A 72,089-nucleotide genomic window follows, 5' to 3' on the forward strand; every position below is an offset into this window, starting at 1 on the left:
TACATATGGTGTGTTTTTTTAATGGGAAGACTATATAATAGTTATTAATACACTTAAAGTGTTGGAGATGTTAACAAATCAGCATGCCTCATTTAGCATATGTATGTGCAAGGAAGCTGTTTGTTGCCACTCCCACTCCCACTTTACTCTCTACCTCCTTCTTCCACTGACTGAGGAGGGAGCATGCTTATGCTGCTGTCTCTCCCTCCATTATGGCCACATGCTTGGGCCTTGAAGAAGGATTTTTTCAATTTCCTGCACGCAGCTCATAGCAGCTATGAGGGCTAAGAGTTCATTAAATTTAGGGAACAGACGGAACAAAGAACCTTCATTTTTCCACCAAAGATGGATGTAACTGAACCAAGAATAAAATCAGTAAGACTCTTTTTACTTTTAAACCTACTTTGTCTAAGCATGTGATTCTTTATGCTTGGGAGGGCTGAGTGTGTAAGAACAATAACCTATGTTTCTCTAACATGCTCATTAAAGCTATTTTAGATAATATTCTTTTTCTGTGCGCAGCTTCTCTGCTGTATTAAGCTCTGCTCCATTCAGTGGTCCTAGGTGTCCACTAATGGCTTCATAAAGAGTCAGTGAGACATAATGATGAAGGTGCTAGACATGGAGTGGGAAGGCCCAGGTTCTCATCCTTCCTTAGGCATGGAAGCCGGTGGGTGACCTTGGGCCACTCCCTCCCTCTCAGCTCTAATCAACATCAGGCTCTGTGACAGCTGGCCTAAAAACAAAACTCTTGGTCACATCATGCATTGTTACCTTTGCTATGTGAATTATAGCAAGCACAGTGAAAACAATGGACCCACAACCTAGCAGCACAAACACCAAGAATAATCACAACTCTGGTTTTTTAGCAGCTTTCCTTCTCTTAGAACATCTTTTGCTGATTTATTGGACTACAGTGCCCAAAGCTGGCTGGTGGGCCAAAACCATCTGGAGGGAGGTACTAAATAGAGCAATGTTTCTCAACCTTGGCAGCTTTCATATGCTGGCTGGGGAATTCTGGGAGCTGAAGTCCACTTATCTGGAAGCTGCCAAGGTTGAGAACCACTGAAATAGAGGAAAGATGTTTAGACCTCAGTGTCAAAGGCTGACACAAAAGTTATACTGTATAAGGGGAGTTTTCCTCAGCACTTTCCTCCAAGCCACTCCAGGTCTGATTAACTTGTAAGTAAACTATCTTTAGAGTAGCACCAAGCTTCTGTGCCTAACTGCCTGCCACAAATATTTCCTTGTGCTTAGCAAATGTAAAATGTATTCTTCTGATTCGGTGGAAGGCAATCTTCCCCAATTTGATGCCCTGCAGATGTGTTGGGATTACAAATTCCAGGCTAGCCAAGGTCATCCCAGAAATCAGTCACTGCTAAGTGATCCGTGCTTGATAAGCTGAGCACCTACTGGGTGCTTCCTTTTTTCTTCCAGAACTGACAGCGATTGAACTAAATTTGGCAGCAGCCCAAATCTCAATCATCTTCAAATAAAGGAAAAACGCTAGAAGGACTAGGCTATGCTGGTGGGGAGACTTCAGTGACACAGGGAGATGTGATAAAGCTGTAATGGAAGACCTGCTCTTGACATGACTGCATGTAGTGTATTCAAAAAGTATTCATTACATTTTCCTTCATTTTGCTTTGGTTTTGTGTATCCATAATATCAATAGTGGCTGATGCCACCTGCTCCCTCACATTATCCTTTTACGAGGGGGCAGGCTCACCACTAGGGCAAGCAGGTGAGAAGGCCCCGTTTCCCCAGAAACAAAGCAGCAGCATCTTTGGCATAATCGTGTGGGGAGGTCTTTCTTTCATGTTGCAAATTTATGAAATGCACGCAGGCAATTTGACTTCCAGCAAGTCAAGTAAAAATCCCCGCTTGGCCGGGAAGCTCATTGGGCAATCTTGCTGATGATTCCACCATCCCTTCTATGAACCATTTGGACCACAAGACCAAATGCGGAGAGAGAGATGAGGGGAAGGGCTGTCCCACCTGTCCCCGTGTCTGTCTCTCACTTGGCCTATTGTTAGTCCAATGAATCTGCCTTTATGTTAAAGGGAGTAGGGGTCTTTCTGTCTCTTTCTCTCTTTTTTTTTTTTATGGCCAATGATTTTTAGTTTTTTGTTTATTGTGTGTGTGTGTGTGTGTATAAGTACAACAGCCAGAAGGTATCTTTCCAGGTTGCCCTTTTGTGCTGCCATTTGTTGTATGCATCCTACCAACAGGTGAAGTTTAGGACAAATTTTGGTGATTGCCACTGCTGTCTGTATCACAGTTACTATAATAATGTATTTTATGTAATTTTATTGCATTTTATGTCTTTTTTAAAGGTTTTATTAATAATTACAGGTTTATGTATTTTATTGTTGTGCTCTTTGACCCAAAGGCCATAATAAAGGTTTGATTTGAACTATAAGGTATGAAGTACAACCAAAAATATGGCAGTGCTAGTAAAATCAGAATAGAATATACAGAATAGTGATTAAATGAGTGACATCTGTAGAAACTAAAACATATATCCATAAAGTATTAATATAGAACTAGTTCAATCCTTTAACATAGTATTAAATCTAGTCATATAGACCATCTATTGCTCCACCTTCTCAGTTTTGGTACAATACTGTATATAAAAGCCCTGTACCCGCCCAGAGTCACTCTCTGAGTGAGATGGGCAGTGACAGAATTTGATATATAAATATATAAAAATAAATATTATTTCAATACAGTGATATGATAGATTTTTAATATTCTTTCTGTCTCTTTATCTTGTATTTCTCTTCTGTAGGTAGTTTAGGTAGAAGTGAGACATTCCCATCCTGTGTATTTCATAATCAATCTACCTTTTACTTCCAATACAATGAATGTCTGTAAGCAGTCACTGACAGCTGGGCTGAGCCTCTCTGCTGCACCCAAGACAACAGTGTCATGAACATTTTTCTTTCTGAATGGGACTGCTGCTGCTTAATTCCTCAGTATTAGCATTCTGCATATGCACAGAAGAACATCCTCTAACTCAGGCTCCTGCTGAATTCAGATCGCCAACTAATCTCCTCACAGGGTTGTCGTTGTGGGAATGAAATGAAGAAAGACCCCTTGACTACCAAAGAAACAGCAGCTTATAGAAACAGCAGTCCAATAGAGGCTACTTCCAAATATGTGAACATGGGATTGAGCTCCTCCGTTGTACTCACATCCCCAAAAGTTTAACTTTTAGCCATAATTCTGCACAAGCATAGTGGTTTAGCTTTGCATAGCTTCTGTTGTATCTAGAGGCTGCTAATACATTAGAAAATTGGGATTATAAACTGAAGGAAAGATGGTTCGACATAATTGATTGTCATAGAGCAGGAAACCATTAGGTGGAAGATAAGCTCCAAATGGAGTATGAGGCAAGAGCTGTTGTCCTCTGGAACAAACCCTAACAATTATACAAGGCGTTATAAGCGTTGGCAGACCCAATACAGAGTCAGGGAGGGAGGGAGGACCGTATCTGCTCCGACTGAAATCATCTGGTGTGCTAGCATTTTGCATATTAATTAGCATTGTGGTAGAACGATCTTCAAAAGTTTTGCAAAGAATCAAAAGTGGTGCGTTTGCTCACCACAAAATTGCTGCCAGAATTGCTGAGTGCACAAAACAGGGGATAGCAGCAGATTCCACTTTTCAGGCTGACAATTTCCATCATTGTTGGATGTTGGTGGGATTGTTATGCATTTAAATGTTATTTAATTGGGTTGACGAGTAGCTGCAGGCCAGCGCACCAGCCGGAACGCTGGAAGCCGCATACGGGTAATCAAAATTCGCAAAGAGCTGGCGGCAGCAGGCTGCTTCTCATTGCTTCTAGCAAGTGGATTTATTGAGACAGACAAGCCTTGTGAGTTAATTTCCCCCTTCCCTCCTCTGATGATGCTTTCTCCCCAGCTTGATGGAAACACTCAGAGACCTACAATGTTTGTGCAAATAATGTACATGCAACACTCGGCCATCTATCACCAAGAAATATTAATAATATTTAGCATTTATATAATGCTTGAGAGTGACCTTGCAAGTGCAAAGAAGCTACCAGCCCACAGCCGGTTAGCCCACCTGCCCCTTCTCATTCCATTTGTATACAAATTCACACCTAACCCACCTGGAGGCAATTATTACTCACCACAGGTGAGTGGCTATGTATTCACCTGCTACAGAACTTCTGAAGTGCTTTTCAGCTGTTTCCTTAATTATCCCAATAACAGTCCCACCTTAGTTTAATTATACCCATATTGCAGATTATGGCTTGAAGCTGAAGCCCAAAGTGAGTGGGGCTTCCTGAGACCATCTATAGACTTCCTTGTAGAGGTGAGATACTAACTGGATTTTTCCTAGTTCAAATGGCAATTTTACACATTACCCAATGTCGCCTCTGATATTACATAAGAAGATGCATTTATTTCACCCGGCTTCCCCTTGTATCCTCACAATCTAATGAGGTAGGTTAAACTGAGAGACACTGATTGACCCCAGGTCACTAAGTTTAATGACTGAATGGAGACTTCATCCTTAGTCTGTCCAATCTAAAATCCCATATAATAACCACTACATCCAAAATAACTGCAACGTCTATAACGGGCTGTAAAAGGATTTGCTGAATGATAAGCAGCAAGTGATAGTGGTTATGTCATCTATCATCTATCTATCATCTATCTGTCTATCATCGTATCTATGATCTCTCTCTCTCTCTCTCTGTCCAGATCCTGCAAGAGAAAAGCCTGAGTGGGGAGTAGCCACAAACAATCATAGAAAAAGGGGTCAGCATGTTAGATGAACCCGTTTTGGAAGGGTTATATAAATGATTGTGGTTGGCCTCAGATATACTGTGTTATATTTCTGTTTCTGTTCTGAGGTTTGGGTTTGGGATTTTGTTTTTGTTTTTTGTTTTGGTCTCCCTGTTTTAAGCCTGATGTTAGCTGCCAGAGTTGCAGTATGCAAGTTGGGCGGCCACATAAATCAGTTAAATAAATAAATAAAAGGAGATCAGCTTGCATATTCTAATTTAGAGAGCTACCAAGAGTTATAGAGAAAATTAATACAGTCCACCCCTCCCCTCCCTCACTTTTTCTCTCCTGAAAACTAGGGAGGGTCCCTTCTAAGCCGCTTTCTCCACCCCTCCTCCTTCGGACTCCAATTACGTCAGGCCATGGCCCCTCCCCTGTCCCCCAAGCTCACTCCCACATACCACTACAGCCCCACTGCAACCATGCCATTCCAAAAACAGACAAGTTGTTTTGTAGCGTTCTGAGGCAGCAAATGAAAATTGTACTATAAATTCTAAACTGGGCTGAACACAGGAAGAAAGGATGAATAGAATGCCTAGCTACTGCCTCCACAGGAAAGGAAAAAGAAAGGAACACATCCCCATCTTTTATGGTGCAACCTCTCTCCGATTTGCATCATTGCATCACATGTGTTTGGCCTGACCCAAAATCTTTGAGCGGGGCCCTTGGCCCCAAAAGATTGCCCACTCTTCCATGACCATCTTGACTGTATGGATGCCATGGAAGGTCTGAACTGGGGAAATATGTAAAGTGTGAAAGGCAGATGGAGCACTCCTAACGTACAATGGACAGGTACAAAGAGGTCTACCAGGAAGAGGCATATCCTTAGCATTTGAGAGGCATGAGCCCACTGTTGACTCCATGACGTCGTTACCTGCCCCTTGGAATTGCAGTACTATACTATATATCTCTTGCCACTGGAATTGTTCCTGTGGTCAAGGAAATCCCTCTACAGCCTCGTAAATGTTACTCCAGAAACAGCAACGTCTCACTGCCTTACAGCTGAAGAAGTTTGCACAGAGAAGGTAGGAGTAGAAGTGGAAGATCAGTCAGATCTAGGGCAGGGCAAGGCAGGGCAGGGTAGAAGGCAGCTCTGGTTTTCTGTGCTCAGCAGTTGGCCAGCATCATGGGGAAAAGGGCAAGGAATAGTTGGGTGACAATTATTGTAAACTCGCAAATATTAGACCGGACCATGTGCCAGACACCCAGATCTCTGAATAGATCTGCAGATAGTCAAAATAATCCAGCTCAGTTTGGATCCATTCTAAGCCAGGTTGAGAAGGCTTGGGAAACGGAAAGGCTGGTCATCTGGTAGGCCACTAAATCGTGCTAGCTGAAATCCCAGCTGAACAGAGAGAGCCTAAATATCCACAAAGTTAAAGTTTCCAACAGCGCAAATGATCTGATTGACACATTATATTCTGGAAACAGTGCTGCATGTGCTTAACTCCCCCATTTCCATAAACAGAACCTCAAATCTGCTTAGCTTGGATGGCTTATCAGTGTTTTCTTCCATCACCCTCCAAGAATAAGCGTGTTCCTCCATTCCGGGAAGGTGACCTTAGTAATTCCGTTTTGTGAGAGTGTCCACAACTGAAGTTGTTGGGACAAGATCTCCAGGCAGGCATTTTGGGACTTTTGAATAATACATACAGAATATGGAAAGTGCTGTTAACCAATTTCCCTCATGTGGGCCTCCTCTGCTCCAGGAAGAAATTCTGTCAAAGCATCAAGCTTCTGTCCCCTCCACCCTGATCCATTTGTTCTGCAAGTGATAAAAGGTCATTTCAAGAACCCAAAGAAAGCCTCTCATATTGGCACCATCAGCGTAGAATGGCTGGGAAAAACAGTTCTCATCACTGCAGTAAGAATATGCCAGCAGCTCTCACGAGCACTGATAGGATCTCCCTGTGTTCCAACGGTGCACCCAACTCCATCCATGGAGCACATCGTGGATTCTCCCTGAGCATCCCAGCTGTGTGAGAATTAATCACTGTCAGGCTCCTATAGCTCAGAGCAAAATTGCTCCTGCATGAAAGCAATTTCCCTGGACAGAACATAGCTTGTGGTTAGTGGGCCTCGCCATTCTATTTCACAGGAAGCTCTAATTATCTTCCAAAGATGGGAGGCAATGCTTAAGAACAATCATTTATCTAGTTTGTACATTTCACAGGTGAGGTTGTCAGTCTACTTAAGCATCCACCCCTCAGGGAGGAGGAGGAGGAGGAATAAGGTTCCTCTCTCTCCCCCTCAATGCCTGGGAAGTTCAGGAAAGGTATGGTGGGGAGGGGCAAGAAAAGGGTGAGGGGAGATGTCATCAGAGTCAAGCCAGGCAGGAAGTCATGTTCCTGAACCCAGCAGGAGACAATAGCTAAGGGCTGCACAACCTTTAGGGGGGATGATGGTTGCATTTAGTTTTTGAGATGCATGCTGGCTGGGTAGGACCAGGACAAAGGCCCAATTCGATCTACTTAAATTTAAATTGAATTTAAATTAATTCAATCAAATATCCTTAGCCTGATTACTTCCCATATTTTTAAGAAATTCCCCCTTTGGTCACATTAAACATTATAATATGGGAAGTAACTTTTAGAGCAAGTTAGGGGCTGCACCAAAGGCTTCCTTTGGTTGGGCAGGTTAGACATCCTTACCAGAGCTAATCTCCATTGAGCAGAAAAGAGGAAGGCCAAACCGGCAATGTATCTGACAGTCCTGGCCAAGAAAAATGATTCATGCTGTTTGCAATCACGGAAGCCAACATTCTGTGGCCCTGCTTCCTTTTACGATTGAAAATAACAACAGTAACCCATAGGCCAAAAATATGAATGAGGTTGGATTTGGTGTTATAAGTCACAGATATTTAGAGCCTCAAGTCAGGATATTTTGGGATTGAGCTCCCAGTCCCTCATACATGTTCTGACACGGGGTGATAGCCTTGACTGGAACGTCAAAAGAGAAATTAAGCAAACCCACTGAGTGAGTCATTTCCATGTATATTCATGCCAGGCTGTTTCTTTAGCAACTCACCAAGAGCTGAGATTTGAGGCAAAATGGATTCCAGATTGCTAAACCAGGACACCTCAAATCTGGCCAAGTCTCTTGCTTTGAGCAGGCAAAGACTTGTGATTTTAGGAGCCGTGGATGTCATTTCCACCAATTCCCTTCAAATAGATGCTTTCGTGCTTGTTCTTTCTGACCACTGCAACCCCTGCTCCCCACTCCCCCCAAAAGAACCTCTCATGTATGTCAAGGGACCTGGAGGAAGGACCTCAGGCGTAGGAGGTTGCAGCAGGAGAAGGGGATTGAGGAAAACTGTAGAGGCATTTTGCATGCATTACTCAGAATTCTTGGCAATGAAGAGCAGAGCATAGAAGAACGAAGCATTTAGCAAAGGCCGAGCTTCTCCAGCACGATTTCTCTGAAAGCTCCAATACAAAGGGTAGTTCACAGCACCCAGCCCTCGCATGGCTTGCTTCTGCAATACGAAAAGTCACTTCTCTATTCATAAAACAAGAAAGCCCATATTCTCCATAGCTGCTGAACACACTTATCATACATTTTGGAATCTATTCAATTAATTGTGTGACAACGTACCTTGATTAATCTAGCAATGCCAGCTCATCTACCATAATTAACCTGGCAGAGCCTAAATTACGAAAACCAACAGATTACTTTTTAAAAGACTTCGCATATTTTGCAAACAATCAGCTGCTAGATAACTGAGATCTAAGGCCTTGCAGCCACCAAACACAGCATTAAAAAGGAGAAAAATACAGTATGAATCAACAGTATTTATATTTTTAAGAAACAATTGAGATATTATATTGAACACCAGTGAATAAGACATTGATCATCTATCTATTCTCCAAAATCTATCACTGATTTCTTCTATCAAAAGTGATTGTAAATCACTTTACAATACCACAGTTTTCCACTGTAATAAGGAGATCAATGACAATTACAACAGGGTCAAACAAATTCTTTTGATGGTCAATGTTACATGCTAAAAAAATTGGAATTTATAGACACAAGCCCCCACCCCTCCCAATGTCTCAGTAAATTTATTTTTGCAACATTTCTGTACCAATGTTGCAGGACCTGTTTTATCATCAAGAACCTATGGAATTCATAGCCAGTCGATCTCCTGACTAAAGGTTCATTTAGTGAATAAATATGTATAATTTCCATATAATTGTCTAGTTGAGTAGAAAGTTTCATTTATCATCAACATCTCCCTCTGCAATTATAGAATAAATAGCCCACAAGCCACCTAGTACTGATGCTGTAAAAATTGGAAAGATTCCCCATCTCAGAGGATAACCAGCAGTGAAATGCCAGGGAAGAGGCAAAGGAGAAGAGTTACCTCAGTCTCTCTTTGTGAATTCAGCGCTCAGGGGTTAAGTCCGGTGACAAAGCTGACTCACTTCTGCGGTTTGAAGAGTTCAAGTGATTCATCAACAACTGACATTATGATTCAAATAGATTCCAAAGCACTTTGGGGAAATCCTCAGTGTGCCTTGCAGTATGCTATCTCCTAGTATTTGTTCCTCTGGATCACCAACCTACCAGTCATAAAGTTGCTTCAAACATTGTGAAGATAACTGGTCAGTCTTAAACCAATCTTATTTCTTCTTCAGTGCAACCTATTTCACAGAGTTTCTATGAGGATAAAGTGGAGAATCACATTAGACCTCACTGGAGAAAGAAAGACATAAAGGTGTAAAGAATAACCTTACATGGGGTAGGACAGGAGCATCTGAAATGTCTCTGACTCTTCCTTCCCAATCTTTCAGGATTGTTTATCCTTCCTGACACTTCTGGACTTTTTTGGGGGGGGGGTCTCTCTGTCATTGCATATTCTTTCCATATATGTAGGTAAAGGTAAAGGTTTCCCTTGACGTAAAGTCCAGTCGTGTCCGACTCTAGGGGGCGGTGCTCATCTCCGTTTCAAAGCCTTGGAGCCGGCGTTGTCCGTAGACACTTCCGGGTCATGTGGCCAGCATGACTCACGGAACGCCGTTACCTCCCGCCGAAGCGGTACCAATTAATCTACTCACATTTGCATGTTTTCGAACTGCTAGGTGAGCAGGAGCTGGGACGAGCAACGGGAGCTCACCCCGCCGCGCGGTTTCGAACCGCCGACCTTCCGATCGACAGCTCAGCGGTTTAACCCGCAGCACCACCGCGTCCCTGTAGTCCCAGCCAAAAATCCAGAATCTGATAGCACCTTTTCTAATCAGACCCAAGTAGGATTTAAATTGGGGTCAGATGGGGGGAAGGGAGGGGAAGAGAGGTTGGTTATGCAGATCTAGGTTGGACATGAGACAGATTACAAGGACCAATAGACTAACGCAGCTCTCCTCGTACATAATCCCAGCAAGATAAATTCCAAAGTTGATGTGATGATTTTACAGTGTGTCAGAAGCAAAAGGATTAGGCTTTATCACACTGCTGCATAAGCCTTTGAAAGTGGAATAATGCCTTTTGCCATCACTCAGATTGGATGAAAACCTTGGGCCATTTATTTCCATACTGGTAAATAAGTCGTTGAAATAGAAATGAATGGGATTACACAAAGCGCTCCCATTTCCGTTCAATTGATTACATTAGGATCTCGGTTAACCGGAACTCAAGCAACCAGCACTCTCAAGCAACCGGCAAAAACGAAGAAATAATACGTTAAATAAAAATGTAAATAAAAGCAATTTTTAGCAGAAAGGTAAGTTTAAACTTGGCGTGCCGCGCTGCGCCGCACCGATCCCCTCCAGCAGAAAGGCGAGTCCAAACCCACCTTTAGCCCAAACCCACCCCTCTGCCAGAAAGAGCCCAGATTGGACCGGTGTGGTGCGGTGCGCCAAGCCCAAACCCACCCCTCTGCCAGAAAGGGATCGGCCAATCCCTCTCTAGCAGAAAGGCAAGTCCAAACTCGGCGCGCCTATTTTTAATAGTAACTCTCAAGCAACCGGAAACTACATTTATCCGGCATCTACCAATCCCCATGGGTGCCGGTTAATTGAGATTCTACTGTATTAAAGAAGAATTGCCATGTAGAGCTGCTGACAAAACCATTCTCGTGGCACCATGAAGACTCACCACGATCAAACAGTGTGTCGATCTTAAGTGTCCTGCAGAATTTGTTGTGATTTTATGAATTCCTTGAAATCAGAGTAGCTGAATCAACAGTGAAAATACAAAGTTACGTAAAACCATACCAGTAATTTTGAATAACATCCAAAGCCAGTAAAGTCAACCAAACCATCTATAACAATTACCATTTACAGCTGCACATCTCTGAAAACCTGCATATAAGCAGTGATTTGCAACATTTCCTGAATCTGGGGTCAAGTTTAAATGGACTCCTTTCAGCGTGGAGTTTCGTAGTGTTACTCAGGGACAGCCAGCAACATGTTCAAAACATGAATCTTCTACCAATGGTTCTCTAGAACCAGTTTTTTATTTTTGTACTAAACTGGAAGAAGGATGGATGGATGGATTAGATTTTTTTATCCCTTTATTTTTATAAATAACTCAAGACAGGAAACATACCTAATACTCCTCTTCCTCCACATGTAGTGGTAAATTCAAACAGTTTTCCAGAAATGGGTGAGGCTAACAGTGGTTTATGTGCCTGAAAACGATGAGACCCACTGTTCCAAAAGTCACATGGGAAATCACTCTTTTGCCATACTTTGTGTGTGTCTTTTGCAACGTTTTTGCCCTCCAAGTAGAGGACTTGCCCACGGCATCAGTCTCAAATTTCTGTATTTTAGCTAGGCCAGAAAATTGAATTCTTTCATCACCTCAAGATTTAGAAGTCGGTTTTTCTTGATCCAAAGAAGTGATTCTTACCAGATGCTGAAGAAGGCAGAAAATTTGATACAAGTGATCCTTGATGCAAGTGAGAGATAGTGAATTGCTCTGATTGCCTCCCGCCCTCCATCCACAAGCCTGTGGCTTCCCCTCCAGCCCTCGGTCCCATCTGTTCATTCCAAAGCAGAATCTCAGATTTCAGGTTAATGCACCAGGAGATCAAAAGCTGGATGGGGCAGGTGGGTTGGGATGGAGAAGAGGGATGAGGTAATGACCTCAAACTCGAAGGAACGAGTCCCTCGGGTCTCAAAGGAACAACAGGATATAGCCAGGCTGTACTGCCACTTTCTAGAAGCAGGCAATTCTATGGGGCAGCCTTACCGAAAATGAATGCCCAGGGAGGAAAGAAAGTAATAGGCACTTGCATTATTCCAATATCCTTTATTTACAAATATACAAAGTGAAGCAGCATCCATTCTTCAAAGAAAACAGTGCATTCTTAAAACCCTTTTATTAAGACAACCTCTCATCAATCAGCTACAAAATCTGGACTCTTGCCACCATGGATAGTTGCACTGCAACTGTTTTTCTCCTTTTGGGTAAGTGTGCAGACATAACCAGGACCTCCCATCTATCAAGCAACTTTAACATGTCTGCTAATCAATGCTAGAGAAATGCTATTATTCATAATACCAAAAATCTGTGCTTCAACTTTTCTCAGAAATCAGTTCCATGGGGGCTAATAGATGAAACCTGTTTCAGCTCTAAGGACCCTAGCACATAAGCCAGCTATCAAGGCTAGGGCAAGGGCTACAGCCTTCTCATTTCCTCCAGGCGCCTGTTGTATGAAGGGACAAGAATCAGGCAGAAGCCACATTTAGAAACAACTCTGACCTACAAGGATACCCCTAACTAAACCTGGTTGCATCTTGGCTTATGCAAAGCTTCTCTTGAAGCCATTTTGGCAGGGGCATGTTACTAGCTCTATGACAGAGGGAGTAAGATATCATTTCTAAACCAACTCCTTTTACGACTGAAACATTTTTACAAATGCTTTTATAGAGTGTAAATTCAGTAAATAAATTTCTCTTGAAAAGATTGGCCTTACACTGACATGGATTCAGAGTTAATTTCTTATTTAATTATTAGAATATGGGTAATTTAATGGGTTGATACCCTTCCTTTTGTAAAATCTCTGTGTGGTATTTTATGTGGATGAGGATGTGTACAGAGAGGCCCGTGAAAGAGATACTATATGTTCATATATACATTAAGTGGAAGAATGGGAGAAGTTACCTTGAATAGATGCTGATTCCCTCTTAGCCATGAATAAAATCAAGTGGCTTTCCCTTTGGAAAGGTAACTTGGAGATACAGTTAGCCTTCTACATGCGGAAGTACCATTGTAGATTGAAACTGAGCTTCATGCCATTTCTACAGCATCCCACTTGTGCCAGAAGGAAATCAGTGGCAATGTGGGATCGCAGGAGGGCTGCACCAATCTACAAGCAGGGCTAAAGCCATTTGAAAGTGTATTAAAAAAAAAAAAATTCCCGGTGAATTCAGCGACAAGAAAGAGGGATGCAGCTCTGACATTGGACAATCCATTCTCACTGTCAAAAACTAAGCTATATAAATTATCTAAGTTTTTACATCTACATCTCCCACTAAATAACATTTATTTTCTCATACAACTACTAGGAAATTGTTGTATGCATGAAATTGGGTGGGGGATTCTTAACAACAAATTCTCTATATTCATGGAGGGTTCTCCACAATTTTCAGGGTGGGGCGTTCTTCCCAAAACAATGAGGACTTTAAACTTGCTCTTGTTATTGTATAAAAGCTTAGATTCAGAGGAATCCATCACTAAAGTTCTGAGTGATAAATCAAAACCTGCATTCTTGGTGCCAGTCTGACAAACTGCAAGATGAATTTTGTTCACGGGTGCCCATTCCTAAATATGATGCCAAAATGACAAAACATGCATTGTGACATCACACTAGTTCTTTCCTACCGGTGTTGCAACATTGCACACAAATACCGAACAGGTGGAGTTTGTATCCCAACATGTTTCAGCACTTGCTCCCTATTGCAGATGCCTACAGTTCTGCTGCGGAGGATCTTTTTCCGTGAAACTCATCCTTCCCTACAAGCACAAAGGCAACGTGGTCTCCCCAGGCCTCCTGAAGTGTAGCAAGCCGGTAAGAGATGATAATAGCAGCTGCTGTTGGAGCTGTGGACTGAGTTACAAGGAAGCCCAGGCTTCTTTCGTTCACTCTGCTCTGGTGATCCATCACCAACTCTGACGGCACTTAGACCAGGAAGAGTATAAGCTCCCGGCACTGGGCTAGCAACCCGGTTACATCTAGAGGTAAAGGATTAAACTCATGAGATGTTTATATCTCTAAATTAGAAGATGGCATATGAGATCTGGTGCATGTCTGGTGGCAGCAACTTCAAAGCCAGAGAGAGGCAGGAGAGCTCTCTGACGCCTCTTTCTGTCAGCAAGGTATATAAGCACTGAGACAACAGCAAGTTCTAAACCACAATCTTTTAATGCTTTTTACTTTAACATGGGGAGGAAAATCATGAAGAGCTCTTCAGCTTTCTTTAAAAAGAAAACTGAACCTTACAGAATAGAAAGGAATTTACAGCTCAGAGCCAACCCACCTGCAATAGCTGACCTGGATTCAAGTAAACTATCTGTAAATAATATTAATTCTTCCTGCTTCAGTAGTGGTTATTTGTTTATCTAAAGTCCAGCTCCTGTGGTTGAGTACCTCTAAGCATGTGCAGAATTCTTTCGGCCCTATACAGTAAGAAAATAAGGCAAACCTACCACTTTTCTTTTTCACAAAGGGAATCTTTTCTTGCCCACCTGGAAACTGATGGTCCAGAAAATGGTCTCCTACACTACGCCCACATTTTCAGCCTGCCCAACTGCCTTGTCTGGCTATATTTACACAGGTGAAGTGCTGCCCTAAGAGGTAGCCTGTAACCATGTGGCAGACCAGCTTAAACACAAAACATTTCTGCTATAAATACAAAGCTTATGCCACATCAAGAAATCACACTAGAAGGTGTCATGACCTTGTTGAAAGGCACAAAGAGCCTCACAATGTAGATCATGATCATAAAGGAATAGAGGAAGGAGATAATTTAATCAGAGATTAAACCAAGCACCCAAAGCACCCACACCCATGGACTCATATACAGCTGAAAAGAAGGGCTTCCGATAAGCAGAGATAAGCCGCACCTGGTGGCCTGGACGACACACTGGAATCAAGAGGACAAGGGAAGACACCGGGAAAACGCCCACGCAACCATCAAGGCACCCATCAAGAGGGATTAGGGACAATGAAGGGTGGAGAAGCACGGGACCCCGAAAGAGGGTATAAACAGGGCGCCTCACCACCACACCCCCGTTCCCGTTTTTCGTTCTGTCAGCTACCATTCCAATAAACCGGAAATCCTTAATACCCATTAAGTGAGTCCGTGTCTTATTGCGAAGCGAGCCTGACCCTGACAGAAGGCAACAATGGCCCAGCTGGATTGGTGAAAACTGTTCTAACTCTGCATTTCTCAATCTGATAGGTGGCTAAAAGAATAAAACATGGGTCAGGGATGTCAGCTATGGGTTGCACAAACTTGCTTCCTGCTGATCACAGCTGAAAATCTGTAACAGATGCAAGGGAACTTCATCATGACTATTTATAGGAAACATAGCAAGGGGATGTCATGAGACCATCACTGTTGCCAAGCCATAGCAGGGCAGAATCTTGACCTAGGCATGGCACCCTTGAGTTGCTGGCTAAATTGACCCATTGCTCTAGGCCTCTTAGGGTTTTTTGGAATGCCAAACTCCTTCTGGGACTCTGAAAATATATAAGCTGCCGACTCTTAGAACGCACTGTTCTGACATCCTCTTCAGATGCTCAGAATATCCAGAAACACTTAGCCCCGGATGTGGCCCCTCCAAGGAGGAAACAATTAAATCTCCCTTCTGTGTAGCAGAAAGACTTCTTGGAAAATGTGGGTGCTGGCGTTCAAACTACTATGTAACATCCATCTTCACCTGGCTCCGTCAAAGCAGGCAGAAACAAGGCTGTGTTCTAGGGATATGATCATAAGCAACAATGGGTGCTCCCACCCAACCACTGTTTTCAGGCCCCCGTTTCTCAGAATCATTTCCAACAGATACATGGTTATCCTCACTAGGACTGTCCCTTCAGATGATGAACGGGAAGCACAAAATCAGCACCTATGCAACACTCAGCCTTCCCATCCCACCCCCAACATTAATTGGTGCTGATTTTTTACCGTCTGCAGGGGGAAAAAATCAGCCATTAAAAATGTGAGCCGCAAAAAAGCAACCCTCTTGATTTATAAAAGAAAATGGCACAAGGATCAGATGGTACAATAGCAGCTAAGCAGCTCTGGGCAGTGGGGAAAGATGTGGGGGGGCGCTCAGTGAGGTGTTTCTCTCTATACTACAACATCAAGGATCACCCATCTTATTGACAGAGCAGTTAACACTTTCCAAACTTCCTTGTTAGGTGTTTGTTTCCTAACAAAAAGGTACAGTCTTTGGGTATTAGGTGTGAGGGCTACATCAGCCAAGGTCAGGAGCAAAGAGCTTGAGGCAGAGAAGTCCATGCCAATAACAACACCCAGATGTCAACCACTCACCCCGCCCAAAAGTGAGACTTTTAGCTTGTTACATCAATGACAAAATAAAATGGGTGCATTATTAATTAACCACAACACATTTCTGTAAACAGGAAAGAACGAGTGTAATTTTTCTTTTTGAGTGAGTGATCATTTGCAACATAGTTAGGACAAACAAATATCATTTAGTGTTCCAAAGAAGCATCTTATGTGACATTTTCCCATCATAGTAAGTGAACAGAATGCAGATTATTCCTCATCACAGTAACCCGTCAATATTCTCTGTCACAGGAATCTGCCAGAAGGAATCTGGATTGAAAAAAAGTGAACAAATCCCAGCAGTCCTACAGAAGATCCAGATGCTGCTTTCAAAAGAAACTCTTAAAATTATGAACTGGTTATGATTCTTGTTCCTAGAAGAGGAGCCATACTGATTAGCTATAGATACCTTTTTTTTTTTATCTGTTCAATCTTGTCCGATTCTCAGAGACTGCCTGGACTAGTCCCTGCAGTTTTCTTGGCAAGGTTTTTGGAAGTGGTTTGCCCTTGCCTGCTTCCCAAAGACAAACCACTTCTGCATTATTGCAAAGAAAACCAGGAGTCAAGCTCGACTCAAGGGAATGTTTAACTTACAAGGAATAGCACAAGAAATGTAGGCTGGGTGGCGGGGTTGGATTGCTTCTGAACCATGTTCAAGTCTGTAAAGAGCAAATTCCACTCACATTCTCCATACAGACATTTTGTTGGTCTTTAGTGATGGGGCTGCACCCAGAAGCACAGCAGCTACCTCCAGACAGTGTTTAATCCAAGCCTACTTAGTACAGCAACAGTCAAGGGTGTTCCTACACATTTGTTTTCCAGGATATAGCCAAGGTAGTTGAGATGACTGCAGGGTAATCTGGAATATGCCTGCATTGTTCCTTCAAATTCCTGAACAGGTATTTTGAGAAATGTTGCCGCTTCCTACTCAGCAGTTGACTGAGAGTAGCTAGCTGCAATTTTAAATTAAAAAACAAATGAACACCAAACCAAACCAAGAACTGAAGAGAGGGAGGGGAGCTTTTTTCCCAACCATTTCCTCTTCTTTGTTCATTTGTTCCGTTCCCAAAGATCCACCAATCAAGAAGGGAATGAGATGTGAACCATTCATGTCAAAGAATACAGTAGTGCAGAAACAGAGAGAACCACAGATCTCATCCCTCCTACTTCTAGTTAGGGCTTTTCCAGTGTTCTTGGACCCAGCTTAGGTTTTCTTCTGATATGCATATGTGAATTTAAGCAGCATTAAAAGTAGCTATGAGGAGGCAGTTCCCACACTGTTGCCATGATGCGCACCACCCTCCTGATTCAGAACTGTAACTCCAGGACAGAGCATCTGCTTTGCATATAGAAAATTGAGCATATCTAGGCTTTAAAGAGCTTCAGATGGAGTAGACAATACTGGGCTAACTCAGTTGGTAGTCCATCAACATAAGCAGCATTAAGGATCCATATCACCCCAAAAGGGCAAAGGTTTAGGCAAAATCTCAACTGGAATATTGTTGCACGAAACTGCAACATGAATATCTACCACGAAGTGTACCATGAAGAAGGCACTGATACCCAACTGAATACAGCTGCCTAAATAAGTGTTAGCACCGAACAAAATATATTCTAGCCTTGTGCTTCATAAAAATCTGGAGAGCTCAATTGTCAATTCACCCCAGAAGGGCTAATAAGAGTAGTGAAAAACTGAGGTCGGGTTAATTAAAGCTAGAAGATTCTTAATCCAAGTCAATGAGTACTGTAGAAGAATTAATGCTTCTGAAGTAAGAGTTCTTTGTTTTCTCTGGAGTTTTCAGTTAGTCTGTGATGAGAGCCATCAAGCCTAGTTCTTCCAGTTTTGCTCGGATGATGGCATCCCAGCCTTTGTTGGCCTTGGGATTGCGAGGTGACGGGTGCATTACCCACTCTACTCGTACTGGAATGCCAGCAGCTGACAAAGCCTTGTGGGCACGCTGTTCAGCAAAGCGTCCAACCCCAATGACTGTTGCAACTCCCAATAACTTCACAACTTCACACAGGGCATCATCACAAATCTGCAGAAGCTGTTCACGCCGAGTGGCTGGCAGGTCAGCCGGTGTCAGATTGCGCCCACTTTGACTGACAAAGAGCAGCGGACAATGGTTGTGTACAAAGCAGTGCTGGAAGAATTTTTCAGGCCTGGTGCACACAGAACGGAAGAAGCCCCAGAAGCGGGCTCCACTCACCTCTGTCTGGGGGCACTCCAAGCCACGGATGGGCCTCTTAGGGTGTTCGTGTGCTGGTCGAGACACCTGTCCACTTACCTGCAGCCAGTCTCGAACAAGCTGCACTGCTCCAAAGGGCACCTAGAGGAGAAATATGGGCTGTTACAAGAAAAGTTTCTTGGTACGGGGATGAAGTGGAGGTCTGTGTTTGCTTTGAGAGATCTGCAGTGGACATTTAACCCCCAAGTTGGAATGAATCATCCTCCTGAAAGTGGAGGGAAAAAAACACATTAAAAACACATCTTCCTCTCAACATGCTCCACCCTTCAGTAGGGAGAGACTCCATATCCTCCACCAGGATGCCATTTTTTTTCCTTGTTTAGCTCCTTAGTATCACTTCAGGAAATAGTTCAGGGAACTCATACACCAAGAAGGAATGTGATGCAGCAACCATGTTGAAATTAAACAGGTCTAAGTACTGGCCAATGCGGATGAGAGATTGCCTGGGAACTCCCTGTGGGTTGCTTTGAGCTTCACAACGGAAAGAAAATAGGAAAATAGGATATAAGCAAGCAAACAAAACAAAGAAAAAAGTGGGGAGAGAGGAGTAGGAATCTGGAGCTTCAAGCCAGAGGACTGCTGAGAAGTGCACTTTATCTATCCCAGGCTTCAAAAACAGTTCTGAGCTCACTGAATGCAGTTTAGCTTAATAAATATTTTAGCTCAGCTTTAACCAAGCTGGTGCGTGCCAAACGGGTTGGACTACCATCTCCCAACATCCCAACCAGAATTCTATTTTTGTTTATTCAAAACATTTGAGAACAGCTTCCCATTAAAACATTTCAAAGTCATTTGTTTATGCTGTCTGGGTATTTCAAGAGTTGCTGTCCTAACACATTTGGAGTTCACCAGCTTGGGTACGGCTACTTTAGTCAGCATCTCCCTATCTGTGTCAAAAGACCTGTACATCCTGTGAACTTTGGCATATTGTACTTGCATTTACATTTCCCAGTTTGGGTCTACAAGGATGGCCCAGGACAGATTGAAAAGTGAACAATCTCTAGTGGACTCTTCTGTATCACTCTTGAGCAATTTGAAAAACACCGTCTATATAGGTTTGTTGGAACTGATGAAATAGCTGAGGTCTGGCAAACAGCTCTGCTTTGGCTGAGCAGTTCAGATTCCACAGAGCTAATTAAGGCTCCAGAGTGGAGCTTGCTAAACCAAACTGAAGCCTTTTTTGGAAACTCTATCCATCCAAGCTTGCAGAGGACATGTATTGTGTTGCAAAGGACCGATACACCTACCAAGAATCTCAGTTCCACAGCAAAGTCTTTCACTCTGCATTTTGATGCAACAAGCTTTGGACAATATTATTTTTAAAAAAGCTTCAGAACAGCAGTTATAATAAAATAATAAATAAATAATAATAAAAAGACAGGAATCCCAGGCAAAGTTGAGAGATGACCTTTCCATTTCACTCTGAAGCATTAGCAAATGGTTCCAAATGCACCTCTTTGAGTCCCAAACTATTATGATGTCTCAGGAGAAGCCCCAGGTCTCAATTAGCATGGAGACAATAGGCTTAATGTGTTATTGATGTGGTTGTATATTAATGTTGCTGCTCCCTCCAACTTTGATTCAGGGATAATGGTTTCACTGAAGCTCTTCTCTCGGGGCCCCCATCACCCACAGGGAGGCTGGTGGGGACTGGAATAAGAGCCATTTTTCAGTGTGGTGCCCCACCTTTCAAAGTCCTCTTCCAGGAAGCCCCATTTAATGTCTACCATTAACCTTTCAGCATTAACCAAAGTTCTCCTAGGCCTTTACAATCTTGTCCCCTTTGGCTTAAATTTCCTCTGTTATTGTGAGGTTTGACTGACTGTTTCGTAACACTATTTCTGTCCTTATATTTTAGGTTTGCAGACTGCATTGTTGTTGTTGAAAGTGGGCCGTATACTTTTCTAAATGACCATTAAAACCAAAATAGGGGCATATGGAGAGGAGACGTAGGATGTTTCTATGCCTACAATACACCGAGCCTCCAGAGGTTCCTGTAATATGAAACTCTTCATGTCTGTAACCTTTCCCACATATAATTAAAGATGACATGTACTAGGATGCTGGCCAAGGAATATCTATGCTCCAGCATTTATATTGGATTCATACCAACTTAGCCGTCATGACGTCCCCTAAACAATGTGGGAATTCTGAGGAAGGCTTTAAGGTGTTATCATTGGCAGCTACGAGAAAGGCTGGGAATCTTCCCTGACTGAACCCCCGGAAGCAGCGCCCAGTCAGTATGCAGTATTGAACCAGATCAGGGTCCCAATCTTTGGGGGCTGGTTGAACTCATTTCACATTTTAAGACAATAAAAGAAATGGCTGCTGTGAGGACATTTTCATTCATAAAATGGCTGCTATGGCATCTGATTTGCCAAAAGGCAAATGGGTAGAGTTGCTCACTGCTCCTCTCTCTCTAATCTACCCTCTCCCTAGACTTTCTCTATCAACCTCTAGCTTACCCCTAGTCTTTTGGGGGAGGTTAGGTGATTTGCTCTGAAAACAGTCCGGCCAGCACTGAGCTGTAGTCTATGTGAAATCCAAGAGCGTTCTTAGAAATAGAAATCATTCTGGATGCTTGTGCTTTCTCTGACAGCATGCTAGGTTCTTTTAAATTTTTATTTAAAATGAAAGTAGCCTTTAAACATTTGAGGGGCAAGAATTCTCTTGACACACTGGTGTGAAGGAGTGACAAGCTGGGAATCCCAGAACTAAATGGATCTAGATATGGGAAACAAATTTGGTTCATATCTTACTGTGAACTTGCCTAACTTATACTTTCTTAACTAAGCAAACTCTGTACAATTATCTAACAATATCTGCACTTCTCTGAATTGTACTTCCCTATCAATAAAAAAGTAGACACTGCAGAAAGCTGACATAAAAATGCAGATATTATTGAAAAGGACGAACCAATATTATTCTGAGGAGAAAACATTGCACAATTCACCTGCAAAATATATGCAGCAGAAAATAATCCTTTTTATAGTAATTTTATTAAAAATTACAAATAAAAAGATAAAAACTAATACAAACAAAAAAACCCCAAAAGAATAAAAAGAAAAATTAGAAAGTGCAGAAAAGAAAAAATAGAAAGAAAAATAGAAAAGAAAAAACAAGAATATAGTAAAGAAAAAGAAATATATAAAGAAATTACTTCCCCCTTCATCACAACTATAAACAATTTTAGTAACTTATCACCTTCTCTTAAAATAAAATAAATGATCTTCCCAGATCCCATCTCTTAACTATAAACAAACCCTTAAAGCCTCATCATTCAGTCCTGGTCAGCAAAAGTCCATTAAGAATTGCCAGAGATAACATATCTATTTTAACCTTGATCAAACAAACCAACTATACATTCCTTCCTTTTACTTTAACAATCTTGATCTTTAATCCCTTCTAATAATGTCCTAGAACTTGATTTCTTTTCATGTTTTCTTTGCCCCTTCTCGCCAAATCCTTCAAAACTTTAACAAGTCTCTTTTGTAAGAGTATAGGAAAGTTATCCAAATCACTCTTCTGGTTTGTTATTTGTAGGTCCCTTTTAATTATTAAGACATCAGCCGGTTTCATTTGTATGTCCACTGTAGCATCTTTTTCCATATCATTCTTATAACCTGACATTTTAAAATCTACTTTCAGATCATTCTCAGTCTTGTCTGGTAAAACTTGTTCCTCTTCCATAACATCTTTTAAACAGTCTGTCTATAGAGGCAGACATTCTTAAAATTAACTTCTGGTCCATTGTTCAAAAGTATCATCAATGTTAAAGTATTTTCCTCCATTCTGTATTAGTAAGTCAAATTTAAGTGTTCTTCTCCTTTAATTGTAATCTGTAGTTCCTTCTGGTTCCCTCCAGTGTCCAACCTTCAAAGTCTCATCCTATCATGATTTTTTAAAGAGAATTCAAAGCAAAAGCATTTTCCCATGGGAAACATTCTTATAAGTAATTTCAAAATCTTATTTCAAATCCAACTGGATGCTTAGTCCATTTATAACTTTCCAAAATCAACATTTTAATCATCCCTTTTCTGTTTATTAAAAAAAATTTTTTTTTTAAGTCCTTAAACTTGTATTTAAAACCACTTTTGCTAAGGATTGAAGGAGACTCACCCGGTGCTGTAAAACTTGTCAATCCAAAGGTTCCTAATAGCTGAAAAACAGTTAACAAGCAATTTCCAAAAGTTATTAGAAAAAGAAGTATGAGAACCCAGGGTCCTTTTGAAGGCGCCGACTGTGGGTTGAGCAAGATAGCTATTCCTTTGTCTACCAAAGCAATAAACCCACAAGGAGTAACTGTATGGAGCCCTTATGGGCAACCTGAAGTCCTCTCCTTGTCCAGAGAGTAATTACGAAGAACCGGTCTTCTTGCTGGCTTTTCATTCCTCTGCCGTCATCAGTTCCACTTTTAGTGGAGCCATCTTCAATTCACCATTTCTTCCCCAGAAGTCCAACCATGTAAGGAATTTGGAGAGGACTTTTTAATGACAAGATTACAAACTGATGTACAATTAGAATGAGACAAATAAATGTTTGGAAAATAAATCTGTAACTGAGAGAAATCTAAATTGATGAATTGGTCAGTCCCTAGTGATACAAAATATCTACATGCATTATATAAATGTGTGTGTGTGCGCGCGCGCACGTGCGTGTGTGTGTGTAAATTGAATGCACATATGCAGGATCTTGGGGTGTTGAATCATGGGCACTTAAGGAATATACCATAAGCAAACCACCACAGAGTTCTAATAAAAGAAGACTAACGCAAGTTCAAAGCATCTCAGGGGAATTAGAATCACACATTCAAATTCAGACGTTAAATTCTATATGCAGAAAGGCTTTGCCTTTGTAACGATGGTAATACTGAAACACAAACTCATACTGTAATTTTTATCAAGACATACACAAAGAGCTCCCAATGCTTCTTCTAATTCCATTTCTGGAACGGACTGAAGAATTTCATATGCAATTCTTGCTAGCAGATAAGGACCCCAAGGTAACTCTTGCCGTTGCACAGTTCGTTTTTGCAGCTTGTAAAACTCATATACTGCTGACAGCAAAATAGTGCAAGTATGATTGTAGATCTTTTACCCTGTATACTTTATTTCACTCTGTCTGTTCTACCTTGTAGCTCTAATTTGTAGGTTTTATTTAATAAGTTTTATTTAGTCTGGGTCGTTGACCTGTAATAAAGAATTTGATTTGATTTGAAATTCAGATGTTACTTAATCAGGGGAATTTGTATTTGAGAAAAAGTTTGGCTAGAAAACGATGACTTTACCATTACCAGTGAAGGTATGTAGCTGACTCCTTTTGGAAATGAGGAGGTTATGGAAAAGAAAATAGCAAAGCCAAGGCCTGTCCGGTTTTTGCAAAAGATGAAAAAAAGACGACTATTTGGAATTAGGTTATTTAGGAATAACCTAAAACAGAATTGGAAACAACTCCTATACTCCTACACAACACTGGATGCAAGCTTCATGAAGTCTGAAAAGGTGGGTTTGTGCTGAAAACAAATGGTATTCAATAAGAGCTGTTGCTTTATTGCAAGCTTCAACTGAAGTCCTGTATTCTCATGGTTTAAATAAAAGAAAACTCCCACCGGTTTTTAGCTGCATTGTGTCTACAATTATATATATATACACACACACACACACACACACACACACATACATACATATTTTTTAAAGGAAGATAAAAACTAATACAAACTAAAAAAAGTAAGAAAAAGAAAAGAAAAAGAAAGAAATCAAAGAGAAAGCTAAAAGTGCAAGAAAAGAAAAAAAGAAAAAGAAAAATAGAAAAGAAAAAAGATACAAAGCAGTTAATAGTAAGAGAAATGTTAACTGTAAGAGAAATGGAAATAAAAATGAACTATGTAAAGCAAAAAAAAATTTGAGTTTGCAGACAAATCAGGAAAGTGGTTAGCATATAAATTACGAAAAGAAAAGGAAAGAAAATGATATTGAAATTACAAGAGGGATATACTGTATTAATGGATAATGCAGCTATACAAAAAGCATTTAATCAATATTATTCCAACTTGTATAAAGGAAGTGACACCTTGCTGGAGAAAATAGATGAATATCTAAAGAAACAAAATGTACTGAGGATTACAGAGGAACAGAGACAAATCATGAATGGACCTATAACAATAAGGGAAGTTTCTGAAGCTATAAAAAAGATTAAACCAGGAAAGGTGCCTGGACCAGATGGATTATCAGGTTCTTATTATAAATGTTTTGAGGATTAACTTTTACAACCTTATAAAATACAACAAACTCTATCTTATAGGGAGAAAAGATGCCAGAGAGTTAGAAAGAGGCGAATATAGCACTAATACCTAAAGAGAGACAAGATTTGACTTTAACAAGAAACTATAGGCTGATATCATTATTGAATAATGACTAGAAGTTGTTTATAACAATTCTGGTGGATAGATTGAAAATAATTTTGCAAGAATTTATTCATGAGGATCATTGTGGGTTTTTACCTAGAAGACAATTAAAGGACAATGTTAGAAATGTGTTGAACATTTTGGAATATTTGGAGCAACATACAATGAAAAACAAGCCGCACTGATATTCTTAGATGCATAGAAGGCCTTTGACAATTTGAACTGGGCTTTCTTGTTCAAGATTTTGGAAGATAAGAATTTTGGAGAGAATTTTATAAAATGGGTAAGATCAATTTACACTTCACAGAAAGCACAAATAATAGTTAATGGAGATCTAACAAAACCCTGTGAGATACAAAAAGGAACATGACAGGAATGCCTACTATCTCCTCTCATTTATTTTGGTTCTTGAAATACTGAACAGAGATATAAGACAAGATGAGAGGACTGTGGGAGTAAAGATTTTAAAAAGAAACTTACAAGTTAAGAGCTTTTGCAGATGACCTGTGCTGGTTTTAGAAGATCCTTTAAAAGGAATTGAAACACTAATGGGCAAACTAAAAGAATTTGGTGCACTAGCAGAGTTTAAGATTAATAAACAGAAGACAAAGATGTTAACAAAAATATGAAAATAGAAGAGATCAAACAGAATTGATGAATAAAACAGGTTTTAAGATTGAGAAGAAGGTAAAATATCTGGGTATTACTATGACAAATATGAACTGTATGTTATTTCAAAATAACTATGTTAAGACATGAAAGGAAGTTAAAAAATACATGTTAAGATGGGAGAAATTACAATTGTCATTGGTGGGGAGAATTTCTGTAATAAAAATGAATGTCCTGCCTAGAATGATGTTTTTGTTTCAGACAATACCTGTTTTGACAACTGATGCCCCATTTAAACAGTGGCAGAAGGTTATATCTAAATTTGTGTGGCAGGGGAATAATCCAGGAGTTAATATAAGGTGTTACAAAATGCAAAGAAAAGGGGAGGTCTACATGATTTGAAATTGTATTTTGCAGCTTGCTGTTTGGTTTGGATGAAAAAGTGGGTGTTGCTGAGAAACAGAAGGCTTTTCAAGTTAGAAGGACATGACCTGAGATTTGGGGGGCATAGATATTTGTGGTATGAAAAAGCTAAGGTTAATGTGGATTTTAAAAATCATTATGTTAGAAGTGCCATATTGAGAATATGGAATAGATACAAACACAGGTTGGGCCTGAAAACACCTTTGCAGCTCTCAGCACAAGAAGCATTTTATGGACAAGAAATAATAGGCAAACACAAATGGCTAACTTATCACAAGGTATTAGAATTTTGTCAAGGGGAATGTAAAATAAAATCAAGAGAAGAACTGGTGGCAGAGGGATTTGGTTGTCAATGGTTCTCTTATTTACAATTATTAGAAAGATCTAAAGTAGACAAAAAAATTATGGTTTTGAACATTGTAAGACTGATTTTGAAACAGAATTGTGTACAAATGATGAACATGTAATTGCTAAAATGTATAAACTTTTATTGAAATTTGAAACAGAAGAACAAGTGAAACAATGTATGATAAAGTGGGCTAAAATTTTGGTTATAATATACAGATGGAACAATGGGAAAATATGTGGTTGAAAGGATTGAAATTTATACTACATTATAATCTTAAAGAGAATTTTTATGAGATGATGCACTATTGGTATATGTCACCAGAGAAATTGTCTAGAATGTATAAAGGCATTTCAAATTCATGTTGGAAATGTGAACAAGAAGAAGGGACATTTTATCATGTTTGGTGGATGTGTGAAAAAGCTAGAAAATTTGGATTCAGATGCACACAGTGATTCAGAGGATTTTAAAGAATAATATACAATTGAGACTAGAGGTTTTTCTTTTGGGATTGATGGACAAACAGTTAGAAAAAAGTCATGAATTTTGTTTTTGTATATGATAAGTGCAGCAAGATTATTGTATGCACAAAGATGGAAAGATTTGGCAATACCTACAACAGAGGAATGGTTGGTGAAGATGATGGAACTCGCTGAGATGGCCAAACTGACTTCTTTGATCAGAGAAAAGACAGTATCTACTTCTACTGCTGACTGGAAACCCCTTACGGACTTTTTGTAAAACAGAAAAAAAGAAACTTATGATTTACAGTTTTGATGATTAGACAGGATAGATTATAGAAAGAAGAGAGTCATGTTGTAACCATAGAGAAAGAGGTAATTTATAATTGTACTTAGAACTGTTGTAAAGAAGATTGGAAGCCACTTCTTTGAGGCTAAGTGCTTCTGACATTCAGAGAAAAATCAGTCAATTTACACATATACACCCACACATGTTAAATCACAGTATCTCAGCAAGCACTCTGCCATGCTATCAATTCCCTACCCATTTCCTTTCCTGGCATAGCTTCAAAGCAGAAACTGAATTATCTGTCTGGGTGTTGACTTGGCTACAGTGGGAGGAGACAATGAATACAGTTGCCGCACACAAGATAAATGTCGCATGTAGGAAATTGGGGAGATGAGAAAAACTCACTAACCTGGAAATACAGACAGGTACAGACCTTCTGCAGAAAAAACAATATAGCAAAAGGTTTTACATATGAGGTGTTCTACTACTATTCACAATAATCTCACTACAATAAGGTTACTTTTCGAGGCTCAGCAATCTGACCAGAACTGGAGGCCACTGCAGAAACAAGTGAGAGAGTGACTATACTTTTTATGTTACTATATGTACCTACTTTTAGAATGAACAAAGCAGGGCTGAAACTACTGTGAGTGGAGAAGAAGTAAGAGCCACACCTGACACTCTCACACCCATTCACATTCATCCACTTGCTCCTGTTAGTACAGCTGTGCAAAAAGGACTACAAAAGCTGCTAGCCTATTGCACTTCTGGGCTAGACATAGAGGGGGACACAGTGCCAACTTACATGCATGGAATTCTTTCTCACCTGAGGCTACCTGACTAGTGTTCAAACAGCACTGGTAGATCCCAAGCACTGGACTACAACTGATTATCAGCCCCAACTTCTAGGGAGACAAGATTAAAGTAGGGTCCCAGCAGGTTTTTCACCTCTACTTCCTCCTTGTTGGCCCTTCCTTCTGCTCATTCAGATAAACCACCTATGCTTTTACATTACAAATTGAGAAAACAAAGATGGGTGAAAGATCTTAAGGAAAAGTTGAAAGAGTTGGCTGCCTTTAGTATCTTAGAGAAGGAAATTTAAAAGGCTTCCACTGCCATCTTCAAGGATTTAAACTGAGATCCTGCAGACAGTGGAGCAAATTTATTTCCTGTAGCCCCAGAAGATAAAAGTCAAATCAATCCATTCAAACTGCAAGGGGGAAAAATAGGCTAAATACGATCATGTGAGCAATCTGACAATGGAAGAGACACCTTGGAAGCCAGTGGACATTTCTTCCTAAGAAGGGTTTTAAGGAGAGGTTTGGTGGCTGCGCACTGAGGTAGACTAGATGAATTTGAGTTCTGTATGAGCCGAAGGCATATTCCCAGGCATTCAGAATACACGCACAGTCCTAGCCTGCACTTTGCTGCAGATTCAGTTCTATTCCGGTGACCCTTACCCTGCAGCCCCGACCTTGGTTGTCTGCTTACCCCAGTCTGGGCCATGCCAAAAGGCCCTGGGTTCATCCCAAGAAAGAGCACCTCCTTCCGGGAGCGACAATATTTACGCACATAGTCTTGGTGGGGCTCCCAGGCGTAATCCAAAGGATTATAAACATACTGGATGGGCTCAAGGAAGCTGAGTGAATTCAGGTGGACTATCTGCTCTCGCTCAATGTGAAGGAACCGTTCAGCCAGTCCACCCTCTTCCAGAAAGTTCACAGGAGCCTCCCTGGAGGTCATTGGTGCTGCTCCACCTGCAGATGAGAAAAGCACATCAGTTCCCACGATGTATGTGCATACATAAACACCTATCCATGCATGCACATGGTCATATACAAAGATGGATTCCAGATAAGGTAAACCTGATACGAAGGAGGAAAAGGACCTGTTCATGAGTAAAACTACTTTCTCACTAAACCTAAGCCACACCTCATTCAAAGTTCTGTTCTTTATTTCTGATTTCTCCAACATCCATACCTTCAATATGAGCTAGTTCAAACAAGTGTATTGTCAACACTAGCTGAATCCCAGCTTAATTCATTTTCTGGTTGTGTTTTCCTTTTTCCCAAAGTAACCATGTAAACATTCTTTCCACTAAAAGAGTGTGGATAAACCAAGACTGCACACCACCTTCAGAAAACATCAACTCCTTTTTCTTGACACAATTTGGATGCATATATTGCGTTTGGACCCTGAGCCTGATCAAACCTCCTCTGAAGGAACGGGACCTTAGGATAGCTCTGTTCACAAAACCCTACATATGAACCATGGGGACCATTTTAACTACATGCTTTAGACCCAGTTCCAGCTGTTTGGGTGAGTGCAGACTGGTGCAAACCTTGGCCTGAAAAATATTTGTGTGCTCTTAAGGAAAACGGAAAAGGCATGACAGGCTTGCGATACAACTTTTATAGTGAACTTTTGTTTTTTTCTTACCAGGCTGATCTCTTGCTGAAACGTCAGAGAGCATTTCTAATACCCCTTCTAGCATTGCCTTTCTACAGCCTCTTGCTGAAAATAAAGAAGGAAATACCATAATGTAATTTCTGGAAACTATTTTGGTTCAGGCTTTTCACTCTATGACAGAACATTCCAGATTCCCTTTGCCCTAACTCGAAAATCTAAATTCCCCCCTGCTTCACAGAAGCAATGCAGGTTGCTCAGGAATTGCTAAACACCACCTGCACTAATGATTTTGCTGTGATGAAAATGATTTTTTCTCCAAGCCAGACAGATTATCAGTTACAAAATTGAATATTTTTTTTCCTGGAAGAATTCCAGAAGTTTGACATCCATACAACATCCAAAAATTGAACAGGGGGTGGTTCCTTCAAATACCAACTCCCCATAACAGGAAAGCCTTCACCTGTTGAATTTCTGTCTGCCATGCAGGCAGCAGTTACCTGGGGGAAAAAGGTGACTGCCTTCATTGGGCTAACATCCTCCCTATGACCTCTCAGAGATTGAGCAAGACCTAGGCCACTTTCCAAGCTTTAGCCTTAGCTATTCTAAAAATAAAATAAATGGCAATGTTTGCAAAGCTGTATAAGACACAATGTCACTACTTTTAAAGTGAAAAATGAAAATGAAAATGAAAAAAAGACAGTGATTAAATTTGAGTCGTTTTCTGCATGAGGACCAGGCCAAACACCCTCCTAAGCCCCCACCCTCTTGGCCATGGTCCTAACCCAGTGCCCCTTAAGCACCAGCACTTGGGGGGGGTGTCAATTTCTGCCGCATTCCCTTCCTTCCAATCCATCATAGCACCACCTTCCTCACATCACACCTTGATCCATGGCAGCTCCCTCATAACTGCCTGATTTCTTCCACCGTTGAGCGGCTGAGCAATTTCTATCACAGCTCCGCTTACAAGTGAACCAGGGAAGGCCTCCAAATATATTCCCCCACCGGGAATGTGCCTTTTATTGCCTTTTTTATTACCATAATTAGTAAAGCATTCACTCAAGATACAAAACATTACTGTAAATAACCTATAAAGGCTTGGTGCTGTGATTAAAGACAGACAGCCACCTCCCAACATGTGCTCACTTACTGTCCTGAAAAAAGATAAAATAAAATTCAAGAGCCGCACTTCAGCGGAGAGAATATTTATTCAGCAAGAGCACATCGGTGGCTGATTACACAGAGGGTGCTCTAAATTGGGCATGGAGACCTCACGCCACAGTCTTACCCTCCAAAATAATCCCAAACGTGGATTCACAAAGATCTCATTTGGCAGGTTAAAAGTTTGGGACTCAGATCTCTGAAAAGCAACTCGGGAATCCTGGCAATCACACGTACGTAACTCATCTGATATAAAGTTGTATTGAGCCGTGAATCCATGAATGTGTTTGGGCCCTCCTCGGAAGAAGTAGAGACTTCAGCAAAAAACCCTTGGCTCAGCACAGCCTGACATAACAAGAATCGAAGCTGTTGAGAAAATCTGACTGTGCAAAGTATTTCACAAGGCACAGAAAGGGGTTCACAGCTCACCTAAAGCTAGGCAGAAGGGCCGTCTTTACAGAAGGACCCCTGTCCTTAAGGAAGAAATTCCAGTCAGGGGGTACCACCAAAAAAAGAACCATCCCTCTTGGTCTTGAGATACAACAGGATCCAAGAGAAGATTATAAATTACAGAGGCCGTGCAGTGAAGTGGCACGCAAGCCCCCATCCCTACGTTCATCTCACCACTGTCAGCTCAGGCATTCAGAGCCTATATATTTATTTTCTCTATGCAAGGTTGGTTATTACATGTTGGATGCAGCACAGCCCCTTATATTAAGCGCAGATCCATCCCATCCTGCAGTCTGCCTTCTCTTCTGTCGCATTCTATGACAGACTCCTTTTAAGAGTCTGTGGTTTTAGCAGCACTCAGTTTTTTTCAATTTCATACTCCAGTGTGACTATTGGTGATTTTTAAAATTCTTATTCCTCTTAATGCTTGGTTTTAATTCTATCCTGAGATAATGATCTGACTCTAACAAGAAGAAGGCTGATTACCTCCCCAGTCACAGGCTGCCAAGCTAGAGAATTTATTTAACTGTATTAGGGATTATTTGTTTAAATTTGTTTAAATGAGGGATTATTTGTTTATTTAATTTTTCACATTTTTCCTTTCTACTTGCTTTCAGCAGCTAGGCTTTGGGATCCCTACCAAACTGCCACACCATGGTAGGAAGGTGGGCCAGAGTGTGAAAATTCAAAGGGCTTCTGGAAGCAGACATCTGTAACCTTCCATCTTCCAGGCTTGCCAGTACAGGCAGGTTTATATCAGAAGAATCAATATTTTGGATATCCTGACCCTACACCATTTTTTATTTCTAGGTTACAACCAGCATGCTGAATTGGCTCCAGAAATAAAAGTGCAAATCCATTGTGCCATGAATTGAAACTTGGTGCATGTGTTATTTGAGTTTCAGAACAATCAAGAGGACAAGAAGCTTGCAGCTACTTTAGAAAGTTCTGCTGCAGTCTGTGCATTCCCAATGTGCACAATCACAAAATATTTCTGTAGTTCAAAGTGGGGAGGGAGAGAGAACAGTGAGAAGCCAGAATCACTCAGTCCACTTTTTCCTGCCTAACAAAAATGGGGCCTCCGTCTCTTGGCCTATTTCAACCCTCAGAAGGAACTTCGTCTCATAAAATGCCATGGCTGCTGGGAGATTTCATTGCCTTGCCAATTGCATAGAGTGTAAATCTACGAAGAGCTGGACATTAACAGCCTGAGAACTCCATGCTCCCAAAGCACAAATTAACAACTTCCCATTTGGCCATCAGTGGCATCCCAGTGTGTGTGAGTGCTTAACAAGTGATTTGGGAGAAAGAAGTGAGGAAGCCAAAGGAATCCTACAAAGGGTAATTTACAGAGCTGCAGTTCCTCGGCAGGCAGGCAGAACTGTCATAGCCGTGAATTTCTAGGGTAGAACTTTATTTGTCCTTCCAAAGAAAAAGTACTCTGAGGAAAACGTACACCCTCCGTCTCTAGAATGGGAATGGAAGGCAGGGTTGGGAAGAAAACCTTTTGGCCATTTTGTAATGGAGAACTGAAACAAATGCCATCCAAACACTATTAAATATTACCGGAAGGGAACCTAAACCTGACAGAGCATCTTCTCTTTTTCATACTCACTGGAGAATTAAGTTCTACAAGGGATGCCCTCTTGAGACAGCCCCATTGTAAGGATTGCCTATCCTAAAACACCATCAGACTCATGAACAGGTTCATAAAGATACCTGATTTATTAAAGAATAGTATGCAGGATCACAAAGAAAGCTGAGAATGGAAAAAGCGCGCCAAATGCAAACTAAAAAACCCTTGGTACGAACGAGATCCCTCCCCCCGTTAGAATCTTCCCAGGCTCACAATCCCAGGTGCTCCTAACGGCTTCTGATGGTCCGCGGGAAAAGTCCTTGAGCAGAGCACATAACCCAAACACATTCCATTGAAATGAACATAGATACAGAGCTTGGCACAAGGTTTCACAGCAGCTCCCTCCCAACAGAAACGCGTGTCAGCACCATGGCATGTGAAACGTTACGATGTACATCGCACATTGAAACAGTGAACATGACATACTGCCCCCCCAAAAGAAAGCAAGCATTAAGCGGAAGGTTTTAACGGGTAAGCCAAATGGAAACGGTTAACTAAATCAGGAGCATTAACGTGGCGAGCAGGCACCCATTCAGGATGAGGAAAGTGTTTCCAGCAGATCAGGTACTCGAGGGTGCCACGAAGCTTGCGAGAATCAACGACCTCCTTGACCTCAAAGTGCTGTTGCCTGTCAATCATGATCAGAGCAGGAAGACGAGATTGGGGATGCCAGCGGGAAGAGTGGTGGACAGGCTTGAGCAGGTTGCAATGGAAAACAGGGTGCAAGCATTTCAAATTGTGAGGCAGGTCCAACTTAACAGTAACTGGATTGATAAGACCAACAATAGGGAAAGGACCAATGAATTTGGGAGCAAGCTTTTTCGAGGGCTGTGGGGACTTGATGAATTTGGTAGAAAGATAAACCTGATCCCCAATTTTGAAATCGTGTTGCAAAGAACATTTATCGGCTTGAAACTTGTAAGCAGCCTGGGCATCAGCCAAAGCCTGTTGAATCAACGGCCAGGAATCAGACAGCTTAACAGCCCAGTCAGATGCAGAACATGTTTGGGAGGGGGGCTGTGGCAGCTCAGGGATGGGAACAAAGTTGTGACCAGAAACCACACGAAAAGGGGTTTGCCCGGTGCTCTGATGGACAGCATTGTTGTAAGCCACCTCAGCAAAGGGCAACAAGTCCACCCAATTGTCCTGATGGTAATTTATGTACGCTCTAAGGAATTGTTCAAGGGCAGAGTTCAAAACCTCCGTAGATCTGTCAGTCTCAGGATGCGATGATGTGGACAGCGCCTGTTTGGTGCCAATTTTAAAAATGATTTCCAAAACTGGGAAGTGAACTGTGTCCCGCGGTCACTAACCAAACGGGAGGGGCTACCGTGGAGAGGGTAGATGTGGATGAGAAATAGGCGGGCCAATTGCGAGGCCAACAGGATGGACGCACATGGAATGAAATGGGCTTGTTTGGAGAAAAAGTCTTTTACAACCCAAATGACAGTTTTCTTCTGACTGGGGGGTAAGTCCACAATAAAATCCATAGAAATCTCATCCCAGGGACGGGACGGGCTGGCCACTGGCTGCAGAAGCCCCTGTGGTTTACCCCCTTTATGCTTTGACATGGCACAAACATGACAGGAAGCAACATAGTCTTTTACATCACGCCTTAAGGTTGGCCACCAAAATTGACGGCAAACCAAATGCAAGGTTTTAATAAAACCAAAGTGTCCAGCAAGCTTGTCATCATGGGAACGCTGCAAAACATCAGCCCTCAAAGTTTCAGGCACATAAAGGCGGTGTTCCACCCATGCTAGACCGTCTTCAAAAGAAACATTGTCTCTATTAGCTAGCAACCAAGTGTCAGATTTCAGTGCCTGGAGAAAGTCCTTCTGTAACCGACAAGGAACTTGCATTTTTCGCCTCGCAGACGGGGCTGGGGGCGGGGTTGCCTGTGCATGGGTCTGGCTCCAGGTGACGGCAACCAAGCCCAGTTGTGGTTCAGTAAGAACAGTCCCCACTATATCTGCCACGTGGTCAGAGTCCTGAGGTAAACGTGACAAAGCATCAGCCAGAAAGTTTTTCTTTCCCGGAATAAAGTTTAACTGGAAGTTAAAGCGACTGAAAAATTGAGCCCAGCGAATTTGTTTAGGACTGAGCCACTGGGGGGTGCAAGGCTTCCAAATTTCTGTGATCAGTCCAAACCTCGAAAGGGCAGTTAGCACCTTCCAGGAGGTGACACCAGGCTTCCAAAGCGGCTTTTACAGCAAAAGCCTCTTTTTCCCAAACATGCCACCGGCGTTCAGTTTCAGAAAATTTTCTAGACAAATAAGCGCAGGGTTTTAACTGATTGTCAGAATCCCTCTGTAACAATATAGCCCCAACTGAGGAGTCAGAAGCATCAACTTGGACCACAAAGGGGCGTTCAGGATTGGGGTGCTGTAAAATAGGCTCAGCAGTGAAGAGGGCTTTTAACTTCTCGAATGCCGCCTGGCATTCAGGTGTCCAATTCAGCACTGCCCCAGGGTTTTTCACCTTGCGTGTCTCTCCCAAACCCTTGGTACACAGCAAGTCAGTAAGGGGCAAAGCAATCTCAGCAAATCCCTGGATAAACTGCCGATAATAATTACTGAACCCTAGAAAACTTTGTAGTTGCCTCCGGGTGCGGGGACGTTCCCAACTTAAAATCGCCTGAATTTTTTCAGGGTCCATCTCAATGCCTTTGTCAGATACCCTATAACCTAGATAGTCAAGTTGGGTTTTGTGAAATTCACATTTGGAAAGCTTGGCATAAAGCTTGGCATTTCTAAGCTTACTTAACACCTGTTTGAGAAGGTGTTCGTGTTCCTCCTCGGATTCAGTGTAAATGAGCACATCGTCCAAATAAACCAGGACCCCTTTAAACAAATGATCATGTAATACTTCATTAATCAATTGCATGAAGACCCCGGGCACCCCTGCTAACCCAAAAGGGAGGACTTTGTACTGAAAGGAACCCAATGGGCAATTAAAAGCAGTTTTCCACTCATCTCCAGCTCGTATGCGGATGCGAAAATAGGCTTCACGAAGGTCAAGCTTGGAGAAAATCTTGCCCTTTGACAAATGGGCTAACATGTCTTTCATTAGTGGTAGAGGATATTTGTTACAGATCGAGACGGAATTTAACCCCCGATAGTGCGTACAGAGTCGAAGCGAGCCATCTTTCTTTTCCCAGAATAGCACAGGGACCCCAACTGGGGAATTTGCAGGTTCAATAAACCCCCTTGACAGATTTTTGTTAATAAAGTCCCGTAATGCCCCAAGCTCCTTCTGAGTCATTGGATAAATTTTTGGCTTGGGCAATTGAGCATTAGGAACCAACTCTATGGCACAGTCAGTTTTCCGATGAGGGGGTAGCTGATCTGCTTCCATTTCTCCAAAAACGTCTGCAAAATCTTGGTATCAATCGGGCAAGCCCTCCAAACATGCCAAACTAGGGCGCAGCGTGGCAATTGCAGCCCTTCCAACCCCCGCTCTTGAAGCCCTCTCTGCGGCAGGGGCTTAGTAAAACCCATCCTTAAAAGTCAGAGTTCTGTGTTCCCAATTTATATGGGGGCTTCGGTAAGTCAACCAGGGAATTCCCAGAATCACTAAGGGGTTGCCAACGGGTGCTACTATAAATTTTAAAGTCTCACAGTGGCTCCCCATTTGCATTGTGACAGTTCCAGTGAAATGGGTCACCGCCGCCCCCTCCCCCCGCCATTGAACCATCCAACTGTGTGAAGATCAAAGGCTGCTGGAGGGGAAAGCTAGGCAGGTCCAAAGCAGCAACCAGATCAGGGTGAATCAGACACCTGGAACACCCAGAGTCAACTAAAGCCCAGACCTCTGTAGTCTTTGTGCAGGAGCCCAATTTCACTTTTACTGCTAGAGTGGGACAGTCAGCACTCACCATAGCATCTTCGCACCCATCCTCCTCCACCTGCCCGCAGGTGCTTTTCAGGGCAGGTGGCTGGCATTTCCCGCCGGCTCCTTAGAGTCGTCTTCAGCCTCTCCCGAGAAGTAGGGTACTTCTTCAGCGTCGGCCGCCTCCTTGGCTGCTGTCATCCGCCGGGATGAGGGTGGCGATTTGGCTGGCAGTTTGCCCGCTCGGTCTCCAGCCTTGGCTTTTGGGCAATCAAATGCTCGGTGCCCTTCCTTTCCGCATCGGAGACACTGACCCTTCGCATAACGCCGATCTCTCTCCTCTTCCCAGGCTCTATAGCCTGGCCAGGTAGCAGTTGCGGCACTTCGGGGTCCCCTCATGGTAGCTGATTGCTTTTCAGGTCGTTTGGTTTGGATGTAGGTATGCTGGGCATGCTCAGCCTTGCCGGCCAGGCAGATCCATTCATACAATGTCTCTGGGTCGTCTCTACACAATGCCCACCGCAGGACGTCCCTGTTGAGTCCCTCTTTAAATCGTTCTATTAAGGTTGACTGAGACCAGTCGGGGACTTTCCCAGCTAAAGCTTTAAACTCCAGGGCATAATCAGCTACAGACAATTGGCCCTGGTTAAGATCCTTCAGTGCCTTTTTAGCCCTTGCCTTGGCTAGAGGATCCTCAAAATGCAGCTTTAATGCCCACATGAATTCCTCAAAATCCTCAAGCTCTGGGGAACTATCCTCACTTAATTGAACATACCAGTCAGCCACTCGTCCCTTCAGCTTGGTGGCAATGGCAATTATTTTAGCCTCTTTGGAAGGGAAGCATAGTCCAAACTGCTTCATATAACTTTTAGCATTAGTGAGAAAGAAAGACAACTTAGTTGGATCCCCATCAAACTTGACAGAAAAGTCTTTCACCCCCACTCCTGTTGGAGCCGAATTAGCACCTGCTTGAGTGGTTGGGCCCCAGGTTACAGTAGTTCTCCTGTCTCGGGGTGGGGACACTGATGGACGAGCTCTGCGGGATGGATATTCATCCCGGCGTCGTCTCCGGCCCCGCTCCGCCGGTGGTCCGGGTGAGGGGATGGAGGATGATTGCGTAGAGCTGGAATCCCCTTTGCGCCTCAGCTGCCCACCCCCCCATGACAGAGACAGGGCTTTAAGCATGTACTCCATCGATTCCAATTTAGTCTCTACTACTCTTAGCCTTTCAGGGGTTTGAGATTCTTCCCTCCCTCGCGTGTTAGGCTGTCTCCCTTCTAATACCGTGAGGTTTGGGGATAGTGGGACCCGATACTTCCAGGACACCTGAGACGTCCCTGGCCGGGGTTCTTCCATTTCATCCCAGGTGATCAACTCTGCAGGCGATTTGCTGGGTGCCGGTTGCTCTGGTGCTCTCCCATCTTCGAACTCCTCTCCCTCAAGGCTGGAACTCGAATCTGCCCGTAACCCTGAAGGTTCTGGGGTGAGGCTCTGTTCTCCACTCCTGACCGTTGACTCGGGCATCAAGCCAGCCGGCTCCTCAAGTCTCCCAGTCGTGGGTTTGGATTTGGCCATCGTTAACTGTTTTCCCTCACAAGAAACTAGTCTGGGTAGGAGCTAACGGTACAACTTTGGTGATTCTCAGCTTTATGTAAGGATTGCCTATCCTAAAACACCATCAGACTCATGAACAGGTTCATAAAGATATCTGATTTATTAAAGAATAGTATGCAGGATCACAAAGAAAGCTGAGAATGGAAAAAGCGCACCAAACGCAAACTAAAAAACCCTTGGTACGAACGAGATCCCTCCCCCCGTTAGAATCTTCCCAGGCTCACAATCCCAGGTGCTCCTAATGGTCTGCAGGAAAAGTCCTTGAGCAGAGCACATAACCCAAACACATTCCATTGAAATGAACATAGATACAGAGCTTGGCACAAGGTTTCACAGCAGCTCCCTCCCAACAGAAACGCACGTCAGCACCATGGCATGTGAAACGTTACGATGTACATCACACATTGAAACAGTGAACATGACATCCATGTGTCAGGGGTTTGCTATGAGGAGAGCATCCTTAATACAATTAATACAAGGCCCTGATTTTGGAATTAACTTCCTGTTCAGTTATAATTGGTGCTGAGCCATGGAAGCTTTCAGGGGGAGTTTGCCCAGCCCTAAATTTGTGCTACTGTGCCATCCATTTGCTATTGTTCTTGTTACACAGTTTTGTCCTATGGAGTTTTATCTGTTTTGTGTTTAAGATTTGGGAATTGGGGAGGGAATGTATTGCAAGATGACAATTTTACAGGTGTTACTGCAAAATTATTTTATTGAAATTTGTTTTGTTTCCCTTGCTTTGGGATTGTTTTTAATGAATGAAAAGTGGCATACATTTTATAATTAAAAATACCCTAATTGGATATAACACTATGCAAGATAAGCATTGTCTATGAGTTTCAGTCAGTTGCTTACAACACAGGGTGCCTACGTGTTGATTTATTGTAGGATAACAAATTTATTTGCAGCAATCCAAAAAGGATTGACTTGCTGTATTTTCATAATGGCAACAATAAGATAAGGTTTTATCTGCAAATGAAGCACAGCATGGTAATTAAGATGGCAACTTCTTTTCATATATGAAGATCAGCCAAGAACCAACAGAATATGGACTGCGCAAAACAGGGCACTTTCAGTCTTAAAATGGAGGGCCTGGGTCTTCACCTAACAGATACAAACATGCCCAGGCCACATCTTTTTTCTGCTGCATCCTTATGATACCGCCTTTCTCTTGTCCCCAACCCATGGGTGAAGCAGCCTTTCATCCTACTGCTAAGGACAATTTTAAAAATCTTTTCCCCCTTCTTCCAGCACCATCCAAGGACAAACTCAAGGTATAGGAAGCCCATTAGACTTTGTCAGCTATTATTTTGGAGGAAAATCAGGTGACTGACAGTGGAAAAGAGATAATAGAATCAGGCTAGGAATCAACAGTGGGGCCGGCAAGTTTCATGCCATTATAGTTCTCTGCTGACTCAAGGATGGGCAGAGAGCATTTTAATCAGAAGTGGGGAAAGGCTCTCTACATGTCCAATTCCGTGGGCTTGAAGTAGTAAAAAAGATTTGCTTTCTTCTGAATAGAAAGCAATCTTTTGAGAATGGGTTGGGGCTTTTAAAGGTTTCAGTGTTTTGATTTTGTTGTTCTTGTTGGGTGACTTTGAAGAAAATCAGATTTACTGTGCAAATAGAATCTAGGATAACCTTACAGTTCATAGACACCAAGGGTTGACTTCTCATATGCAAAACTGAAGAGAAGTGTTCTTTTTTCTTGGATATTTCTTTATGCTTGACCAACCTTTAAAAATCTAAGTGAAGTTTCTTTCCATTAAGAACCAAGTAGGCCAGAGTGTCAGCCAGCACCCCATAAACCTTACTGACAGCTGTACGAGAGACAGTAGCTGACAGTTTTGGAGGGAGCTTCAGATGGCTAAGAGCCCATCTTATAAAACCAACAAGGTCCAGCTGCATTTAAGCCATTTCAAGGAAGGGTCACATTACGAGATTATTTTTGTAGAGAGTTACCAAGGTCTGCAAGCAGCCTGTTCCTATCATAACAGGGTAGTATAAAACTGCACATTAAAGAACTGGTGCCTGAATTATCTTTTTTTCCTTCCCCCCCCCCCTTTTTTCCCTCTTCATCATCTCTCCATAGGTTACAACCTGAGAGCAGTAGTACAAATTATTTAGGATATCCTGAAGTCAAAGAAGACGGGGGATCTTCCTAGATTTTGGTTGAGCTGAAAAAATGGTTTGGGTGCTGTGACTTTTCTTTCCTCTGAGTAGGTGCTGTACTCAGTATAGTAGATTCTCTTTACTATACCATACAGAACCTGAAGCATGGTCACCCAGAAGAAAGTCCAGCTAAGTTCAATACAGCATGACTTACTCTATAATGCAGGCACCCTCCATCATCCCCACCTGCACTGATGCTGGCTACGGATAACGGGAGCTTTATCCAGTAACTTTGCTGGAGTGTTTATATTGCTGCTCCAGATCATATGGCAGCACCTTGCCAAACTGGGATGATCTTTACATTCAGTCAGTAATTTCCCCACCCTCCTGGTTTCTTGGTATCTTTTCCCACTCCTTAACCTTGGTAGAAGAGCTTGGACTAGTGCAAAAATGTGCAACAGTGACACACAGCAACAGTTCAGCTCCAGGGCACCTCGGAGAGATATTTCAGGATATCTGAAGCATCCAGTAATCAAATTTAAGGAAGCAGGCCAGCCACCAACTAACCTTTCAACTTGTATCCCTGACAAAATAATTCCATTTTCAGAGGCCGTTTATTGCAAATAAATAGGTGCATGAAATAAAGGAGACTACTATCGCCTTCATGAATTTTCGCGTGGAGGCAAGAGCGAAAGGCCAGACTCATAACCACGGGCGGGGGGGGGGGGGAGTGTAGTGGTGTGCCAAGACACCCCCTCCACAAAGAAAACCACCTGACGTTCTTCCCATACCCAGGTTTTCCAGCCCACCCAACAGAAAAACAGCTTTGCAGCCACGAACAAAAGTAAAGCAATCGCTGAGAGGGGGAAAAGCAAAGATCTCCCTCCTGCTTCTCCTCCCGGCCTGCCACCCCTTCTTTCCCAGCGCCGCCCGCCACTCTTTCCCCCACGTTTCCCAGCGCCGTCTTCTACGGACACTCACCAGCAGCCTCCGCTTCGGGCCACATTTTGCGTACATTTCCTGGGCGGCGGCGGCGGCGGCTGCTGGGAGATGTAGTTTACAAGAAAAGAACAATTGCGACCAGTTAGGAGCGCTGTTCCTCCTTCACACTACAACTCCCGACATACCCCAGAGGAACAGAAGAAGTGAGCTTCCGACGTTTCTGGAGAACGTCATCTTTGCGGTGAACGAGACTCCGAGGGGCGGGTAGCGTTAGAATGGGTGGTCTTTGAATGTGTAAATAAAGAGCAGGGCTTGAACGTGTGAAGACTGCCTGTTCCTGTTCCATATTCTTTTCATTCCTACATTATTATTTAATTTTTTTAAAAAAAATTAAGCCTATTTCCCACCATGATGTCCCCTTCCTTATTTATTCATTCAGTTTGACAAAGAACTCTAGTTTTTGGGGTCCATGGTATCAGATGACTTTTAAACAGCAGTCCTCCACTACCCATCCCTACCTTTAATGGTCTTCAGTGTGAAACTACAACTTCCATACTGCACAGCATGCAAGCAGAGCCAATGAACTCATCAAGCACGGCTGGAAGACGACGATTTACAGAAAGCTGCTATACTTGCTTATCTGAGAAAAAACTTAAGTCTATGGGTTTTACTTCTGAGTAGCCCCACATTCAGTTACCATATCCGTTGGTCATAAATTCTCCTGTGGCTTCCATATACAGATTGCTTTAATTTCCCTTGCCGGCAATGAAAATAATAATGTCTTAATGCAGACTTAATCATTCTTAAGGGAGACTTTTGAAATAAGAGGGCTCTAAGTCTTCTAACTATAGATGGCTGTGCTCTTTATCTGGACTGAGCTTGAGGAAATCATTCTGAATTTAATTAATGAATTAAATATTCTGATTTAATTCATTAATTAGTACAGTAGTGGAATGTTTTTGTTTAGACTAATCTTACATACATACAATAAATGTGATGAAGTCACACTGAGGAGATGTGAATTTCCTCTCAAGTGAGCGTATGTAGGATTCAACTCCGCAGTCTGAGAGCGTACCATCCATTTTATTCAGGGTTCCTGCGGAGGACCATATGAGATTGCCGCTACATTTTATGTACATAGACTTGGATTCAATTCAATAGATTGACATCTGAACACCCTGGTTACTTATGGATACTGTATAACGTTTTTATTTGTCTGTTTCTGAGCTTCCCTTTCTACACGTTCTTTGATACTGGCAATCTGATAGACTTTTAGAAGAAAGGCCCCAGAAATCCCATGATCTGTTTGATTTTGGCCCACCCCCACCCCACCCCCACCCCCATACACGGTATTGACAGATTTCATTATTTTCATAATTATTTTTATAAAAGTATATTTATAGTCCATAACTTAGGGAGTCCAACTCCTATAGTAGTGAATAGTATAGTATAGAAATGGTTTGTCATTGCCCTCTATTGCTTTTTTTCAACTTCCCAGAGTAGCCTATAACCCTGGTATTCTCTCATCCAAATACTATCCAGACCTGACCCTGCTTAATTTCCAAATCCAGGCAAAATCAGCTAACTCAATATGTCTCAACCTGTGGTCTGCGAAACTATTATGGGTGGTCCCTGGTTTACATGCTAACATAAAATAATGATTTTAAAATTATCAAAAACTTAGAGAACTCCAAATCTCACAAGATTTTGGCATTTTCACCCCAAAAAACGCATAAAACTAGGGGCTGGAAAAACTAAAATCTACTGAGATTTGGCAATTGTACAAGATTTCTGCAATCAAAAAAAATTAATCTTAATTTCCTTTTGTCTACTAAAGATGCCATGGGAGGATATGCATGTGGTGGGATGTCCAGAGACACCATGTTTTCAACCCTTGGCTTATGTTACAGTCCTCAAATACTTTCAGTAAAGATACAGTGGTCCATGTAAAGGAAAAAGTTGGGAATCTTTGCCATAACCTTGAAAATAACTAGTATTCTGACATCTCTTCATCTTTCCGCAACTGAAATTGTAGAAGAAACTTTGCATTATGTACTAAAAATGTGGCAAAGCCTCAGGAGCAGCTTTTTTGTAAGAAAGGAAATAAGGCATGCCTTTTGAGCCAAGAAATGGGGAAATATTGAATCTTTCATTCCTGCACTTGACCTAGAATTGGGCCTAATGATTCCTTCCAACACTGGTATTAACTTCACACATTGCACTAAACCATATTTCTACTGTCTTACTGTATTTGGTTTTGTGAAAACCCAGGCATTCTTGTTTGAAAATTATGATTTATTACTTGGTGTATGTGAACCCACAAATATGGTTTATTCAGTAAACCATAGCTAAACAAGGCATGGTCAGATAGGGTTGTTGTGGGGAAAGATACGTACTCCTGAAAGAAAGGTGGACTAGAAATCAAAATTAAGAATGAACGAACTATGACTTAGTGTGGTATAGTGTGATTCTATTAATTTTGCTGTAGATGAACTCACTTGTGAAGTGGAGCTACTTCTTGATTAGAGGATTCAGTGGTTAAATCCTTTGGGGCCAGGATCCAACCCCAAGCTGTTTATATAGAATGCAGTATGATTCTACATAAATGATGCTTACAGTTTATGCCAACTTATAAAATAAGAAACGGTTACAAAATCCTACAGGAGGAAAATGATTAATATAGCCGCAATATTCCCATGCAAGTAATGCCAGGATGCTCATTCAGGGACATACTTTCTGCCCTGAGGGAGGACTACACCGTCAGTCCTCCAAACATTCTCTTCACAGAGAAACTCCAGAGAATGGGAGCATGTTGATCCATACATACCACCTTCCTCTCCCTTACATTCCTGAAAAATTCCCCATGCCGCTTGATAATGAGCAGAAGTGACTGGCTCTCCCTGCTGTTTCTGTCGACACTCAGGCCTTATCGGTTCTGTGTTGTAACAGACTCCAGCTCTCCCCACCCACAGCCCCTTGTGTGTGGGTTGCTTGCCGCAAGTGGGTGTTTAAAGGATCAGAGCTGCGATTCACTCTGAGACACAAATATTTTGAAGGGGAAGATACCCTCTTGGCCTCTGGAGAGCAGCTTCTCCTGGCGTGGGCCAGCCCAAGGTAATGACAGGTCTGATGAGCAGAAGCCCATCTGGAGGCAGGCTGGGCTGCCCAATGGTTCAACAGATGCTTTGCCTGCTGGGGCAGCCTCTTGAGCCCTGCTCTCTTGGATTAATAGTGCTTTCTCCGGGGCAGCAGTGTTGGGAAACGCCTCTGCTTGAGACCTTGGGATCTGCCCAGCCCTCCTCTATCTGTTCTCCCACAGACGCTGGGCTTCAGCTCCCATAATCCCCAGCCAGCATGGCCAGTCAGTTTTGTATTATGGGTACTGCAATCCAATTAATCTGGAGGACATCAGCTTGGGGAGGAGAAGAATACTAACCATGCAGAACCAATAGGCTGCTTTACTCATTAAAATTCAGCTGATTTCTGACAGCGTATGTTCAGCTCTTCTATTCTACTGTATTTCCTTATCCTAAGATGAGGAATTGAATCCAATGTAGTGGCTGGACCGCCTTTTCCGTCTGCTTTAGTGATCTGGATGCTGTCAAAAGCAAAGGAGAAAACTGACCTCTTCTGCAAAGCCCAAACTTTCTGTTTTTCTGTCTGAGAGGAGACAGTGAGCTGGTTTTCCATTTTGCCCTCCCTGGCAAAAAGAAGTCTGTGCCCATCAAAGTAGGAGTCTGTCATTCTAGAGAGAGGCCTGCCTGGCCTTCTTTGAATGTCTTCCATAACTGTCTTCATCTGAGAGTTACCATCCCTTAGGCCTCTGTCTAGATTAAAATAGTCAATGCTATTTCATATCAACCAATAAACATGAAAAACAGCTTGCAATCGTTTCTTCTAACTTCTCTATCTGATTTTCAGAATTCAGGCTGCAAGAAAGATTTTGAAGTTTGATATAAAGGCTAGATTTAGATGTCAAGCAACACTATAAAGTAGCCTGCTGGCTTTGGATTAGTGTGCTGTGTGAACCCAGACCGTTGTGGCTTTTCTAACAAACCCTGGCATAGTACAGTGCGCAAAGCCTGTCAATGTTAAGTTCCCAGCTTAACTGAACTACATGAAGGTAACCATCTGATATGAACTAAGCATGGCTGTAGCTAAAGTCCAGCCACAGACATGTAAGTGTAACTAAACTATCATCTCATCCATTTTCATCCCTCCAATGCCACCTTCTACCTTGACGGGTTACCCGCAGCATGGAGTCAAGTGTGTGTTAAACCACCAGCAAAGCTCTCCTGCTGTCACTCACTGCCCACCCACCCCAGTCCTTTTAAATAAACCCCACATCTCTTGCTCTCTCCAGCAATTCCCAGAAACATCAGGAGGAAACGACAGGGTGAAAGTTCAACTACCCAATGGTTATAAATGAACTGCTTTCACAGATCAATACAGCATCCTGAAAGCAGCTGACGCCAATCCAGCTCTGCAGGGAAGGACTGGCCCACTGACTGATATATGGGCCAGGGGCTGGACTTGCCTAAAGGATTTAAGCTGCTCTCTTTGCAATATAAGGAACTAATCTCATGCTGACCACCCTCACAGAGTTGTTGTAAGGATTTCAAGCTAATGCATGAAAAGTGCTTTAAGGAGCTATGTAAATGCAGTGGTAGGGTGAAGGAATCCAGATTAACAAGCACGCTTACCCCATTCATGCTGTCTGGCCACAACCAGATTAATGCTGTCTCCAAAAATGCATATCGAGCAAGGCTGAGACCATGCTGGCAGCTTTGATGGGAATTTGAATCTAGCAACGTGTGGGAGAACAGTGTTCTCCCTGCTGAGAAAGAATCCATGGGGTTATCACTCCCTGATAACCTTTGTGAGAGAAAAAAGATGGCTGAGACACGGTAAGGGTTTGTTCACAAGCTCCATTAATTGGCATTAGGCTGTCACCCTTCTCCAAGCCAGAGCCCTCTGCTGTGGTAGGCTATTGTGTAGTTATCGCCTCTAGCCATGCTGACTATGGAAAGTGAAGTCCAATTCAGTAGGACAGCACCCGGTTGAGGAAGATGACTGTGTGAACTAGGCAAATTTTGACTCAATTTTGTACATGAAGAGACAGAATGGATCTCAGTCAACACTTAAGTGGTTTGGATTATTCAGTCATTCTCCAAGCAGGAAAGCATGCGCCAAGCAAGAACACAGGGATCCACTGAATGTAGGTCTTCTCATACTGGAACTCTCCAAGAATACACCTTGTAGTGCAGTAAAAGTGAAGTAAAAATACTGGGCTTGCTAACTCCTAGAAATCTGGAAAAGACTGCCATAAGCCCACATAATTGTCACACTAACCTGACTGTGGCAATTGACTTTAATCAACAACCAGAGTGTAACTGGAAGACTACATTTATTTAGCTTGGATTCACATACCACATCAAACCATAATATAGTTTCTTGGGGTTTGTTTTAATGTAGGAAACCATCCTATTGTGTTTTCTGCAAAGAAATAGTTTAAAAAGTCTAGTGCAGTGTTTCTCAACCTTGGCAACTTAAGATGTGTGGACTTCAACTCCCAGAATTCCCCACCCAGCATGCTCGCTGGGGAATTCTGGGAGTCGACGTCCACACTTCTTAAAGCTGCCAGGTTTGAGAAAGACTGGTGTAGTGTGATATGTGAAGCCAGGCTTCAGAGAACAGTGCCTCCTGAATGACTGCCTGCATGCCTTCCAATGGTCTCAGAGAACATCCCTTTCCTTCTTTTCCTCATCAGCTGAACAAGCAGATCTCCAATTTTGGGCCACAACATTTGGCAGGAATTTTCCTGATAATGTTATCTTGAAGACAGCTAACATTGCTCTGCCCTATCTGTGGCTATCTTGAAGCAGTGTCGTTGGTAATGGTGCTTCTCCCAAGGAAGGCTGCATTAACTGCTTTTCTCAAACAATAGGATTATATTTATTATATCCAAATCCTTTTGGATCTGTTTGATTTCAAGCCCCACAATTTGGTCAAATGCCATGTTGTTGGGTATGATAGGATCTTACATCAAATACATTTGGAGGGCAACCAAGTTGAAGATGGCCAGTGTACAGGTAATTTAAAAAAGTATTTGAGTGAAGCTTGACTCCTGATGACTTCATGGCTAAATCCATACTGTATAATTTTCTTGGCAACATTATAGAAGTAGATTGCCACTGTCTTCTTCCAAGATTGTTTTTTTTAAACATTCCATTCTAAGCCACAACCCTGGGATTTCCTGAGAGTCTCTCACCCAAGTGCTAACTAGGTTCAATCTTGTTTAGCTTCTTAGGATTGGCCAAGGTTAACTAAATGGCTGCCTCCTAGTTGTGGCAGCTTTGGGAGCAGGCAAATTAGACAATTGCCCAGGGCTTTGCCCTGGTTTTGGGTGGGGGGGCAATTCTGGCATAATTTCAGAAAATAAAAAAGGAAACTTAGGGCAAGCCATTTCATTTCAATAAACGATAGCCATGTCATTGAGTTATCTGTTTGTATTCTCTTATGGTATCAGATGAAGACATGAAAATAGGGTAAAATCTTCATCATATGATGAAGAAGAGAATTTAATGTTGCGTTGTTTGCTTTCATTTATGATTTATGATAACTGTACTTCCACAGCTCTGTCATGGGTTGGGAAATCTTAAAATGAAATCACATAAATCAGCATAGGTAAGGTTATTTGTGAAGTTATAAACGCCTCCAATGATAATCTCACCTGAGCCTCAAAATCTCTGAGGCCATCACTGCTGGTGCATGGTGTATGATGCCTAGGACTGCAGTCAAATAGAGGATTCTCATGCTATTTTTAACATTTTACTAGGTATAGTTCTGCTAGTGAAATTTCATTTACTAGATGAGCAGTATCTCAGATCTTCCACTGAGAAAGTCACTTGAGATATGGATTCAGTTCTTAGATGTCCTCTCATCCAGAGATTCCCAAAGCTTCAGGAACGGAAGCGATAATGGTAACTTGTCCTGGCAGTGCTGTTAGGGGAGGACTTTCGGGTAAAAATCCAGGACCCAACTCAGATGAAAGGCCACCAAACACTGCAACTTCACTTCCTGCATTCTGAAATAAACATATTACCACTAAAATGGTAAGATATCATTGTTGAAATGGCCCCTGCCCTTAAGACTATTATGTCCAGAGCCTAGAATTACCCAGCTGCATCACAGCTTTGCCCTGATGCCAAAGAAGATACAGCTATGCCGAGGGACGGCATATATGAGTAAGAAGCATTGAGCATGCCTATACCTGTTCAACCCAATTCTTTAAAATGCAGGGTCTTGTCTAATGTCTGCACTGAGTCATCCCCAAGCTCTTAAAAAGGATGGCATTTCTGCTGGGCTCTGCCCTAGCAACTGAAGGGTTAAGGTTTTTCTTTCATTAATGGAAATCTCTTCCCCCACTTTTTTGGCTCCAGTATTCGGAACTGCCTTGTGCAAACGGTGCCATCTATTGGCCTGAGGAAGGAAAGGGACAAGGCACGTGTGGCATCTGCTAGGCTAATGCAGTGCAGCACCGCATTCCAGGAGTCGGGCCCTCTGCAGATGTGCTGGAGTTCGCATGTAGTTGCATTACATGAGGAACATGCAGGCACACATGCGTATGATATGTTTGAAATAGCAACAGTGGGGGATGCTCAAGAACAGAGATGTGAAGGACGGAATAAAACTGGAACCATTCAGGGAAAAAATGGGGAAAACGTGAAAAAGCGGGATCGAGGGGGGAAAATGTGCTCTTCTTCATGTTTCCATCCCTATGTCTTCTTCCTGAATGTCCTGAAAACATGTACAACGGTTACTGTTTCTTTTTCCAGCATATTTTTCCCTACAAAAAGATGAAAATGGCTGTTGACAGAGCTGCCTGGCATTTGGAAATCTGGATTGCTAAGCAGTGATACTGTCTTCCTTCAGGTTGGTATAACTATTGTTTCTATAGCCCTATATAGGTTATCCCAAGAGAGAGCCCCCATCGGTCCAAGGAGTTTGCATTCTAATGCTGGCAAGAGCTAACAGAGAGGAGCAGGAAGCTGAAAGAGCAAACACAGTGGGAAGGATCAAATAAAATAGGCAGGAGATGAAGGTGGCATCATGTCCTTGGACTTCATTTAAATTCAGGCCTCCTGAGAAGTGGGCTTGAAGGCAGAAGGAAGGATGCCACTATACCATCAACCCAAAGAGTGGTGTGTGGGCAGAAGAGAGCATGTGAGAATAGGGGCATCCCCTTAAGAGAACTGGAGAATTTAAGAACATAAGTTGTGCTTGCTACAAAATGCTGTGCCCACTTTCTGGTTACTTCCTTCCACTGAACCCATTTCTCTGTTTCCCATTGGATCCTTAACATTCTGTGCTTCTGAACGTATTCAATTGTTTTGGGCTGCATTATGAATGTGTTGTCCCTTCAGAGTTTTGTGGTTTTTACAAAACAATATTTTGTTCATCTGGAAACCTGGAAGTTCCCAAGAGAGCCATAGGCTGCCTATTTCAAAAGCAGTGGTCTAAATCAGGGTTTCTCAACCTCAGCAACATTAAGATGTGTAGACTTCCACTCCTAGAATTCTTCCAGCCAGCATGGGTTTGTGTCCACACATCTTGAAGCTGCAGAAGTTGAGAAACAACACTGGTCTCAATGAACCAATAGTCTGGCTCAAGGTCTTTTCCCCATTGCTGAGTGGAAATGCTCTCCCCCGTCCTTGAGTCAGCAGAAAAGTAAATGGGTAATTTTGTCCCAATTTCCCTATTCTGCCTACGTTGCAAATCTACTCACTCCCCTCCAAGGTAATAGGTGAGAAAGCCTGACTGATTTTGTATACCTTGAGGGTCTACTTAGATGATTTTGGCAGGGAAAGAGGGGGGATATTAACACAGCCTTAAGAGCTAAGGACCTCTTAAGGCTGCCTCACTCATGGGCTAGGGACAAAATGAAGGGCAACTGTATGGGAACATAACAGGGGGGAAAAAAAGATGCTGCCAGAACACATTTATGCTGTGGTTATGTGCAAGGGGAAAAGGTCCTGAACAGAAAACAGTTCCCATGTTTTTGTTCTGAACAGAAAGAAACAGTCCAAGGATCTAAAGAGAGACAACATTATGGTCTCTATAACAAGAGAGGCCCTTTGCCCTGAGGATTCCACACAGTGGAACAGAACTGGGAAGATGTGCCTTAAACACAGTTTTCAGGGTATTTGGGATGCATGTTCAACCATTACACTGAAAAGGTTAATGCTTTTTTATATACTGAGAGTACATGGGATTAACTGTTGCCACTCACAGACATTTCTCTGCACATTTCTCAAAAGGTAAAACAAAGAATGCACAGCATAATATATTGCCAAGCTAGTTTTGCTTCCAGCAGAACACAGTGGAAAAAGAGGGTGTGTATGTGGGGGGGCGGGGGGAAAGGAAAATTATAAAGAATTGTTATGCTCTATTTGTATTTCCCAGTTCCAGCTGGGCTGCTAACTCGACTAACTGAAGTTTCTGAACCGTCTTCAAGGGCAGCCCCATGTATAACACATTGCAGTAATCTAAATAAGAAGTTACCAAGGCATGGAATACTGCTGCAAAACTAACTCTGTCCAAGGAGGGCCAGAGCTGGCACACTGGCCTGAGCTGCAGAAGGATGCTTGGTACCACAGGGGGCCCTTGTGTCTCTAGTGTCAAAGATGGCTCCAGAAAAATCACCAGGCTATGAACTTGATCCGTAAAGGGGACCACAACTCCATCCAGAAACAGCTGCACCCCATTCATGTAGAGAGATGAACATCCCAAAACAGCATTTCTATTTTATCTGGGTTGAGTTTCAGTTTGTTGGGCCATATCCAGTCCATTTCTGCTGCTAAGTACTGATTCAGCAGTTCCATCGCCTCACCTGGATCTAATGAAAAGGAGAGCCAGAAGTCTTCAGCCTCATCTCTGCAGACTGGCCTGAGGTCTAACTTCTGCCTAGAGCTAGCTAATAAGGTATTAGTTACTCTCCAGAGCAGAACACCGTTTTTCATACTTGTGTAGGTGAGATGGCATCTCTTCCAGGATCCTTTTGAGCCAAAGCCAACACAACAGTAGTTCAGAGAAAAAGCAGAAGATGATAATCCACTTGCAGTAACTCTACACTCTCATGCATTTCTCCTCATGTGGTAGAAAATACAGTAAGTACATGGCTTACGGTTGCATAACTCCCAGCAAGTAATAACCAATCGAAGACCATTATTATGATTTCCAGGGCTAGCCCTCCTATTAGACCAGTGTTTCTCAACCTTGGCAACTTTAAGCTGTGTGGACTTCAACTCCCAGAATTCCCCAGCCAGCATTGCTGGCTGGGAATTCTGGGAGTTGAAGTCCACACAGCTTAAAGTTGCCAAGGTTGAGAAACACTGTATTAGACAGACTGAGGCAACTCTCAGGCAGAAGATACTGCATGCCAGTCACTGCTTGCCTTTTCTGGCCAATAATTAAAGACAGAAAACTGCCAGCCAATCAATGCTTGCTTTCTTTTCAAGCTGGCCAATAACTGAATGTCTTGTTCCACCCCATCAGATTTCATAATTTTTTTTTTTTAAAAGTCCCTTCAAGCTATTCACAAACCAAAAACAAAACTGTTAATGTTCCTTCTTCCCTGTGCTCCATGTGTTTTTATGCATGTATTTGTGAACAGCTGGCCCTTATTTTGTAATAAAATCCCAGGGGCAATCTGAAGGGAGTTATGGAAAGGGAAGTGGGTTGTTAAAAGGATATAAAACAATGTGGCAAACTTCCATTGCCTTCCAAATTCCTAATGATGTACCAGCAATTCTGCACTTGGGCTCTGCCAGCACATGGCCACAGTAGGAGACCAGGAAGTGGGATAAATAAAGAATATCCTTACAGGGGGAGCCCAGTCCCATGCCTCCAAGTGCAAAACAGCAACCCATTGTTTATGAAGCAGCATTCACTCTCTTGAAATTGCATCTCCTTGACTATGGATACAACACTACTGTCATGGGGATATGTTAAAATTATTTGCAATTGCAAGCCTCTAGTTTCAACACATTGGGATTAATGGGGGAGGAGGATATTTCTATGTACTACCAGGATTGTACTATTGTTCAGAAAACCTCCTTGTGAATTAAAGACAAGATGTTTAGAAAGCTTTAACAGGGAGAGAAAGTAAAAGACACACATAAAAGAATAAAAGACACAAAAAGCAATTATGCAGCTCAGTCAGTTGTTTTCAGATTCAGTGCACGTGGAGCACTGGTCAGACTTAACCATCCTGCGTAGGCTGAGAATGCAACCTTGAATACTTGATGTAATTCTCCTGAAGTTGCTCACTATAGAGGATGCTTGAGTTTCAAGAAAGCCTCCTCACCTGCTGATTTCACTGAATTACTTCCTATTGGCTTCCAAGAAATCCCAGGATTTCTCAGCAAACCACTGAGCCTAGTCCATCTGCAGTCCTACTTTTGGTCATCTGCCTGATTTGTTTATCTTTTTTAAGGTGTGAAGTTTTAAGTGGGGAGTTTCGGATGCTGCTTATTTCTAGAACTCAGCTAACATTTCTCTTTATTGCAACTTCTGCATTTCAGACTATATTTTATATGAACAAAACCCCAAATTCTGAGTCTGTGCATTTTCTTGTTTTAGATTCACTTAAATCAGAAATGAGAACTCCTTTGAGGAAATCATTAGCCAGCTAAACTACAACTCCCAGCAGCCTCAGCTAGGAGATAGGTTAACATCAGCAGCAGGTGCCCCACTCCTCACTAAAATGATGGTATCATGCTGATTTCAAGAAACTTTTTTTTCTTGCACTGACACTACAAATATAGAGGAACACTAAAAAAACACAAAATGGACACACACACAGACCTAACCTTCTGTAAACCTACACCCCCAGAGGGTTGTTCCATGCAAGCACTGATACAGGATCTGTTTGCCACTGTTTTACTTCTCTCTGGATTATTCTTAGGGGCCTGGATTTGGCTGCTGAGGTTCATCTGAGCCCTCTAGAGCAGCATCTCTCAACCTCAGCAACTGTAAGGCCTGCTGACTTCAACTCCCAGAATTCTGGGAGTTGAAGTCCACACATCTTAAAGTGGCTGAGGTTGAGAAACACTGATCTAGATAGTTTAAGCAAGTGAACCAACTAATGCATTTCCAGGCTGTGGAGCAAGTAAACCTCAGAACCAGGGCTGTACAGCTGAAACTCGGAGCTTCGTGTGCCTTGTGTCTGGCCCTCAGTCTCTCTTCCGAAGATTTCTATGTTTAATCCTTGCTAATGCAGAAGAAGGGGGCATCTATGAGACAGGTGAAGAGTAATCATATCCACTATATTTAATTCATTCTGAATTGAATCAAGTTTAGCTTTTGTTCTGGCACTGTGTGCATTTTCAAAAGTATGCAGTGACAACCCCAAATGGGGCTGTCAGCCGAAGGAAATTGCCCAACGCTGTTGTAAGCCTATAAGAACAGGAGACATCCAATACAGAGGGAAGAATCGAAGAACTAGGGGGACACAAAGGAACGCAGCTATCATGAAGGTAGACTCATACCCTGCCAAGGTACCTGCTGCTTTGCCAGAACAGAAAGTGCTCCATTGGAACCCCCCCTCCCCCAAATACAAACAAAACATTCATCTGGGTGTTCCTTGGCAATTTTTTTTTCATTCATTTGGCTTGCTCCATCCATGGAATTTTAAGGGGGTCCTGACAATCATGTCTTCCATTTTAACCCTCCTGTGTTTTCCCACAGCTGCTTCCATCATTTTTCTTAGCAGGCCAATAAAGTCTGTCAAGGAGGAAAAAATATAGAATATTCTCAAGGTTGGCCCAAGACGTTACGCTGCCTGAGGCAAAGGATAAATATAGCTCTCCTTTTCTCCCTTCACCCACAAAGAGAAGTCAGCCAGCTGGAGTGGCTCTGAATCTTCCTTGGATGCTGCCTTGGCCTGCCTCCTGGTAGGGCTGGCCCTGGCCTGCTTGGGAAGAAAAGTGCCTCCACAGCGCAGCACCTTCTTTCCGGCCTTGGCCTTCTCCGCCTGGAGGTGGGAGGCGGGCCAGAAGCAAGCTGAATGTTTAAAACAGCTCCGCAAGGAGGAGATTCATGGCAGCAGGGAGACTTCATAATTCAGCTCAGATAGGAGTCAGCTGGTAAGAAACAGATGCTGGGTTCAATCTAGTTAGAAATAAGGTTGTAAATGTTAATATGGGGGCCAATTAACCATCAATCTAATGCCAGGTTAGATCTCTAATTTAGGGCAGGGGGAAATTCATCTGCGCAAACCCTAATGAAATGAATGGTAGCTAAACAGAGATACATATACATACATACATACATATGCCCATTCATATGCCTATACAGACAGGCCTAACAAACTCAGAAAGAAAGACTTTTACTACAGTGGAAGCTTTTTGCTTTTCATTGTTTTCTACTGAAAAAGAAATCATTTGAGTGTTTTCTCTCTCTCTTTCACACACACACACACTATTACTGTTGATGATGATGATGATGAGTGTCACAGAAGGATGTACCTGAGAGTCAGTGCAAGCATGACTTGGCTACAGGCTTAAATTTTACATCGGATTATATTAAAAGGTTCTCTTAAGATTGCAGCTGTAAACAAGCTGCCCTGGATGTACACCTAAATAAAATTTGAGCACAGCAATGTGAATCCAGTGCTTTTTGGAAAAGAAAGCTATGTTTGTGTAGGATGGTATCTTGCATGAAGGATGATGTGTTCCCTAAAAGGCTACTCTCTACTCTCAGCCACCCCAATTCCCACCACACTCACAGCCACAATGCCTTCTTTCCCACCTCCATATTTAGAGAGCAAAGCTTTTAATTCTAACAATGACACTGTTTACAACTAATGATTAAGAGGCTGCTTTGGGCTAATGGTGGAAACTGCTGTGATATATAGAAAATTAGATCATTTCTAAAATAGGTAAGCCCCTTATTAGCAATCCCCAAGATATGATATATGCATGAAATAGGAACCCTTCTGTGTGCAGAAAGGGTAAATCATACAGGTCTTATGAATTCCCACATCGATTCCCTAGTGAGCTCAATTTAAACCAGTGCTGTTTCAAATGGATATGAAATTGCCACCATCCAACCCTGCAGAGCCCTGATATGCAATAATTAAATGCCCTTAAGATTTGAGGGTTGCAGCAGTTAAAGTCTCCAGCCCTCCTGTGACTTGCCTATGGAGCAGACTATAGGCACTTAAAAAGCTGCCCTCTAGTCACAAGCTGGAGCAGAGGCAATTACACAAAGGAGCTGCTTTGCTAATTCTGTTGTGACTCTACCAAGTGGATGAAGGGCATAATTGTGGCTGTATAATTTGGGATGATGCACCAGTAACAGGAAGTAGTACCCAGCCAACCCCAATCTTGAAAAAAGCTAAGCAGGGTTGGACCTGATTATTTGGATGGGAGACTGATAGGAAATCCCAGGGCTGTGAACTAGACTGTGAGATTGAAAAGCCTTCCGTATTGTTGCCAATAAAATATCATGGGCTTCCATGTGAAACTCAACTTGAAGGAGATTTTACCTCTTTAGTGTTGACAGTGTCCCTTGAAGGAGAAGTAGGGTTTTCTGGAACACATCATTTCTTCAGGCACTGCTTAGTCAAGCTGATTTAGATTAAAAAATCCTTATTGGAGCTACATCAACAAATGAGAGAAACATTGCCAAGTTTCCAAGAATTCTTCACCAGGTAAGGTAATTAAAAAGAATGAAGTTGTGGTGGCAGAAAACACAAGCTGTTTTCCAAGTGTGTTTGGGGGAGGGGGGGTCTACAAACATGCAGAATGGATCCTAAGAGATGAAGGAATGGTTTAAGGTAGAATCTATGTCTCTTCCAGAATTGCTGGAAAGAAAAAAACAATCAATTAATTGTTGGAGCTCAGTTTTGGGACATATAAGATCTAGCTCTAAAATCCAGATTTGTTCCCATTCATGGCAAGATACAGAGATCCCTTGGTAGGTAGAAAATGCAAGTAAGACCAGCAAGATAATTTTTTACATGAACAAAGCTGAAGATCATTTAAGCAAAACAACAATAGAACAATTATCCACAGTTTTTCTGCAAAAAGAAAAATAATTTTTAACCTCCAAAGCACTATTTTATTAAACAGGCTGGGGTAAAAAAAATTGCTAAGAAATACATATTGGCTAGTGGCATGGGATTACACTAAAGTTCAAAACACCTGCAGTGCATCCTCTTGTCGACCCCCACATTAGTTAATGAGAAATATCATCCCAAGGAAAAGAGATTCCTCTTAGGCCTGTATAGTTTTTCCTTATCTTCTTCTCAAGAGTGGATAATTTTGTCATTTCTCTACAATGAATGTTATTTTCCTCATTTGGAAAAGATTTTCTTTAAAAGAGGAGTGCCTTCCAATATATGTGAATAAAGATTGTTTTTAAAAAACCAACAAACACATAAGTATGTCAACCAAAAGTCTAAAATCATACAGGCATGATACAAAAGTATCAGTAGAATACAATACTTACTGGTAAGAAGAATTGTATCCAACTTTTTACCAAGTTCCTGATAATCTTATTATTTTAGTACCATAAAGATCCATATTATTATGGTTGGTTGTGGTCAACCAAAGATTTAGACTGGATTTGGAACTTTTGTCCACCTATCAAGTCCTTCTCAATGACTTGGGATAGGCAGATGTTCTTGTTTAATAATATTAAAGGTATCGTCACAGGATGTAAGCTGTTCCAAGTAAAGGTGCCTTTTGCAATTGACTGATGGTGATTTTGTCAATGCCGATGGTGATGCTTCAGATGTTTTGGAATTGCAGCCAAGGTGCAAATCATTATTTATTTATTTAATATCCCACCTTTATTATTTCTTTTATAAATAACTCAAGGTGGCATATTTTTATCCCACCTTTTTATATATAACTCAAGGTGGCAAACATACCTAATATTTCTGCCCATTTTCCCTACAACAACAATCCTGTGACGTGGGCTGGGCTGAGAGGGAGTGACTGGCCCAGTTACCCTGCCAGCTTTCCTGCCTAAGGGAGGCCTCGAACTCACATTGTGGAAGTGCAAAATAATCTGTTCCTTTCCCCCCAACTGACTTACCACTGCTAGGGCATGCACCTGTTGGGCATATATCTTAACTAGTGTGTGCCTTAATCCAATATATGGACCCTTTCAGGTGCTTCCAGTTATTGCACATATCCTGCCATAGTTCTGCATGATGCAATTTATTTCTTTATATTATTTATACAGCCACCCATCTCTCACAAGTGACTCTGGGCATCTTACAAGATTAAAGCAAACGAACTCCCCAAACATAACCCCCCAGTGCTGAAGGATAAACTGTTAACCCCACTCACCATCAATAGCAGCAGAGCTCATCTACCCTCTGACCCAAATGCCTGGGGAAACAGCCAGCTCTTCAGTGCCTTGTGAAAGGCTAACAGGGTTGGGGCCATTCGTATACATTTAACACTATTGCATAATCTTGTGATTTATTATTCCAATACATGACAAACACCATTTCAGGGAAATGATAGGGATTAGCCATGGGGACAGCAAATTGTATACAAGACTAATGTTTTGGTAACTCAAGGATGATTGGAGAACATTTCAGCTCAGTAAAACAGAAAGGCCCAGAATCCTGTTTCAGCAGTAATTGGTGAGATAATTCTGGGAAGCTCCCAAGTAGGGTATGCACTGACTAACTCTCTTCTGAGTCAAGGCCAAGAGGATGCAAAAGATGTGGACTTCCAACTGCACTTCTAATAGAAGAGGACATTCCTTTGAGGGTAGCTTGTCATCATGGGCATCCAAGGGGTTTTATGGCTTTCAACAAAAAGATGAAAGCAGCATTGCATTGTTGGGCCACAAACTCAGCCTCCTTAAGTGTGTGTGATGTCACCACACATATACAGAACAGTCAGTGAGTGTGTTGTTATGCCACAACACTTCTTTCTAATTCTGCCATCCCCCACCGGCTGCTGCTGCTGCTTGTGCAAGCCATATCTGCAGAAACTGTCCTAACAGTCAGGAACCACGCTGAGACAAGGAATAGGTCTCTAGTGTTTTATTACTGTTACATAAGACAGAATCCTAACAAACTGAAGAAGCATGGGAAAAACCCAGACAGATAAACCCCAAAAGTTAAGGCGGGTCTGATCTGTGTCTCTTTGAATGGCTGCTTAACTCCTCAGTACTACGCATGCATTTTCCCCCCTGGATAGGGGCCCCCTCCTGTTCACCATCAGTACTCATGACAGAAATTTTATCCAAAGACTAAAGTCCCTCACCTCAACAGGACCTTTGAAGAAGGTGTAACTCATCCAGGCCTTGCTTCCCTAATTGTTCTCCTCCAGGACTCCTCAGAACTATCCTGGGAGACAAAGGATGAAAGGGCAGCCTTCATTTATTAAGCCCTTTATTGTCTCCCTCTTTCCATCTGATTGAACTGCCTCAAAAGAGGTCCAACCTGAGAGTCACCCTGACGGTTAGCTGCAATTGCTTCCATGTTAAATGGAAAGGGGACCTTAGAAAAAAAAGCTTTTCTATTTGGAAATCAAACATTGTGCTGTCTGGTTTTGATGATGACTCCCAAAACAATTGGGGATCTCTAGGTGGTGTAGCTTTGTTTGAAATACAAAGGAGAGGGCTGTGATGGAAGAAAAGTCTGGAAGGAGACAGGTTAAGAATATATAAAATGGATGGAGAAGCTGTTTTCTATTGCATAGTGCATTCCACTGGAGATAATCTGCCAGGGTTACATGATAGCAGTGGACTGAAGCCAATGCTGTGATGATTTTTGAAGGTATAAACTCAAGGGGAACTCCTTGGAACTCCAAGGCCTCAGGTTATATACTCTGCTCTAGGTGCATGTTATTTTATATATGTGTGTGTGTGTGTGTGTGTGTGTATATGTATATGTGTGTGTGTGTATATATATATATATATATATATATATATATACACACACATACATACACATACACACACACACATACATACACACACACAAACACACACACACACCTTGATTCTCCTTTCCTCATGAAAATTGCCTCAGGATAGGGGACTTGTAAACAGAGAAAGAGTGTTGGCCCAGGTTCTTATTCCCCTTCAGCCATGGAAACTCCCAGGGCGATTTTGGACCAGCCACTCTCTCAGCCCAACCCACATGGAGCTTTGTGGGGAAACGTTGGAGGAAAGAGTTCTATGTATGCTGCTTTGAGCTCCAGGATGAAATGTGGGATACAAATCAAATAAACAGACAAATAAATAAATGGCAAGGGAGGCAACTTCTAGATTCTCCACTACATCAGCTATCACGCGAAGAAAAACTGCTTCAGCTCAGGCCCATTTGCATCCCCAGGGTTCACTGGTTTCTGCACAAGGCTTACGTTATGCTGCAGAGATCTCCCATCTTCAATGCCACCTTTGTTTTGCCTGAAAACTGCCCTCCTTGTGCAATCCAGACTGGTGTTCTTTCCTGATACAATTTCTTTCTCTATCTCCCCTATCCATATCACCAAATTGGGAATTATTTGAATTGCAGGGTCCCTCGGCAGCCTTAATGCTCAAATGACACTTGACTGTGATGTTCTTCTGAGCACTGTGTCATGTCCAGTAAGATGCACTAATTAGGGGCCCGATCCCTTCAGGTGATATAGGCGATAGATGACATAGATGTTACGGAGCAATTCTCCACTTGCTATTGCACTGGCCACATGGACTCATTATGACTCATTGTCCTCCCATCAGCCCATTATCCTCCTCTTGCGGCTCATACCTCTCCTGGCTCTTTAGAGATGAAGCCAGATTCCTCAGTCCAGACTCTCTCTCAGTGGCTCCACAAAGGCTGGGCCACAGGTGCTGGATTGCTCTATTCAGGGAGGCCCAGGCAGGCATGGGTAAGCAGCGTCAGCAGGGAGAAAGCTAGACCCCAAAAAGAAAAGTGGCAGGCTAGGAGCAGAAAGGATGCAAACTGAGAGAGCGGCCAGGCTGCTGCTCTTTCCACCCCTCCTCCTCCCTTTCCCTTACCTCATCCTCTCATCTCTTCCTGTCAGCCCCACCAAGTAGATCAGGCCAGGAAATCAACTCCACAAGAAGTTGATTTCTAAAACTACTTCTCTTGAGAATGGCTGTAATAACAGAATCTTGCAAGACTGATTGTGCTGTATCTCCTTCCCTTTCTTAGACTCCAGTGAATTAGGGAGGTGTCTCTTCAGCATATTTTCTGTCAGTTGTGGACTTATAGTATGTTTTCCGCTCATCACTGAGGTAACGGAGCTTGCATATCTGCCAAAGTCATCTTCCTTACCCTCTACATCTCCAGAAATTTTGTAAGAAGTCTATCACCAAACATCCAAGCTGAAAAGGCCCAAAGTCTACAGTGCAGTTAGATTTATGAACCAGTTAGATTCTACCACCATAATGGCACACAGTATGGTGGTCTGGGGCATCATTCAGACCAGTGTTTGAACCCCTGCATGGTTTCAAAGAAAGGCTGTAATCCCAGACACCCACCTCACACTGAGATCCACTGAATTCGAAATAGCTGACTCGTGAGTAGATATGGACAGGATGCCACTAGCTGTTCAGTGTCTATCACAGCGGCATCCTTTCCATGCCTACAGGTATTTTAAATTTGAGGTAATTCAAGTGTGCCACTTTTCAAAAGGAATGCTATGCCAGAACAGTTCTCTGCAGCCCCCGTGTGGGCAAAAGATCTTGTAAAGCAAGATGTTGGGCACTGGAACGTGGAGTTTCTTTCCTGGTTCTATATTAAAGAATAGTGCATTTCTGCACATGCAGAAAATCAGAACGATGTGACTATATAATCATCCTGCACTCCATCTCCATTTCAGTTCTATCCCTGTAGAAGGGCATAATCCTCCCATACAAGCTGACATTTATCCCATTTCACATAATCCACAATCCACAATCCTGGTTAAGGATTGACCAAAATAGCTTCCCTAACCTGGTGCCCTCCAGTTGGGTTTGGATGACAAATTCCATCCCTCAGCCAACTTTTGCTATATGGGGATGAAAGGGTATGACATCCACAACTGTCAGGCATTGGGTGGAGAAGACTGCTCAATGGCCATTTTCTGCAATACATACAGTATGCATGCATCTGTAATTCAAATCACACTATTTCCCATTGAGGGCAGAATATTTTATGATATTTATTTTATTTTATTTATTTATACAGATAGTTCTATGCTACTTCAATCAACTGAATCAAGCAACTTATAAATCTATTACTACATACAATAATGTAAATGCAATAAAATGCATTAAAAATACGAAGTACATAAGCAGCATACAATCTTAGTGCATGCACTTCCTTTTGCATAGAGGCATATCCATCAGGGTTGGATGTTTGTTAAATAAAAGTGCGTATTTGCTATTTCCAAAGATGAACAGGCTTCAGGGGAACGTGGGAGCTACTGCCAGTTTAACATTTTATACCAGAGAGGTTGCGTTCAGAAGGCATGATGAAGTATCACTAAAATTCGTGATCAGGCATTTTTACTGAGATAATCCCTTACACAAAGACTTGATTTTTTAAAAAAGGGGGAGAAGGAATTGATCCGGTTCATGGATTAGCTTTTCAATAAACTGCACTCAATTTGCACATTTACATATTGTTTGCTGAAATTTTTCTAAAATGCATGCTGAGGGCACTTCTAGACATTTCACCCTACATTATTACATTTTAAATAGTAAATTTAATGTTTAATGAATTTTAAATAGAAGCTCAGTGGACTCATCTATTCTTAAGCCAGCCTACCGCTAACGATCTCCCTAACGTGCTTCCATTTGCAGTCAGGAAATGAAACTTATCGGTGGATCAGACTTCCCCCAAAGCGGCGACCAACAGATAAGACCACAACTCCCATTATCCTCGGCCACCATGTACTTGAAGTCTGAGGATCAGGGGAGTCGTTCTCGGTATACCCATAATCCCCCTCACGCATGTCAATGCGCGCCTGCATGAGCAGCAGCTTATAGACCGCGCGGAACTCAATTCTATGAACATGAGGTACCACGCAGGAATTCTGCGTGAAATGGTGTCGCGGCATCAGATAGAAAAAAAGAGGTTTCGGGAGCGCAGGACTTCCCGTTACAAACGGGGAGGCTCAGCTGAAAAACGGTCGAGGAATAGGCAGAAACAGCGCCGTGCTCTTCGGCAGAGACGGCGGACGGGCCTTACGTCCTGGCACAGAATTCCATTCATCCGGGATTTTTCCAGGGCAGGTCTAGCTGGAATGATCAAGGGTCGCCGTTTTAATCACACTGACGCATCCCTCCCACTTTGCAAAATACACGCATCGTGATTCTCTGGCAGGGCGTTCATTGCTTTTACGACCATTCACACGTTCGTAAGCAGGGACGCTCTGACGGCTTTCGCAACCTCAGTTCTACGTTGCCCGAAGCTGCCATAAAATATGCATGCGCTTTCGAAAGCGGCGGCGGCGGCGGCGCTGCTCTTTTGTGTATGTGCAAATCAGGACGGCACGCCCTCCCAAATCGGGCTGCGCGCGAACGTCCTTCCCGAGCATCTTTCCTACAACCCATACGTCGCGGCCCCGCCCGCCCACCCGCTTGCCTTCCCGTCCTCCTCGCGTCATCGTCTCCCCCGGGGCCGTAGCGATAGATATTAACCGCGCCGGCAGAGCAGACAGCCAGCGCAGCGCCTGGTGCTCTCAGCAAATCAAAGCCCCATTCAGTGGCATGATGGATAGGCCTGCCCTTGCGGTGAACCCGCACTTTAATACAGAGGAAGTTATGAAAGCGCTATCCATCAGCGGCAGGCGCTTGCTCGCTCCTCTTCGCTTGCCCGCCTCGTTCGCCGGCGGTCCAGGGCGGCTGCCGCGGCTGTTTCTGCCCGCCGCCCCGCGCCACCTGCAGAAATCTCATTCGCGGAGGCCACCGGTTTGCTTGATTATTCGGCGATCCGTGCCCACACCCCATCTCCCTCCCTTGCACCTTCTGTTGCGATCCCCTGCCAAGCCGCAATCGGGCACTCCCCCCCGCATCTCCCCCCCAAAAAGGAAGAGAGAGACGTGAAGAGCCAAAGAGAGGCCAGACCCCACCCTCCCTACCGCGCAGCCGCTCGTGTCCAATTTAGAATCTTCCTTGACATTTTCGTCTGCAGCTCCTACCTCAACGGGGAGGGGAGGGAAAGGGGAGGGGGAGGCGTCCTCGCAGACAGCATAGTGAGACAAAAGGAGGTGGGGGGGCAGACAGTGAAAGGTGAGCAGAGGGGAATGGGGTGATTGTAGAAGGGAGATGGGAAGGGTCCATCCAACCCCCACTGAATGGCCCGTTTGGTGGGCCAGGTGGGGTCGGTGCCGTTCGGTCCTTGGCATGAAAGGAGATGTGGCTGGATAAAGTGGGAAAGGAAATGTGGCTTTTCACTCATGCATTTCCTTCACCTTCCAGCCTTAGCATGTTTGACTCTTGCATATCTACCCCTCACATAAAGGAGACTTTTTTTTGTCTTATTTCAATTTTTAGATAAGCACTTTTGTCAAGATTTCTGGGTAGAAGAGCAGGAAGGAGGGAGGGACTTAAATATCCTAATCCAGCTTAATTTAGATGGATTGAACTCTGCTGAAAGCAGAAGTAGTGATCTTTTCTCCCCATTGATAACACTGAGACTAAGGGTCAAGCTAGACTTGAAGACCAATGTGTGAAGATGGGACCCTAATGCATCCATGACTTGGGGAGGGGGGAGGGAATTTGAAAGTTTGTATTTGAAAGTTGAGGGACAAAAGTTTGGGCAAGGGGAGAATTCATCTTTCCCAATCCACCAAACTTTCCTTTTCCTCTGCTTCCTTTATATCCTCCCAGATTTGGGAGCTGGGCAACCATTGCTGAGAACTAACCCAACCTATAAATTATCCTACTGCTCTTAGATGTGGAGAAAGATACTACTCAGATATACATAACCATCATGCTATTCCCTTTTGAGGTAAGCAAAGGTATGCCAGATATAGGAAGCCAAAGAAATTACATGCATCAGAAAAGGAAATATAGTTATATCTACACTATAAGAATAGTACTGTCCACTATGCCCTTTGCCACCGTATGCCTTTCTATCCTTGCAATCCATCCATCCCTTTATTACTGTCATCCATGCTGCTTTTTATGCTCAAACTCCTGTCATTTTTAGGATCTCATCAACTCCATCCAAGCATGACTTCCTTGGACTTCCCCTTCTCCTAGGTCCATTCATTCTTCTTTCATATATTTCTTTTGCTGTTCAATCCTCATTCGGTTTCTTGATATGACCAAAACATCCCTTTGTACTGGTCACTCACTTTTGTACTTAATTCACATTCATTCAGCACCCATACATTCTTGACCCTACCTCTTCCTGTTTCATCACCCACATTTCTGACAGCCCTTCCAGGTAAACCAGACAGGAAACGTGACTAGATGAGCTAATTCTACTTTATTGTAAGGCTACATTAACAGAATCTTGCAAGTCTGAAAGTACAAATCTCCTGCCATCCCTATTTACACCTGAGTCATTACGGAGGGTCCTTCCTAAGTTTCTTTCTCTGTCTGTTAGTCTGTTGCAGGCTCCTTTCTCTTTTATCTGATCGTTCCCTGGGCGGCATCTCTTCCCCCACTCCCCGTCTTCCAAAGTCACACTCACATTGCATCATAGTTTCTTAATTAACCCAGTCTCACTAAATTCAATTTACTTTTATGTTTTTCCTGACATAACCAGCTTGCACTTCCATATAACGCAGTGAGCAGAAACACTCTCTTTACGTTGCCATTTTTGCTCCTTTTGACAAATATTCCTCACTACAGACCACATACAGTACTGTTGGGTTGTTGGTGCTTTCTGTACTTGTGCAGAACTGTACTGCAGTAACCTGGAACATCCAAAAGAGAAAACAGATGGGACTTCTGGTGGAGACATGCCGGACTTAACAGCTGTGCCTGCGGGCTCAGCAGGCAAAATGATAATGTGACAGTTTTTCAGGCTCAGGCAGATTTTTCCTGAAGCCCAGGTGTGTTTTTCCAGAAAAAGGAAAATACCTGGAATCACCTTATCTGTCCTCCAGATGGCTGCTTGTAGCCAGAAGATCGCAAACAGCATTTTTCCTTTCGCATAGAGGCCGGGATGTCATCATTTTCCAAGCCATGCTGTAGCTTTAAAGGGACGCTAAGACTGCCCACCCCATTTCTAAATCACCCAATTTATATTCCTACCAAGTTTTTATGCAAGACATTCAGGACATTGTGGAAAATATGAGGTCTAAAATGTGTCATCTGGTTGGAGATGTTGTGGACGAAACTGAGGAATTTAACAGTGACAGAAATGTCTCTTCTAAGAGTGAGATCAGGTTTTCTGTTGAAATGCTGGATAGTAGAGTTGGAGAAATTTAGGGGAGAGAGCAAGTTGCAAGCCACAAGCGACATTGATATTCTGGTGGAACACCATGGAAAAGAAGGGGTTATTATGTATGGGAGGTCTCCTGAAGAGAAGTCAGAGTTTTTGAGGGGGGCAGTTGGGCTGTTCAATATTTTTAAGAAAAAAGCTGTGTGTGCATTGTGGGGATATGTAAATGCTCTGGTTTATTTTGAAGTGGGATAAGGGTTGAAGAATGTCATTCTGGATTGCTTTAGGGTTTGGCTGATTTCATTCTTAATTATTTGGATTAAGATTATTAAGGTATAAAAATGTCTATTTGGATGGTATGGGGTTTAATATGATTAAAGTTATTAAAATTGTATTATCAAGTACAATGGCAGACAATTTATATGTTTTTTTAGTTTAATCTTTATTATAGTAGACAGAAATGTATAGAATAGTAGTAGGAAGGAAATAATTAAACAAATGTTATCTTTGGAGGGAAGTTGATTAGGAGGTTTCTTTTTTTTTCTTTTAATATAAGGGGAGGGAGCAACTGTGATTAGTGATTTTTACAATGTGCCAATGGAATGATTTATAGAAATAATGTGATTTTGGTTTAATATAGAGTAAGGGATTGATTATGGAATTTTTTGTATATCCTTGTTGTTAAAAGTCGGAAGTTGCCTCTATTTGTAACTTATGAAAAAAATTTATCTTGTGTTTCCACACTTTTTTACTTCTTTCTCTTTTTTTTCTTTGTAGTTTTTAGCTTTTCTGTAGCTTTTATCTTTGCTTGAAACTTAATACAATTGTTATTAAAAAACAAAAAACAAAAACCAAAGACGAAACAGACTACCTGTACAACTTTTTCCAACACAACAGATACCCACACAAATTTATCAAAAAGTGCTTGGCTACGTAACCCATCATAACACAACCATCACATTGTTTGAAAAGGATAATGCTCCAGGACATCCAGAACCCATCTGAAACAACCACAGACTGCTACAACCACTCGGCATCACTGTAGCACGCAGACCAAAATTCCTCCCAAACGTCTTCAGCAAACCCCAAAACCCAGTAACCAAAGAAGGAAAAACAGGAATCATCTACGGTATACAGTGTAAGAACTTTAACATCGACTATACAGGACAGACAGGTAGAAGACTGGCAGAGTACATCCTCCAATGCCAACTGGCAATCAGAAGGCATGACGAAAACTCTTTACTTTTGCAACACAGAGATTCAGCCACAGTTTCAGCTGGGAAACTATTAACATTTTAGATCAAGTCAAATCCAAAAATGCTAGGGAATTCTTGGAGGTTTGGCATTCAGACAAACCAGCCGTCAATAGAAACAAAGAGATAAACCCTATTTACATTTAAAAGATGCATTTAAAAGCCTAGGAAGGAAACAAACAGCCTAGCACGTACCCTCTCCAGCAGCCAACACCCAGATAAGCAGGAAACAGCATCACATAAACAATCAGGGAAGAAACAATATCCTAATCAAGGAACAAGGATGAAGCCACACCCCCACCAAGTCTGGCAGGGCAAGCTACTATTTAACAAACAGCCAGCCATCCCCACTCACCCTTGTACTGTTGATGTCGCCAAATCGGGTAATGAAACGTCTGCAAGCAAACAGCCAAGCTCAGGAAGCACCAAAGACTCCACATTTCAACCCTGAGCTACATCTATTCTCTTCTTGGAGACCACATACTACCTGCTGATGTTCTACCACATTTGTATGTCTTAAAATTTCTCCATCTCTTTCTCCATCTTGAGGAAACATTCTCCCATGCACACACATTTGTCTAGCTTTTCATCATTCATATACAATTTGCAATCATTCACTCTATTTTCCCTAACAAATACTAGTGTGATATTTGATACATCGGGACGCGGTGGCGCTGTGGGTTAAACCGCTGAGCTGCTGAGCTTGCCGATCGGAAGGTCGGCAGTTCGAATCCACATGACAGGTGAGCTCCAGTTGCTAGTCCCAGCTCCTGCCAACCTAGCAGTTCGAAAACATGCAAATGTGAGTAGATTAATAGGTACCGCTTCGGCGGGCAGGTAACGGTGTTCCGCTTAGTCATGCTGGCCACACGACCATGGAAGTGTCTACGGACAAACGCTGGCTCTTCGGCTTTGAAACGGAGATGAGCACCGCCCCCTAGAGTCGGACACAACTGGACTTAATGTCAAGGGAAACCTTTACCCTTTACCTACTATTTGATACATCAGTTTTCAGAACCATATTCCTCATTGTATCAGGTCCATACTCCGCATTTACTACAAATCATTCCAGTTGTCAGCCAACAAAGCAACATAATTTGCATCCAAATATCCATGCATGCTCATGTACCAACCAACACATGCCCACCCTTACCACAAATATTTGTTACGGTATATATCTGTCCATGAATACATGAAACAACTAAAGAGCTATCACACATACTTGCATCATTCCTTACTGAAAACTGAACCATTACCTAAGAATTTACTGTAATTACTAAGGATTCTCACACATGCTTTATTTTCATCTTACACTTCTCATATCACACCCAGCAGCCAATCTTCAATTCCATGTTCTTGTAAAACATTCCATAATTCAAGCTATTCATCTTATATACTGTCAGCAAACACACAATAAACTTTCTCACATTCATACAATTCTCTGTGACTTAGTAAAGAGCAAAAATCTGGTCTGCATGCTCCCTGCCTTGCAGAAAGTTCTGCTACCCTTCTCAAGCTTTACTCATTGGCAAGTCTCATACTTTTGGATCATAATTCTGCCAAACGCTTTACAAACTAGTAAAGTTTTTGTATTTACTCATGCTATTATTCCATTTGTGTACCTGTGGCCCTGTTAACTAGGGGATTGAAGTCAACATCTGAGAGTTGCCAAGGTTTAGAAACAGTTCCATATGGGAAAAATAACCACACTCGTCAGATACAGTTCAGCCTTCATACACATTAAACTCATCACAAAGCAAACAATACAGTAACCAGATTTTAGCATTTCTCCAATTCCACCATCTAAAATCTGCAGCCTTACCATTTTTCAACGTTTTCATAATATTTATAACTTCTTTTCATCCACTTTTTTCCTTTGATGCTAACATTTATACCATTAATTTCCATTCCAGTTTTTAATATAGTATACTTCCACCATTCCCATACAAATCTCTAAAATAATTTTTTTCAGAATTCAGTTTAATTCCAGACCATGCCATCAGTTTTATGTTTAGTTTCAGTTACTCTGCTGGAGGGTTCTTGTTTAGCCCTTTTTAATTCTAAAGTGATTGTTTTATTTCCATCAAATTCCCTACATTTTCTCAGTCTCATCAGCAACATGGGAGTAGTAAGGAGGTGTCCCTCATGTCAAATGGTAAGTCTTCTCTTGATGGATACTTTCTGGTGCCAGTGCCATTGGAAAGTCACCCATGATTCCTGCAGATTACCTTGAATCTCCTAATTAGAAAATGATAACACTTTGGGGTGAAGTTTCTGCACATGGTTCCCTCCAAATATGAAAGAAGGCCCTTTGGACTTGTGTCAGTTCAACTTCCAGGGCCTTCAATGGTTGGGTTAGAACAACAACCCAGCCAATTATTTTTTTATCAGTAGGAAGCAGCTGTCACTTACCTTGGGGCTGCCCTTTGACACATCTGGAACAGGGAAGAAAGACTGCTTTAACATCAGTGCAAATAAGGACAATGTAAGCCTGTCTCACTCATGGGTTGGGGACAAGATGAAGGCAACGTTATGGGGATCTGGTAGAAAAAAAGCAGGTTGCCAGGGCATGTTTCCCCCATGGTGAGGTGCAAGTGGGGAAGGACCCATGCTATTGTTAGAGGTTGAAGCGTTCGGGGTGTGCAGGTGAATGTTCCTGACAGCAGGAATCTGATGTGAGCAAGTTACTGAAGCAGGATTTATAATTATAACAGAAAGGAGATTTCTTTACAGGAAATGCATTATAGGAATAGGCAAAGCCTAGCACCTTACTGGCTACTAAGGAGTCACAGTACATCATACCAGGAGGAGATTCAAAGAGCACTTATGTATGTGCGTACAGGTATAGGTGTGTAGGTATAGGTGTAAATGTAGGGGTAAGCATGTCCCTGGGGAAAAGTGCAGAAAGAATTGACCTCAGATGAGCAAACTTTTAGACAAAGATCAGGCAGAAAGATAGACAAAGAGGGGACACAGAGTCAATCCTTAGCTCTCTATCTGCAACCTTCTACACCCTTGTGGTCAGTAGGTCATGAAATTATTATTATTATTATTTATTAAATTTATATCACTGCCCATCTCCCCCAATGGGGGACTCTGGGCGGTTTACAATAAAATAACACTAAAAACATAACCACCTAAAATTAGCATTGAAATGTACATAAAAACAAATGTAAAATCCAAGTGGAGATGTAACACAATCCCTAAGAGGTGCTATGGAGCCAGCCATCCCCAGGTCATCTATGCTAACCAGTCATCCCCACTGAATCCACACCTCCTTCAGGTATGATTGGGTAGTGAGAGGAGCTATCCGTTGAGAAGAGTTCTCAGGCAGCAAAAGGGTTTCAGTCAGCCCCGCCCACTGGTAGGAATGGAAGGGCCAATGATCACATACACAACAGTGGCCACAAATACACTTTAAGAAGGATAGGCATTCAGTCTAAATGTGCTTGGTCTTAGGCTCAAGCCAAAGTCAAGCCAAGCAGAGAAATTTCCTACATCTTTATGTTGGCAAGGAAATAAAGGCAGGCATGCTGCAAGCTGCCTATGGGGGAAAAGGTAACTAAACTAGGATTAGAGCAGTCTGCTAACAAATACAGGCATTATCACTCCATCAGAAAGAACTACAGGTAGTCCTCATTTAGTGAGCACAATTGGGACCAGCAACTCAGTCGTTAAGCGAAGCAGTTGCTAAGTGAAACCACAACGGTGCTTTTGATCTTACTTCAGCTTTCCTTTGCTGTACAAACCTGCAAAGGTCATAAATACGAGGATTGGTTGTAAAGTTACTTTTTTGTCACCATCGCAACTGCGAATGGCTGCTAAACAAGGCAGTCGTTAAACGAGGATTATCTGCATGCCTAACTGGATATGGTGAAGTTTGAGAGGGAAAAATGTAGAGATATTTTACAGCTAATAACATCTTCAGCTCTGTGTTGGCTAACACCTAACTAGCTTCTTCCTACAGGAAATACATTATAGCTACATCATATCTGGAGGAAATTCAACGAGCATGTATAGAGTATGTGAATATGTGTGGGGGTGTAGATGTAGGTGTAGGCATGCCATCTCTGTCACAGCACTGACCCTCTGGAACACTTCCCCCTGGACATCTGTATGCCTGATGATGTTCCATAAGGCACTGAAAACATGGCTATTTTCCCAGGCCTTGAATCAGGGTGGCGGATGAGCCCCTGTAAGATTTTGTTTGACATGTTTTAATTCTGTCTCATACGATCTTTCTGAATGTGCATAGTTTTTTTCCATTGTTGTGCTTTTTATGATATACAGTGCCCAGAGTTATTTGGAGTCATACGTTTTTAAATCTATGGAAATAAATAAACATTGATACAGTTTCTAAAAAGTTATTGTTATCACAGAACTATCAAGGCTAATCCTGTAGGTCTTTCTTTATGCTTTGTGGCCTAATGCTCTTTACAAATGGTCAGGTTTGGTCAGGACTGTTAGTAGAGAGGTCATCTAAAGAGTTCACTTTGGGAGACCTGTTTGCCCCAGTTCGAAACCCTTCCACTTAAATCAGAACAGGGTGATAACGTTTTCTCTCATCTCCAGTCACAGGTTGGATGGAAACTGCTCCCTCCCACAAAGTGGGTACAATTTCAACCTATGCCGCACTGATTGCCGGATTGGGAGGGGGGATCAGGGCCCACAAGAAGCTGTGTCTGCCTGCACAGCCACATACACATTTATCTCCCTCTGAGATATCCTACCGAAGAATCCTGGTTCCTCTCTGCCATTAGTATGGCCTTAGCTGGGAGTTGTAATCTCAGTGCATCTGGAGGGCAACAGATTGGAGAAGCTGTTTAAGTACCTAATTATGCCAGTAAATTGGTTGATTTTCCACCCACATACCCTTGTTTATCAATGATCTGGAGAGTCTCCCATTTAGAGTACGGATTGGAGGATGAAGGCAAAAAGAAGCTTTCCATATTAATTGATGTGGAATAGAAAGAAATGAGTGTGAACATGTGTTGCTTCCTATTGGATTGGTGTAATAAAGAGAGGATTGGATTAATATAATGGGCATGTAGAGAGAGCAGGCCAGGTATGTGGGGATGGATACAAATGTTGATTTGTAGCTGTTTCCTGGTGCCACCATCGTGTTTTTCCCTCTGTGACGGTATACCCGGAAAACATTACAACCAAATCCACGTTGTTGAGGGAATGAGGGA

General features: G+C 42.4%; 1 protein-coding gene across 3 annotated transcripts; it reads right to left on the minus strand.

The window, feature by feature from the left end:
* Positions 1 to 16,083: 16,083 nt before the first annotated feature.
* Positions 16,084 to 28,876, minus strand: SMUG1 (single-strand-selective monofunctional uracil-DNA glycosylase 1). 3 transcript variants are annotated; one of them, XM_063293851.1, is made up of 2 exons: positions 28,611 to 28,876; positions 16,084 to 18,669 (listed from the first exon to the last, which is right to left on the minus strand). In XM_063293851.1, the coding sequence occupies exons 1-2, from the start codon at positions 28,860 to 28,862 to the stop codon at positions 18,142 to 18,144; spliced, it is 780 nt and encodes a 259-aa protein (XP_063149921.1). In that variant the 5' UTR covers positions 28,863 to 28,876; the 3' UTR covers positions 16,084 to 18,141. The 3 variants fall into 3 exon arrangements, 1 of the variants encoding a protein (XP_063149921.1); XR_010067234.1 differs by lacking the exon at positions 16,084 to 18,669 and adding an exon at positions 22,634 to 23,071 and having other exon boundaries at positions 28,611 to 28,713; XR_010067232.1 differs by lacking the exon at positions 16,084 to 18,669 and adding an exon at positions 22,634 to 23,094 and having other exon boundaries at positions 28,611 to 28,701.
* Positions 28,877 to 72,089: the final 43,213 nt, after the last annotated feature.

Source organism: Candoia aspera, chromosome 2 (assembly GCF_035149785.1).
Source record: "Candoia aspera isolate rCanAsp1 chromosome 2, rCanAsp1.hap2, whole genome shotgun sequence".
NCBI classification, from domain to species: Eukaryota; Metazoa; Chordata; class Lepidosauria; order Squamata; family Boidae; genus Candoia; species Candoia aspera.

Bases quoted from the DNA above. Each gene is read 5' to 3' on its own strand.
- SMUG1 (XM_063293851.1), bottom strand. From the start codon at position 28,862: ATGACCTCCAGGGAGGCTCCTGTGAACTTTCTGGAAGAGGGTGGACTG. The intron at 18,670-28,610 runs GTAAGCAGACAA...TTTCTCCTCTAG, and splicing joins TTGGCATGGCCCAGACTGGG to GTGCCCTTTGGAGCAGTGCA.